We start from the raw sequence: 57,380 nt of genomic DNA, 5'->3' as shown, positions 1-57,380 counted from the left end.
GGCCCCTCAGCTTGGCCAGGTCCTCTTGCTGCTTGGCCCACCTATGCTTCCAGTGGCCCATGATGGCCATAGCCCTCTGCAAAAGAACCTGAGCCGCGTCAAAGCTCTCAACAGACCCTGCCCCTTCGATCATTTCTTGGTCCCCAGCGCTCAACGAGCCTGTGGGGAAGAATTTCTCGGCGGTCACCCCCGCACTCCATAACGAGTCCATCTCACTCGAGGCGCTAACATGGTCCAACCTCACGTCGGAGCGACCCTTCCCAAAGCGGTGAGCGAGGTATTGGCTTTGGGAAACCCCCTGGGACGAACCAGGTGAAGGGGCAGACATGATAGGTGTCACCGTCAGGGTCTCAGAGCTCGGCCCCTTGCCACGAGCCTCAGCAGCGGTGGAAGCGAACACCCCCTGCTTGCCAACAGGAGGGTCCAAGTCGGGTAGCTCCGACCTCGGGGGAACCGGGGCCTCAGCAGCACTCCCCGCCTGCAAAAAGCGATCCCGTGTCAAGAAACAAGACAACACACAGGTTAAACAGAAAAAGTAAAAATAGAAATACTCACTTCGGTCGTCCGAGCATCGTGCTCAGCAACCTGGGCTCCTACCTGGGCGACGGCCACCCCGGCCTACAAAAAGGTCCATACTGTAATACCCATTTTTTTTTATTATTTATTTATGAATGGCATTTTCGTAAATTTTCTTAAAGATAGAGGGTGTTTGGCTAACTTGGAACGGGTTGTTCCAAAAGCGGAACGGGCCGTTCCAAGCACCAAAAATGAACTAGATTTAAAGATTGAGAACGGGCCCAGAACGGGCCGTTCCAACAAGGAGAACGGGCCGTTCTGATTTTGGAACGGGTCGTTCTGGAAGGAGCACGGGCCGTTCCGGAAGGAGAACGGGCCGTTCTGAATGAGTCTCAGAACGGGCCGTTCTGGTTTTGAAACGGGTCGTTCCAGTTCAAAATTTTACGTGGATTTTTCAGGCCTAGAACGGGCGTTCCGCTTTTGGAACGGGCCGTTCCGGGTTAGGCAGGCAGAACTCTATAAATAGGGGGTTGGGGGTGTTGGAAAAGCAGGATTGAGAGAGAAGGTCCTAGAGAGAGAAAGAGGAGAGAGAGAGAGAGAGAGAGAGAGAGAAAAAGGGAGAGAAGGGGAAAGAAAAGAGGAAAGAAAGGAAGAGGAATTCAGTAGAGGAGGTTCTGCCAGGGGAGAGAAAAGAGGAGGGAGAGGAGGAGATTCTGCCCGAGTTTCAGTTCAGGTTTATCCAAGTAAGGGTAGTACTTATAAGACTTAATCTAGTATGTATGAGCATGATAAGGGTAGTATAACTTTTAATATGCTATTTTGTTTATATGAAAATTATCATTTGTTTAAGTTGATGGTTGTTTTAAGTGTTTAGTTATTTATGTTATTATATTGAATAATTTGGCTTGGTTATGGAAATTTTTGGTACGTAATTATGGAATATGCTATATGTGTGTGGTTTGGAAAGCTAATAGAACTTAGAGGAGTAAGGTTATGGTATGGATTAGATCTCTTGGTGAGATCAGGATATAATCTTTGGAAAAATATGAAATTTGGGAATCCCATGGTGAGGATTCCAATGTGAAACTTTTCCAAAAATGTTATATAATAAACCACTTCAGATGTTAGGTGGATTCTGAAGTACTCCTCTAAGTATTCTATTTGCTACCGGTATGGGTCTAGGCCGAGTCATACCGATGGATGAGGTGGCCCCACCAGGGTTACGTGACGACGTAATCCAACTGTATATTTTCCATGAGAGGTTAGGCGTGAGACATGGGTTGATGACATGTTTCACCGTATCAACACTTGGTTTGGATGGTGTTGAGGCCAACATTTGGTTTGGATGTGTTGGTTACATCATGGATTATATAGTGGTGTGACTTTGTTTTGGATGTGGAATATGTATACATATGGTATGGATTGTATACATTGGTTATGGATTTTCTTATTATCATAAAATACGTATACATTGGCATGAATGTGTATATGCTTGGATGAAATTAACCAGACATTGGCCAAAAGTAGTACTACCTGAGGTTGGATTAGGTAAAATGGTGTGTATTATAATATTTGAAGACGTCGTTGTCGTTTTCGCCTTCTCTTTCTTCTATTTGTGCATTAGTTGTATTCTCTTTCTATGATACTCGATCATGGATCACATTTTCAATTCATCCAATTTCCTTCACAGTGTCAGCATCCATAGATTGGTCATGTCAAATACGAATCGCGACATCCGTTTGTTTTTTGCATGCAATTGCAAGCAAAGCCTGTCCTACTTCACGTGCTGTTTTGAGAAATTTAAGCTGCCACATTTATTTGTCCTTATGAAATTCTATTTATCTTTTAGTTAAATGTTAGAGTTCTGGTATTTTTTTATAAATACGATTCATGCAGTATCTCAAAGAATAATCAATGCCTAATCTACATTTATGAAACATAATTTCTGTTAGCTAAATATTATTTTAACATTATTTTAATACAGATAAAACTCAAATATAAAAAATCAGGTCAACTTCCTGTGTTCTAAGAAAAACTTAATAATCACTTGACCAAGATATTTAGTTGAGTTCTAACATGTTTGGTTTTGCAAGAAAAATTCAAATTCTTTTTCCACATCGATAATTAAATAACTTTTTTATTTATTGAAATTATAATAATAATAATATTATTACAGTTCAAATTTAATACTTCAATCTTTTATTATTAGGTGGACCCAATTCAAAATTTAGGGAGGTGTATTGGATTAGGATTTTAAAGGACTTTTTTAGTTAAAAAAAATCTTGCCGATTTTAAAAAACTTTGCAGGATTTTCATGACTTTTAAGATTTTGCAGGATTCTACAAGACTTAAAATCAGGATTTTAATGAATTCTACAAGACTTTTAAATCAGGATTTTAATGGATTCTGTGAAATTTTGTGGAGTTGACATTTGATAAGATTTAAAAAAAAATTCATACATTCAAATTTAAAAAGAGTCAAAGACAAAAATAATAAAAATAACAATAATGTCTAGATAAATAATAATAATAATTCTCCATAATATCATATCCTCTTTTTATAGCATCCGCTATCAATTGTAACAATTCATCAGAATCCTCCTTGGTCCAAGTTTCATAGTTTTCTTTCTCTTTTCTTTTTTCTTTATTATTTCCTTGTGAATCTCTCATTTAAATTACTAAAACAATAGTTGAAAACTAGTTATATAAATAATTATGGATAAGAGACAAAATCAATAAAATTATATTATTATTTTTAGAAGCACACCAATCATACAAGATCGAATATATCTTGGCTATCCAAATGGATCAAATACCTCAGTCATTATAAAAAAAAACATTTAAAAATGAAAATATAGAAACATAAGATAATTTTTATATAAAAAAATTAGTATATTTGAGAAAATATTTAGATATATAATTTTTTTATATAAACGGAAGTATTTAAATATAGAGAATATATATATATATATATATATATATATTATTTTAGTTATATATTATATGATAATTTTTAACGATATTTATAAATGTAAATTATTCTAACAAATATTTTAACAATATTTCTTTTTTAAAAAAATAAGCTAATGAAGGCATAAATCCCAGACCCTAAAAAATTAGATACTGCAATGTCTTATGTTAATTTTCTTTTTTTAAAATATAAAAAAATCTTAATTTCACAATATAAAAATAAAAAGAAAAATTCATAGTAAAAAAAATAAAATAATTGTTGAGTCATACAAGGAGGAGGGATAAGAGTAACAAATTTAAGGGAAGGAGAGAGTTCGCAGTTTTTATGCTGAGAGGGTTCTTCTCCCAACTAAGATCCATTTTCATCTCATTCTACTAACAGAAACCCTAACAAATTCATCTTATATATATGTAGAGATTATGATATCAATTTCATCTTTTACCTTTTTCTTTTCTTGACGTGTGTTATAAAAAAAATTACCACTTAAAAGTTAAAATTTCAAGCATTTTTTTGTGTTATATAAAAGAACAAATTCAACTACATAGAATAAAATAAAGCAAGTCAATTAAAGAGAACGAACAGAAAAATAGAGCAAGTCAATTAAAGAGAACGAACAGAAAAATAGAGCAAGTCAATGACTCTATTATTTAAATATCAGAGTTTCACAAAATAGGGAAATGGAATGAGAACAGTACTACAATATTATATATGAGCAATGAACAATAGTGTAGTATTATTAGTAGAAAAAAAATGGAGAAGACATGAACATAGAAAAAAAAACAGATGAAAAACTCACTTGAAAATTCTTGAAACACTTGAAAAATCACTTCAAACAATCCTTCAAAATCCGATGGGTTTGGATGAGATTGTTTTATGAATATGGTATTTATAGATAACACTAGAAAGTCCTTCAAAATCCCTCTCACACAACAATCCTTTAAAATCCTTATATTTTTGAATACCAATGGATTGTTTTTAAATTGTAAAAAATCTTAAATGAATACCAGTAGATTTTAATGGACTCTTTAAAAAATCTTGAAAATCCAGATTGAATACCGCTGGATTGTTTTTAAGTGACATAAAATCCTGATTGAATAGCAATAAACTTTTTTACTCAAAAAAAAATCTTTTAAAATTTTACGAAATCTTATACCAATACACCCCCTTAAATTAATTAAAAAAATGGACCAAAAAAATAAATAAGGAGCTGTTAGTTTGTACAGTTATTTTTAAAATGGTTAGTAATGAACTTCACAATACCTGGTATAGTGGCATTCGAGATCTAATCTGGACATCAGATACATACAATGTTTAGTGGACGAATTGTAGCTCTTGCTCATGGTGTTTTGGAAGTTGATTTGTCTTTTACAAGACGTTTTGGTAATGTCATTAGAAGATAGTCAAGCCAATTTGGCTTTTTCTCATGGAAGGAAACTATGAGGATATTCCTCGTGATATTTGCAATGTTGCCCAAAATAGAAAATATCATTGGAGCAAACTATAACTTCACATAGAATTGACCCTGGCCACTTGATTATTTTAATAAATTATCCAGCTCTCCTTCCTTCAAAATAGAAAATACATAGTATTTTTCAGTTATAGTCAATTAAAATATCATAAAAGACAAATTCTGGTTTGGATACACAAATTGTAATTAGAAATATCACTTTATTATTCAATAAGAAAGAGTTGTACTTTTTTTTTATTAAAAAAGAGAGAGAGAGACATGTAATCTTTTCTACTAATAAAAAAATTGTGATCTTATTTTCATCTTGACTCATGTTTTCAAATATTTTTTTTTAGAAGAAACAAGAAAAAAAAAATATTTCAATGTTGTTCATACAAATCTTTGAAAACATGAACAAATTAAAAACAAGATATCAGTTTTATAATTAAAAAGTGAAAATAGAAAATAAAACATGCAAGCCCAAACTTTCTTATTCCCTTCATATCAAGCTCTCCTCTCAAAAAATGAGACGTGAATATTCATTTAAAACTCTATAACATGATTACTTTTAATTAAAAAATGTCATCATTTTATTGTATAACTTAATGATAAGAAAATCCAAACCAAATAAAAAATTATCATGATAATATTGTTGAGATATTAACAAAGTTTTACATCTTTAGAATAAGAGAAAAAAAATAAAAAAATTATAAAAATACATACATATTTTATTGATTAAAGGTCTTTTGAATCCATTGGTCATTAAAATTGTAATGTTCATTGTGATATAACATCATATGACATAATAATTAATATTTAACAATATTTAAGCCAAATTTCACTTTTAGACTTTTAATCCACAATTTTCATATCATTTCATCACTTATATGATATAAAAATAGAGATTAAAAGTAAAATTTAACCTAATTATTATTAAATATTAATTATTATATTATTTAATTAATATAAAATTATGACAAAATGATCAACGAATAAACATTCAATTAAACAACCAAAATTATAAATTTTATAAAATTAAGAGACTAAAATTTTAGATTTAAAAATAAAAGCATAAAAAAATTTACAAATTTGATATTATAAAGGAACAAAAGTGCAATTTAGTCGAATTAAAACAATAGTTGTCGCCAACTCTGAAAATTTATTTAGCATTGCAACATGGTTTTATGAAAAGATTTTGCTAGAGAAAAACAGAGCATAACAGTTAGCAGGCTCCATGTAAGCTCCACTTATTTATAGAATTCAAAATTTTAAACAGCAATGGATTTCTCTGGAATTTCTCTTTTTTATGCATTGAAATGAGGGTCAATAACACGAGAGAAGTTCAAGAATGAACCATTTTTGGCTTTGGTAAAAAATGGATTACACAAGAAATTCATCATTCCCTAGAGATCACAATTAATTCCCTTTGCCATCATGAACCAAAAATTGCTGCGCAGTGTGCCAACATGTTAAAATTTGGGACGTCCGTACTACAAAGGACTACCCTCACCTGAGGCCAAAATACCAATAGATTGAAAATAGAAGCATTTCAAGTTGACCAATGACAATATATCAGGTATGCAGATGGAACTAGACTTTTAATGAATAAGTTGGAAAGTTCAAGAGACTATCTTTCATCTATTCCAGCAGCTGTTGAAGGTTGCCCCGTGGACTTGTCAGGAGACACGGGAGATTCCTTATTTCCAGGACCTAAGGAAACCTTCACAAGGGCTGGCCTTAGAACTTTATCTCTGAGCATAAAGCCACGTCGGGATTCTTTAATTATAATCCCTTTCTTGAACTCTGTGGACTCCTCACGGGCAATGGCTTCATGTTGCTACAGCAAAAGTAAACCAAAAATGATTTAAACAATAGCCATGTGGATCACTTTCTCTTATATTTCATCAAATATGCCTCAAACAAGCATGAACAATGTCCAAAGAGGTCCTCCGTAACAGTAAAAGCAAGAAGTAACAAAGAAAAGATAGAATCAGAGTTCATTGCTCTGCGAATGGAAAAGCTCCCTTCAATCAACTGTAATACAGTTTTCATACAATCATTTCTCATGGCCGTCCCTCTACCCCAAAACACTTATAATAGGCCCCACTTTTAAAACTGTACGACATAGCTATTCTTCCTGGAACTAACTAATCTCTCTTTCTTCTAGTATATACTTCTAATATTGGAACCTCTTGGTTCTCCTAACAAAGTTCAACCTGTGTTACTTTACCACAAGAGTACCATCAAAAGGGCAATGTAGTCTTTGAGAGTGTGAAAGGACAGCTAAGACAAGAATCACATTAGCCATAAAAGAATGGGTTATTTAAATAAATAAATAAAAATTCTAATTTGAAAATTTTGTTTCAGCCTAAACTCGAGTCATTAGATTAGACAAAAATGAATATAGTCCTGTTATTCAAGGATGATTTTTGCTAACTATATGTTAATACCCTAACACAAATAACCCCAGTCATATTATCAGTAAAAAGATTCTCAAACAAAAGATTGATTTGCTTTGTCCAAGATCAATTCAAGCAAAAAAAAATATTCCTCTTCTAGATTTAGATAAGGAACAATTCCAAACACACATCTCATTTAAAGGATTTTTGTTTTTCATTTACTGAAAATGTTGGTAGTGAGATCAAATGCATTATGTGCACCTTATAACCATAAATCGAAAAAAAACAGGAAGTAACTGATAATAAATTTCAAGATTGCAATACTTGAGCTAACCTAAAAAACTAATAATTTGATACCAAAGCTAAAACTGAAAAACGAACCTAACAAGCAAAGCACTACTCTCTATCGTTGTCACTCATTATACAAGGTACTCTACATAATAATTTGATCTCTAACTACCTAAAAAAACACAGATCAAGGAACACAATTTTCATGAAAAAAGCCAATAAGAGATTATATTCTTGTATCATCATCCTAGATGTAAAATGATTGTCCAGACTTTTAGTGGTAGGTAATGATTGGCTGATATTGAACACAATCCTCCCTCTGTTTGAATACCAATCCCAGTTCAAAACAAAAGGAAGATATTCCTCATTTACGATCAACATATGTGTTTGCAAATTTAACTTACCAAAGGATTAAACGGCTTGCCCACTGTTGCTACCACTGAAACGTGATGACTCCTCAGAACCTCTACAAATTGCTTGTAAATACCTTGATAGCTAACATCAATCTTCTTCTCTTTCTCTGTTGCCGCTTTAGTTTGCTGTTTGGTTCTCTCAAAACTGTCCACCATCAACAAGAGCTTTTCAACGACTTTTTGTTGGGCCTCAGATTGGATGTTAAGTCTCTCTTTATCTGTCCTTTTCCTAAAATTATCAAAATCAGCTTGTAAACGAAGATATCTCTCCTTGGAAGCAGCTTTCTCTGCTAATAAAGTTGAAGCTCTCTGAACCAATTCATTTTTTCTATTTGCAATTGAGTATATTCCCTCTTCAATATGAGCTACAGAATTTTCGTCGCCATTAAAAAGAGCTTCCTTGTATTCTTCTACGAGGACCATTAAACTGGGTAATGGTTTTTCATCTTCATCACCACCTGCCTCTCTTACATCATTCTGAGTCTCCTCTGTTTCATCATTTGTCTGTGGAAAACAAGAGAGAGTATTTAGCTAGGAACATAATGCAGGAACATCTAGTGAAACAAAATAACCTACTTAACTTAAGATACACAAACATCATGAGAATTGAGAATTAGTTATTATTTGGCCAATAAAATAAAATTGGTAAAAAAAAAAAAACGAATTTGCAGTATTATGATATCAATAATCAGTATCATTAAGGTACAAAAAGGGCAAAATGGCAAAAATGAAATGTTAAGGATTCAATCTCAATTATGACATGTTTAGAAACTTGTGACAAATAGAAGATGCAGTAAGGAAATTAGATACGAAAAATGGAAGATTTTGAAGAGAAATGGAGTGAGAGAGTACAGTTGGAGGGGGATTTGGGGAAGACTTGAAGTGGGGTGTTCGATTGAGAGAGGAAATTAGGGCGGGAGGAAAAGGGCGAGATGGAAAAGATAGGATTGGGGATTTTAGGGTTTGAAAGGGTTTTGAAGAGAAGGGTGTAGAACAAGGACAAGAACCCAACAGAGATTGATTAGAGAGAAAAGTGGCCATTCTTTGCTTCTCTTCTATCGCTGGTGCCACTGCCAAGGTAACAACTAATAAGTATTTGTGTTTTCTCCGATGTTGTTGGTCTTCTATTTCTCTGCTTTCTTCATCTCTTCCTGGTTTTTGGTTGGTGAGGAAAAAAAAACTATTACAATTTGAAGAAAACAAATAATTTCATTTAAACTAATAAAGGAAAAGTTTATATCTCAAGCTTCATATTTAGTTCAACGTGATTGTCATTTATTTTGTTAATGAATTTAAATAGTATGATTTTTTTATTATTATTATTTTTTTATTTTTAAATACTAAATATCACTAGTAAATATTAAAATTTAATAATCAATAAATATCATTTTGATGAAAAAACCAAAATTTTATATTTTCAAAATTAAAGAGATTAAATATTTTTATTTTAAAATAGAAAAATAAAAATTAATGAAAAACCAAAATTACAATTTAACAAAACAAACTAAGAACTAAATTATAATCTACTTTAATTAATTTATGAAAATAAACTATAAGCTACTTTAATTAGTTTATGAAAATAAATTATAAATTTTTAAAATAAGCTCACATACCAAACAAGTTTATTTTAGTTAAAAAAACATAAGTTCTTCAAAATTTATTGTCAAATACACATTTTACTTTTATCAAATAATATATAATCTAATTTTATTAAATAATTTTAATTTAATTTATTAATTTATAAGTTTCTAACTAACTTCCTAGTTAATTTTACAAAACACGCGGTGTAGAATGATAACTAGCGTAAAAATAACCTTGTATTTCCATGTATTTTTTAAAAAAATAAAAAAATAATTAAAATTAAATATGTAGAGAAAATATGAAAAGTTTAAAAAATAAATTTACAGAAAAGTAGGAAAAAAGAATAAAATCTAAATAAAAAAGTATAAGATAGAAAGAGTATTTTAAAAATCAAGAGACAAATCAATAAACAAAATGTGTATACCAAAAAGCTCTCACTTTGGTTATATTTTTTGTTAATAAATAACCATGAAGTATAAATATAAATATATTAATTAATTAATTAATTAATTAATTCTCTTTTCTCTCGGCCTTCTTTTTACATCCTTCTATCTCGTAAGTTCGTTTCACATAAAAATGATCTAAAAAAAATAAAGAAAATAGGAATTGGTTACATAATATTTTCCCTATTTTATCTTTTTATCAACTTCAAATGTAACTGCACACATGCAAGCCTTCAAGTTCATTTTTAATACTCAAATCATAAGCAGATACCAATTTATTCTCACTGACATTCTTTTCTTTTTCTTTTTGTGAAACTCTATTTCCTTTGATTTTTTGGTCATGCAGGTTGCTTAGGTATGTGACGTAATTCTAGGCTATGGAGACCAATATCGTTAGTAACCATAGCGCCTTTGAATTGCACTTCTCTCCACTAAGTAATATCCTTTCATTATCTCATTTTTTTCTTTAATTATCTTTGTTTTCTCTATATCATAAAAGAAAACCTCTCTCACAGACTCTTCTTTTTTTTCAAATTTCTGATTGGTGTTATGTATAACATGTTTCATTTTGGAATGTATCATTTACATAAAAATTCCAATACTGTATAGGATACACACTCCATTATTATGTTATCTCGTGTGCAACACTTTTAGATTACCACTCTTAAACTTATACTTTTTACTCCATTTTCACCCATTTATCAACAGCATATATTTATACCTTTCTATTATGTCGACATTTTATTCCTTTTTACTTATAATTTCGTTGTTGTTCAGTAGATAGTTATAGTTTTATAATTTTGTTGTTGCGATGCCAAGTATATTATTAGCTGTCTATGTCAGGCTTAAGATTAGTAAGAATTGGTGTAATTTTTTTTTTTTTATAACTTTTCTTCTTTTTAAAAGATGAAACTTCAATTAGTTTTTATAAACAAACTCACTTTTTCTTTATTAAAAAACTAATTTTGATTCTGAAAATCTCTGTAAGGTCCAGCCTGATCGATTGGCAAGGTTAAGTTTTCTTTCCATTATGAAGTCCCGTCAAAGATAACTCCTGCTTGAAGAAAATGCTGCAAAAAATTTACAACATCGTGGTGGATAATGCCAAGACATTTCATCCGAGCTTTGATTCAGTTTTTGTAAGTCGACTTGATGCTTATAGAATTGGCTCACATTATTAATATAATAGTTGATCTGCAAAAATTATGTTCTGCAAGTTTTGGAATACTTCTTAAATCATCTTCATCAAATAAAAAAATGTGAGGACATTTTCAATTGTAAGTTCACTTCATCATATATTTTTAATTATTATCTTATGCTATTTATTTGATTTTACAATAATACTTTTTAGGAAACTTTACAATAAAGTTATGGGATCTTGAAACCTAGATTACATCGTGTGAACGTGTTATTGTTATGTGGCTCTAGTATTGTTTGTGTAACAAGTTTATCTTCTTCTAACTTTGAAGATTATTCTCTTCCTATGCGATACTTATATTTAACTAATAAATATAAACTTGATAAAGTTGGTATAAGGATAGTTTTTTCTAGGAAAAAGAAAATAATTTTTTTTCCAGAATTCATTTGTCGATGAGACTAATGATGGTCATCTTCTTGACATAGTAATATTGAAACGAGTGTTCTTGACAAAGTGATATTCAAATGAGACAGTTTTAATTCTGAGAAGTAAATCTGATATGGGAATGCAAGCTTTTAACAAGCAGGAACACAATGTTGCTGAAAATATTAAATGAATCATTATTACTTGATTTTAAATGTTGCAAGCGTACCCTTGTAGAGGAATTTTATTTACACCTTAGCTTGCTCCAATCTCGCAACGTTACCTACTTAATGTTCATCACCAAGACATCACCAACTTTGTAAAGTGTTAAGAGATTATATTCCCTCACAGCGTTACCATCATAATCAAGGGCATACCTTTCCCGAAAAAGTGAAATCAAGGCTCCTCTCGAGGATATACACTACACCAATTTCAATGATGTTAGGCATGTGTCAAGTTTGACAAATAAGTTACATGACTATCATAACTCAAACGTGCTACCCTGATCATTGGAATTATCATAACTCATGTGCTACCCTGATTATAGGGGGCACATTTTACATTGATTCTTTTAGATTTTAATTTCTACATTAGTTTCAAAATCAATGTAGATTATGACGATGTAAAATGTATGGAACATTCTACATCATATCAATAAAAAAATTAAAAAAAACTCATTTCTACATCAATTATTGTCATAAACAAAGTAGCATGTGGAAAGATCGATTCTTGCCAACAACACGAAAATCTACTAGGATCTAGTCAGTTGCTAGTTGATGGAAACCTTAGGAGCAAACCAAATGACTTTGGCTTCTCCTTCAAATTCCTCCTTAGACCTTTGCCTTCTTGACACTCCTCAAGCTTTTTCAAGGTCTCTAATGGAGGTAGGGACCTCTGGTTTCACCTTGGAAGATGAAGAACTTTCTTCAAGTGGTGCTATTTCTAGGTAGAAGATAAACCACTTCAATCCTCACCACACTCTTAGGAAGAGGATAAGAGAATTGGAACCAAATCAAAGAGAATTATTTAGGACTTTTGAGAGAGAGAATTCAGAAGAAATGATGGAGGACCATCTTGGCTACCCCTTTTGGCTACTCCTCACCTTGAAACTACTTCTACAACCACCTAGAGATAAGAGGACACTTGACACTTGCTCATTGGTTATTCTAGATCTAGATCTCCTACATGTCTCAAACATGTCTCCTAGAGTTTTTTTGTGATTGGTGGAATTAGATCTAAGTTCTCCTTGTCTCCTAGATGTCTAGCTTCCTCTCCAAGCTAGCTAAGCTATATACATAGGTGTTTGGAGCCATTTGTACATAATTTTTGATCATTTCATTAAGTTGGCCAAAATTATCTCTTAGAATTCTCTTTCTCAAAAGCTTAAATCTCTCTTTGATTTATTACCAATTATCTTATCCTCTTCTTAAGAGTGTGGTGATATTTGAAGTGGTTTATCTTCTTCCTTAAAATGACACCAATCGAAGAGAGTCTTTCATTGTTAAAGATGATTTTAGAGGTTTCCACCTCCATTAGAGACCTTGGAGAATCTTGAGGAGTGTCAAGAAGGAAAAGATATAGGAAGAAACTTGAAGGAGAAGTTACAATAATCTAGTTCCTCCTAAAGATTCAATCAACGAACCTAATTCATACTCCATTGTTTCATCTTCTACTTCACAGACAACATTAAAAACAATTTTTGGTGACTCCTTTGTGCATGCTACCAACTTGTTCTAGTGACCACTATGATGAAAACATTCTACTTACCACTTCTCCTTTAGTTCCCCTTTTGTAACATTCCATTTTTTAAAAATAAATAATAAATAAATTAGAATAATTAGAATATTATAAGGAAAATACTTTTGGACTAAAGATAAAAAAGGAGAGATAAATTAAAAGATTTTGTAGACATAAGGCCCAACTCGGTGACTAATTAAAAAGAAGAAAAAGGAAGGGATTAGGCATTATGTGTGTCTTTTAAAACCTATAATACTCGTAGGAGGAAACCTAAAGAAAAGCATCAAGGAAGGCACTAATTAGCTACTAGAGCTACATGAAGTGTGTTGTTTTGCAGGGTCATCACTCCAGGTTTGGGAAAGTGAGATTGTCGAATTTATTGGGCATACATGAGGGATAGGGGTAGAGGGGGTGATCCCTAAGCCCCCTAGGTTGTTGAATTTGATCTATGTGACTACTTATTAATGAATTGATGCTTTATTCATTTATATTATATGAATTTGAGTGCTAATTAACATTGGATTCAATTGTTGGTATAAATTGATGTATTTGTAGATTAAGGTATATTGTGTATGAACTCGAGATATGTGATGGATTGAATGAGTTGCATGGTTTGAGGGTATATTATTGTTATTTGAGTGTGAATAATCTAATTGATTGATTGGATGATGAATTGAAGTTAGAGGATGTGTATGAATATATTGGGGATTAGGGTTATGTATGATTTCGATTTTTGTGTAGTTTGTGTAGTTTTGAAAAATCTAACCCTTTATATTTAAATTATGACAAACCTTATGAACACAAGTCATGAGTCTTCTAAGTATTTATTCTACTGTTGAGTTTGCTTAGTGTATTTAGAACATCAATTAAAGCAAACTCAAGATTGATTCAGAATGATTTTGAGAAGGTGACTCAAAATCAATATGGTATAAATATCATAATGAAGTTTTAGAAGGTAGAACTCAAAATGCCTCAAAAGGAATGTCTCAACTATGCAATGAAAATATTCAAAAGATTGTGAGATTTATTTGTATGACATCTTATTCTTTAGGAATTCATTTGAAGAGATCTTGGTGGCTATGAAGAAGTTAAGAACTTATATAGAGTAAATCATGTAAAAAAACTACAGAAGAAGTTATAGATGATATTGATCTTGACTACAAAACATAGTTATTGTATTTTGCTCACATCTTGAGTTGTAGATATGATCTTGAGGCAAACTTCATGGATATGGAAAGCTTGAACAATTATCTACAACCTTTATGAAGAAGTCTTGCACTAGAAAAACCTAGATCAAGGGAAAGTATGGAAATCAAAATAAAAACATCATTTTGAGTTGCAACATGAACATGGTGTAATATTTTGAGTTTATTTAGACTTGTAGACATGCGTTTGAGCCAAACTTGGTGGTTATGGAATTAGGGGAAATGTCCTTAGGAGGCCAGTTGTTTAAACCATCCATAAAAAAGTTTTAGTTAAAACTCAACTTCTCAGGAGATTGATACTAAAACCTCTGCTTTGAAGATTTGAAGAAAAGGCTACTCAAAAGGTAATTGCTTCTAAAGAAAAAGCTGACAACACCAAAAAAAAAAAAGTAAAAGTGTAGTGATGTCAGCATCTGCTTAAAAAATAAGCAAGCCACAACAAATTTATTTTTAAGTGGCTATAAAAGGAAGGCAAAGGTCTTATTTTGAAGTAAGTAAAAACCAAAGAAAATGAGAAATTAGTGAAGCTTGACAAGTTTTGATCCTTACTTCATACTCTATATATTAAAAAATATCAACGTCAACATTTTTATTAATCTTGTATTAGAAAAATGAAGTGTGCATCTTCCTTCATGAAAACTTTATTATAGGAGAGTTACCCATGATCTTTACAATCTATAAGAACATAAAAACCCACTCTTGTAAGCACTTTCCCTACCTTGATCTGAGTATGCAAAGGTGCAGGAAAGTATAAATGAACCACAATAGGTGTTGTATGATCTCATGATAAGTGGTTGTGAGGTTGAGTATCTCAACATGTGGTTAAGTGAAGAAATCTTAGCAAGTGACTAAGTGTTTTGCTTAGGGATGGCAAAACGGGCCAGCCCGGCCCGTCATTGGCCCGCCAAAAATGGGCCGGGCCGGGCTGCCAATTTAAAACGGGTTGGGGATGCTGGCCCGCCCCGTCTAAGGATGGGCTGGCGGGTTGGCAGGCCAGCCCGCATACAAAAAAAAATTAAAAAAATGGAAAAAAAAAATATTTTATGTTCAAATAAATTTTTTTTGCTACAAATAAATAAATATAACCATATGAAATTAAAAATGCATACATATTGTACATTAACATAATATATGTTCAACAAAAACAAATTACAAACTTAGAACAAAATCAAATAGAAATTAGTCCACTTACACCAAAATCAAAACCAAATTATAAACTTACAAATTACTTATAAACTAAATTTTTTGATAGCCCACAAAACAAGTTCAAATACAATTAATTAACTTTGAATTTTTATTTTAAGAATATTAGAAGCTCTCTTAGAAGAAGTTGTCTCTATTTTTTTTCTTGATCATCTTCATCCTCATTTTCTACATCAAAATAAAATAAACATAAAAATAATTAAATTAAAAAAAATGTGGCCCGGCAGGTTGTGGCGGGCCGACCCGCTATTTGGCCCAGCGGGTTGGTGGGGCGGGGTTGGCGGGTTGAAATGATGGGCTCGACCCGCGAGCCACGACCCACTTTTCCATCCCTAGTTTTGTTACCAATAGCAGGTGGTTAGATAGTAGTGATTTGTACAAATACATGGCTAAGTTGTAACAACAATTAACTGTTTTTAGTGGAAAATCCCACAAGGTTTTATGGGGACTGGATGTAGCCCAATTGGCGTGAACCAGTATAAATCATGTGTTTAATTTCTATCTCTCTATCGCTTTACTTGTTTATTTAACTTGCTACATTCATTATTACATTGTTACATAATCTATTTTTACAAATAAGTAAACTTGGAAACTATTTTCAAAAAATACATTTAGCTCCAATACTCATAAGTTTTACTTTCTAAGTAACATATTTGCATAAAGAACAAATTATTATAAAGGAACTTGTTTATTTAATGTTAGTGCATTCACTATTATACTGCTACATAATCTGTTTTGCAAATAAGTAACCTTAGAAACCATTTTCCAAAAAAATACTTTAATTTCTAGCACTTAGAAGATCTACCTTCTGAAACTATTTTCAAAAAATATACCCAACTCCAACGCTCAAAAGATATACCTTCAAAGTGACAGATTTTTATAAAAGAATTGATTTTTAAAGAGTATAACAATTCAACTTTCCTTCTTGTATGTTAACATTCACATCATTTATTGAGGAATACGAAAAAAAACACAACACTTCACAACTGCCAGATCAAGAGTAATCTAACAGTTTGCTAGACATGACTCTTTGCTTCCTAAACAATGGAACTAGGCAGGACAATCTGACTTGCCCCATGAGTACCCGCCTGAACCTACCCAATTTGGACGGGGGAAATCCGTGTTTATCGGGTTTGGGTTTGGGTTTTCTTCGATTGATAAAATTGGGGGTGGGGGCGAGGACAAGGACATTGATACCCGCCCCCACCCCTATACCCGCCCCCGCCCCATTTAATAATATAATTAAAATTTTATTTTATATATATAAATTAAAATTAGAAACATTTATATGTAAAAATTTGTATTATTTTACTTTTCTTTTATTTTTTAAAATTTGTTCATATTTATTTTTAAAAAAAAGAAAAAAATAAAAAATAAATGTAGGAGCGGGGCTGGGGGCGAGGCGGGGAAACTCAAACCCCGCCAGAGACGGGGATGGGTACCCAAATTTTATCCCTAGCGGGTATTGGGGGCGAAGGCGGTCTAAATCTGCGGGAGCAGGGGCGAGAAATGTAAAACCCGCTCCGTTCCCATGCCTAAATGGAACCACCCCAGTTGAAGTGTAAGTGACATAATGGTTATGAAACACCACTCCAAAAGCACGCTTGAAACTACATAAAATAAAACCTTGTTCATCTTTTTGCTAAATTCTCCAATGCTCGAAGGCATGTATACCAGATGGACCTTAGATTACTAGAAACAGACACATCCACTGACACCTAGGAATGCTCGCTCGACATCCTTGAATATTGATACGATTGTGAAAACTTGGGCATGTTTATTTGACATCCTCGGACACCGACATATTCACTAGTATCTAAGGATACTCATTTGATATCTTCGGATGCTAATACACCCTTAAAAACCTAAGCATGTTCATTCAACACCCTTAGATGCCAACACATTCACTTGCACTTGGGGATACTTATTCGACATTCTCAAATGCAGATACACCCTTGAAAACTTGAGCATGTTCATTCGACACCTTCAAACATTGACACCTTTAAACTAATATTGCATGTACAAGATATCACAATACTATATCTTATATACAACTATGTTTCAATATATTTCATTGGAAAGCTTTAGAGTTTTTTTTAAACCAAGAAAATCTAAAATAGTTTTTTTAATATCCAACTCACCCCTTATTGGATAGACCATCTTTTCTAATGGCTCATTATATGTAAAGGTAATTAAGATGATTAAGCCTAATTATGATTAAAAGTGAAATACAGACGTATTACCTAATTGGTAATCTCAAAATAAGGCTAAGTGAAACCTGAGTCCAACACAACTAGTATAAATAGTATCGTATATCGAATTAAAATTATTGTTCATAATATATTCTCATTTATTACATCGAATAGGCTATTTACTTATGCGTTGGAGTGCCTTTTATAAATATATCTCATTTGACATTGCAAGACAATCAATTTGAAGAATAAATAACAAAAAAGACATAAAGAGAAGATACTAGAAAATATTTCAAAAAAACACAATTTATTTTTATGAAAAAGGTGAAATTCACAATCCAAAGAGCATAATATTATTAATTACATAATAGAAAAAATCATTAATTACGAATAATGATGTTGAATCGGATTTTATTTTGAAAAATTGATCATTTTGTTAAATTGCTTGATTTAACTTAGGGGGTGTATTGGATTAGGATTTTAAATGACTTTTTTAGTTAAAAAAAATCCTGCGGATTTTAAAAAACTTTACAGGATTTTCATGACTTTTAAGATTTTGCAGGATTCCATAAGACTTAAAATAAGGATTTTAATAGATTCTCCAAGACTTTTAAATCAGGATTTTAATGGATTCTGTGGGATTTTGTGGAGTTTTGACATTTGATAAGATTTAAAAAAATGCATACATTCAAATTCAAAAAGAGTCAAAGACAAAAATAATAATGTCTAGATAAATAATAATGATAATTCTCCATAATATCTTATCCTCTTTTTATAGCATCCACTATCAATTATAACAATTCATTGGAATCCTCCTTGGTCCAAGCTTCATAGTTTTCTTTCTCTTTTCCTTTTTCTTTATTATTTCCTCGTGAATCTCCCATTTGAATTACTAAAACAATATATGTTGAAAACTAGTTATATAAATAATTACGAATAAGAGACAAAATCAATAAAATTATATTATTATTTTTAGAAGCACACCAATCATACAAGATCGAATATATCTTGACTATCCAAATGGATCAAATATCTCAGTCATTATAAAAAAAATATGTAAAAACGAAAATATAGAAACATAAGATAATTTGTTATATAAAAAAGAAATTAGTATATTCGATAATGAGAAAATATTTAGATATATAATTTTTTTTATATAAACGGAAGTATTTAGATATAGAGAATATATATATATATATATATATATATATATATATATATATATTATTTTAGTTATATATTATATAAAATTTTTAACGATATTTATAAATGTAAATTATTCTAACAAATATTTTAACAATATTTTATTTTTTAAAAAATAAGCTAATGAAGGCATAAATCCTAAACCCTAAAAAATTAGATACCGCAATGTCTTGTGTTAATTTTATTTTTTTAAAATATAAAAAAATCTTAATTTCACAATATAAAAATAAAAAAGAAAAATTCATAGTAAAAAAAATAAAATAATTTTTGAGTCATAAAAGGATGAGGGATAAGAGTAACAAATTCAAGGGAAGGAGAGAGTTCGCAGTGTTTATGTTGAGAGGGTTCTTCCCCCAACTAATTAAGATTCATTTTCATCTCATTCTACTCACAGAAACCCTAACAAATTCATCTTATATATATATATATATATATATATTGTAGAGATTATAATATCAATTTCATCTTTCACCTTTTTCTTTTCTTGACGTGTGTCAGTGTTATAAAAAAAATTACCACTTAAAATTTGAAATTTCAAGCATTTTTTTGTGTTATATAAAGGAAAAAATTCAACTACATAGAATAAATAAAACAAGTCAATTAAAGAGAACGAACAGAAAAATAGAGCAAGTCAATGACACTATCATTTACATATCAGAGTTTCACAAAATAGGAGAATGGGATGAGAACAGTACTACAATATTATATATGAGCAATGAACAATAATGTAGTATTATTAGTAGAGAAAAAATGGAGAAGACAGGAGCATAGAAAAAAAATGAAAAACTCACTTGAAAATTCTTGAAACACTTGAAAAATCATTTCAAACAATCCTTCAAAATCTGATGGGTTTGGATGAGATTGTTTTATGAATCTGGTATTTATAAATAACACTAGAAAGTCCTTCAAAATCTCTCTCACACAACAATCCTTTAAAATCCTTATATTTTTGAATACCAATGGATTGTTTTTAAGTTGTAAAAAATCTCAAATGAATACTAGTAGATTTTAATGGACTCTTTAAAAAATCTTGAAAATCCATATTGAATACTACTGGATTGTTTTTAAGTGACATAAAATCCTGATTGAATACCAATGGACTTTTTTACTCAAAAAAAGTCTTTTAAAATTCTACGAAATCCTAAACCAATACACCCCCTTAGTTACTCATTTTATACGTATATATGATCGATTTTTTAAAGATTCAAACTGAATTCTTTGTAAAAACGATTCAGTTAAATGATTTGGTTAATTTTTCTTCTCTAACATGATTCAATTTATAATTCTGTTTGGTTTAATTTTACATTATTTTGTTTTGATTCAATTTGTTTTACACCCTAACCTTAGTTAATGTGCATTAACCTTAAATACCAACAATCATATGAAAAAGAAAATAATAATAATTTAATAATTTAATAATTAATATTTGTACGTAATAAATTACAACTAACCGTTTAATCCATTAAGTTTGTCCAACAATGATGAGTTTGGTAATTTGCAACTTGCAAAAGATTGTGGGCTTTAGTGTTGTCATTGTACAAAACAAAAATCAAAATTTTTTAATATTAAATGCAGTTTTATTATGCGACAGTATTTTTAGAGTTAATTTTTTTTATTTAATTAAGCTTTTTTGTTTATCATACTTATTTATAAAATAATTTTATTTAAAATAAATTATCAATAATTAAAATACTTTTATGTTGCAACATAAATTATTTATTTTAAATATAAAGTATAATTAAGTATAATTTACATGTTAAAAAAATTATTTATACAAATTTAAAATATTATTATATATTCAAATATAATATTTATTTATACATATATTTTATTATAAATTTTAATTATATATAATAAATATCTAGCTTGTGAAATACTTAAATTAAAATACTAATAATGATCTATACCAATGCATATTGAAATAAAAAATAACTATTCTAATTTATAAAAGAGATAATGAATTTCTTAACTACTTTTTTATCTCTATTTTTGTAAGTCTCATGTACATATAAATACTAGAGATGACAAATAAACTCGTACCCGTGGATAATATCCGAACCCGTTCCGACTTTGACGGCGAATACCTGGTTTGACCGGGTACGGGTACGGGTATATGTTAAATTGGGTACGAGTACGAGTACCGGTATATACATAGCTGCTCCGTACTCGTACCCGTATCTGTCCGGATTGAATTATGTTAAAAAAATTTAATATTTAATTATGTGTAATTATTTATTATAATGTAAAATATTTATAGTTGTTTAATTATTAAGAAATCTCTTGATTAAACTATGAGATAGAGAAACAATTTAATTATAATTATAATATAATAAAAAATAATTTAAAAATATTGTGTATTTTTTTTTGTAAAAAAATAATAATAATTTTTTACAAATACGGGTACGGTATACTCGATACTCAATAGAGACGAGAATGGGGACAAAAATTACATATTGGCAGGTACTAATAAGGGTACGGGAATGAGTTTGAGTTGCGGGAACGGGACGGGTATCATGAAATCCGTACCCGCCCCATTACCATCCCTAATAAATACGTTAATTATAGTTATACTAAACTCCTCCACCGTATTTTAGTCTCTATTTTTGTAAGACTATTTTTCCTTCAAATACATATAAATGTTAATTATTTTTATTTCTTCCCCCACTCTTTTCTCTCACTTAATCTACTTTCTCAGTTTTAGTATTATCTCTACTCCTATTCACTACTACAAAATAAGCACCTCCACTCTATTATTTTATAATTTTTAAAAATAAAATTGATGCATGAAATACCTCTTTTCCAATAATAATATAGAAAATAAATCTCACAACATTCTTACTATCTTTATTAGACATTTTCAATGAAATTTTCTCTATTTTTTTTCTCTCAAATAGAAACTTTTATTTTATTATTTTTTTAACGTATATATATATATATATATATATATATATATATATATATATATATATTCACAACTATCTTACAAATACAATTTAATAGTATGTGTTCTTACCGGAAATCTGCTGTAGAGCTGATCCGCCAGGTAAGATCGGTGAGCCTCCTTCACGGGTACGCTGGTGCTCCAAGATGGGGGTGGTACCTGCAAAAGAGACTCCGATGCTAAAGTTAGTGTTTGTGGGAGTATGAATCTCGTATATGTAATGCACGTACCTTAGTGTGAATTAGGGTTGTTTTGGACCTTGGGCATGAGATAAGATATGATAGGATTAAATGATGGATCCCTTCTGACGCAAGATCGCTCGAGATCGGTTACGATCTGCTTAAATGCCGAGCTGACGTCGCGTAGCGTGTGCTCGACCTCGTTTTGTGCAGTGATGCCGAGCTCAAAGCTCGGCTTCGCGGTACGGACAGTACACTAGCCCCCTGAGCTCCGAAGTCCGTAGGTTGAGGAGTTAAGACCGAGCTCGCTGGGGGGGAGTGACCTTTCGCGTACTTCTGCCTGTTGAGATGCCATGTGTCGCAACTGTTCATTTTCCAAAAGCGTGCAAGTGGCGCGTTAAGGAAAATGACGGTTATGCAATGACGGTTAAGGGAAATGACGGTTATCTTACGCGAAAGGTCACTCCCCCCCAGTGAGCTCGGTCTTAACTCCTCAACCTACGGACTTCGGAGCTCGGGGGGCTAGTGTACTGTCCGTACCGCAAAGCCGAGCTCCAAGCTCGGCATCACTGCACAAAACGAGGTCGGGCACGCGCTACGCGACGTCAGCTCGACATTTAAGCAGATCGTAACCGATCTCGAGCGATCTCGCTTCAGAAAGGATCCATCATTTAATCCTATCATATCTTATCTCAGGCCCAAGGCCCAAAACAACCCTAATTCACACTAAGGTACGTGCATTGCATATACGAGATTCATACTCTCACAAACACTAACTTTAGCATCGGAGTCTCTTTTGCAGGTACCACCCCCATCTTGGAGCACCAGCGTACCCGTGAAGGAGGCTCACCAATCTTACCTGGCGGATCAACTCTACAGCAGATTTTCGATAAGAACAGTATGGAATCTTTAAAAAAAATAGTATTTAGTCAAAAGGAATAAGAAAATAAAGAAATGAGAAAATTTTTTCCGATATAAATTTAGTTTTCTCCCAATGATGAAAAGATTTGGAGGAAAAGGAATTTAATTTTTTTTATTAAAAATATTCTTACTTATATTTTTTAATTCAAAATTATAAAGATATAAAAGTAATACTTTTTAAAAAAATTATCATTTTTTTCTCCTTATGAACTAAATAAAAAAATTAGTTTTTTCTCTTCTCCATTAAAATTTTCTTCTTCTTTTAATTAAACAAATTTTTTAACTTTTTATTTTACATCTTCTCTTTTGATGCAAACATTAGGCAAAATATTATTTTGACTATCTAAAATAATTTTATCTTTTATCTTTATATACACTCAATATTCTTAACTACATATTTATTTTAATTTATTTTTTGTGTCTATCTATAACTTAATTTTATTAATTTTTAGATTAAATTATTTTTTTTATCTCTTATAATATTAAATTCAAAATTTTAAATTTTTATTTTTAATTTCTTAATTTTCATTTTCAGTTTTATAAAATTTATATTTTAACTCCATCGAATATTCATTCATTAATTTATAAAATTATTATATTAATCATGATCTAATATAAAAAAATATAACAACTAAAATTTAATAATGTTTAAATTAAATTTCACTTTTAATCTCATATTTATGTCATATAAATAATAAAATAAGTGATAAAAAATAAAAAAGAAATTAATAATATAATTTAATTTAAATATTATTAAATACAAATAATGATGATTAATATTATAATTTTAATAATTAATGAATCAATATTAATAATTGTAAATTTAATATTATTGGAGAAAAAAAGTGTAATTTTTATAGGATACAATAGATATTATTATCTAAAATATAATTCATATAAAAATAAGTATTTATAAATCTTAGGGTTTAAGGGGCGCTGTCCGAGACATGGGTTTTTGGGGTAAGCAAGTGGTTTGTGCATTTTATTGGTGCTGAGCCTGAGGTCTAAAAGCTAACTACAGTTCATTCACTCACTGTACTGCAGGAGTGGAAGTAAAACCGGGAAAGCCTTTTAATCATAAATATGACGACTCCATATTTCAATGGTAATGTAATGTTGTTCAGAAACCACAAAAATAGATCGCTAACGGAATATATTAATCTAGGCCACTTTGGGGTGGAGCACTGCAACAGCAAAAAGTACACTGCAGTGCCCTGTATATCTCTGCTCTCTCTATCCTGGAAACACCGAGTCATTGCAATTAAATTTAGAGCTCGAGGAAGTTGATCAAGTTGTTTTCTCTGTAATTGGCCCTCGGAGCATTCATCTATGCGGTTACTATCTTGCCACTGCCCGCAATACCAATCTTATTGATGATTCGTATCCTTATTCCCCAGTTTTCTTTACTTCAATTGAAAGGGAATCATATGGGGAGGATATTGCAGATACAGAAACAGAGAGATCTGATAACAGTGATGAAGATGAGTATGAGGATAGTTTTATTGACGATGACGGCTTTCCAGAGGTTTTCGGTTTTCCCACCATCTCCTATTTCCAATGAAGGCACGTTCAAATAATAATGTCAATCCTTTCTCGAGTTTGTCCCCATTTCAAAACCTCAATCATATCTGTGTTTTTTGTTTGACCTGACTGCAGAGAAACCAAAAGCTAGGAAAGGCAGCCTGCCACGGCTTAGGAAGAAATACCAGTCAGTAGAGTCGGATGATGATGACTGTTATGAGCAAACCATGGAAATCGAAAATGAAGATAACATACCTATTTCATCTCTTTTCAAGAATACAGCACCTGGAAGGGCTTTGGACCAGGAAATAGATGCTAGTGATGACAGAGGAGCGGGTAATGCCAGCAACAACAATGGCGATGATGGTGGAAATAATATTGTCCAAGCAAATTTAAAATCTGACCATGTCCTTGTAGATAGTCAGACACACAGGTCACTCTTCTTAATTCTCAGTCAATGTTCAAATGCATGCTTGCTTTCCTCAGCTTCAGGTTTTAGGGAATAATATTTTGTATTTTTTGTTCATAAATTATGTTTCATCTGAAACAGGGAAGATGAACCATCAAAGCACTTGTTAGATCCTTGCACACTTCTGGATGTTGAGGATATTAAAAAATTAAAAAAGAAAAAGAAGGGAAAGGAAAGAGTGACAAAGAGCTCCTATAATGGCCATTCTGTCAAACTAGATAATGGCATAGGTGGTCAGCCAAAAGTGGAAAAGATAACCCAGGATTTTGTAGCAGGAAATAAACAAGAGCAGCATGCTGATGATAAGTGAGTGGTTATCTTTTGGGTTCTTGATTCTAAGCACCTGCATTTACATGATTGAATATTATAAGAAATTGTTCTTGCTGAGTAATATTTGTCAGTTTTTTGTAGGATAACCTGTTAGACTAATATAGAAAATTAAACCAAGTTATATACATGTGTGTGTTTGTGGAGCATATCAAGTGATAATTTTTGTTGTGAGAAATAAGTATAATAAATATAGACCATTAGATAATATTTGAATGATCGAGATTAAAAAACAAATACGCATGATTTTTTTAATTAGTCATGTGACTACTAATTAGTAATTACTTACATTAGTCACCCATGGATGGTTGTATGACCCAAATTTATAGTTCTCACATTCTTAAAATGAAAATTGTTCTTACTAGAGTCTAGATATGTCCCTTATATAAGTGTGTTTTAGGAATTTAATTATGAAGCACTGATTGTGTAAGGTTTTTTATATTATCTTCTAATCATAAATTGCTATGTACGGTGAGCTTATTGATTTTTATGATAAATACTTCAAAAGTCATATCTAGGACGATTCTTTATTGACTAATAGTGTTAAAAATTTACATTGATAGTGCTTAAAAATCAAACTCACATGTTAGAATTATTTAGGGTGCTTGATTTAGGAATGGACTGGTTACTGTTCATAGTAATTGCTTTACTTGATATCTCTCTTTAAAACTAATTCAAGGAAACTTCTGTTTTCAGAAGAAATTCTTATTATCAAAATTAAATAACAATATAAATAACCATAAACAGATTATAAGATTTAAATTGTTAGTTTTGGCATGTGATATTTGGAATGTCAAGGTGGTGCTCCTTTCGTGTGCTAAATTTCATTCTGAAATTTCAATGCCAGCGGGTTATTGTCAAGTATCAAGTGAAATGACGATTTATCTGTTTATTTTGAATAACACATAGAGTCTAGTGACAAGCACAGATTGATTCACATATCTGGTTGACTTTTATGGATCTATGGCTCTACACGGCTTTTGGCAATGCACCCTTAGGTCCTTGAGTGAGGGTGAGAGAGATTCATTGGTGATGGTGGTTTCTTTTTACATTTTTTTTTTCTGTCTTAAAACCACTTGTGGATGTTCTTATGATATGCTAATGAACATTTTACATCTAATCAAGGCTCATAAGATACTGGCCTTCTGGGTATCATATTTTGGATTGGTTACTTATTTACTTAATTTTAAATGTGAGATTAAGGACTATAAGGATAGTTTTATATTAGAGCTCAGCTTTGATTTCTTACTTGTTTATTCTAATATTAGATGTGTATACCAAGGAATACAAAGGATCATCTCCACGTGCATGCCCTTTGCTTATGATATGATTTTAGTTGAGGCATTAAGAGATCTTAAATCTAAACTTGACTTTGGAATCAAAAGTGTACCTGTCTGAGGGTACACTCGTAGTCTTCTAGGTGGTGAAGGGCCGAACGGATACTTCTGGTGGACACTTCAGAGGGGGGGGGGGGGGGAGCCGGGGAGGTACCTGCAAAAGGCACTCCGACGCTCAAGTCAGGACAAACACGATTTTATAGGGTAAAGAATGAACAGTGACGTACCTCGTTACGTGTGACCTATTTATAATACCTGACATGGGCCTGAACATGGTGGGCCTTTTCTGACACTTACCAAATTAGGTAATACGACGCTAATTGGCTAATTACATCTTAATCATGCGCTTATCCTTGTTAACTATGATCAATATTATAATCCTTGCTTTATCCTTCGGCACGTCGCCGAGCCGACAGGTTAGGGCTCGGGGTGTTGAACGTCTTCGGCTGTAGGCCGAGTCGATAAGTATTTGATCGGCTATTCTACTTGATCGGCATTTGGCTGAGCCAGTACGTTGTATATGGAGATGCATCATGGTTCCGTTCGGCTCGGCATTCAGCCGAGCCGATATTGCTAGCGGACTCCTCTCGGCCTTCGGCTGTATGCCGAGCCGATGCTAGCGTCAGGGTTTTAGGTATGGTTCGGTTCGCGTGGGTGTCTGACGGAACGGCACGTGTTGGTCCACGTGACCGATAGGGTCCTCCCGGTACAAAAAGGATTAACTCGAGTAGGAGTAAGATAGAGTGTATGCATTGCAATATTGGCAAGATACAAGAGGAAACTGACTTGTAGGTAAAAATTGGAGAATGTCATACCGCAAGTTCCTATGTTTTAGTATTTAAGATCAATATTACAAAATGATGGGAAATTAATGATGTCACATTGTCACCCGCAAGATACAAGTTGGGTGGTTAAAATGAAGAAAGGCATTGAGAGTTTTTTCAATTTGTAATAGCAACATATCTGCCAAGCTCAAGGGAAAGTTTTATTGTAGTGTTGTATGACCAACAAAAATATGAAAAGGGATTTTAAGATAATTAATTTAGTCTTGATACAGAAAAGGGCGTGTATGAAGCTGAAAGAGGAAAAAAACACTATAAGCTTCAAACTTTCAGTGCATGAAAATAACATTTTTAAAAAATAAATGCTTTTTAGCAAGTTTCTGCAGTTTGTCCAAATACATTGATTATTTTTCTAACAACTTTTGCAACAGGTGTAAAAGCTTCGGATATTGAAAAATATTTAATTACATATTTGTTTGTGACTACCTATATGCCACCTAGATAGAGGATTTGTTCCTTGGTTAAGTGCTTACTTTCAATCACAATGTTCTAGAAAGTAGAGCTTAAAATGCCCTTATGTACTACCTTTTTTTGTGTTATTTGCAAAGATTTCTGGTTTGGTTGTTAATCGGTTTTGTCTTTGATATGAAGCAGGGAAACTGAAACCATGGATAAAATACTGCCTTCCTCTCAGGTTGATAACAGACAGGGTGAAAAGCCAAAGAAGAAAAGGAAAGAACAGTCTAAGGAGGAGGTGCATCTGGTTGCTACTGATTCTTACCATAACAATCTTGTTAATCTGCACACGGTTAATGAGTGAGTTTTTCTTAATTAACTTCTGTTTATAACTGGATAGTACTTGTTTGCTGTTTTTTTTTTAATAGAATAACCATGCAACATGGTATATATTTGGTAATGAAGAAGGTAAAAAATACTCTTCATGTGCTGCACATGCAACAGAAACTCACAAATCAGTCTTTTCAGCAACAGAGATACCATAATTGGTGCTTATGTTAGTAGTACAATTAGGTTGGCCATCCTAATGAAATTTTTTGAGAGAATACATGTGATTCACATTTCACAGGAATTCTGTTAGGGGCCTAAATATAGAAGAGTATGATGGAAAAGATTAGAAGAGTTTCCCCCAAAATGGACCAAAAATGGACTTCTAGCCACGATAATACCCTCTATATATTCCCCTTTCCACATAATAGGCTCCCTCACCCCATAACATGTCTAATTATCCATGCACACGCTCATCTCATTATCAGACCTAACAAATTATACTCGTTGTGAAATATCCACATGCTTATACAAGTATAGCAAAGGAATTTATGGTTCCCATGGAATTTACCTCAATATAATATTGTCAGGCCCCATAAAATAGCTAGCCCAGTCCAACTCAGCCATGGGCCATGGGTATGGAAGACATATAATAGGAGAAATAAAAAATATTAGTAGAAGGGGTAAAAGGGGAATTTATGCAAGGAGGGAACGTGGAGTTAGTTACGTTTTGGGTGGATTCTCATTTTAGAGGGAGGAGGAAAGAGAAGGGGAACAGTTTTTGGGTATTCCGTTAGTAGTGGGTCAGGAGCTGTGCTCTGTGGGTATTGCAGATTCTATCTCTGTAATACATTTCGTTTTCAATAATACAGTATCTTCCAATTTTATTTCTTGGTCTCTGACAATTGGTCCGACCTGCCGGATCCGTTGCCTGAGTCATCAACGAAAGAGTTTATGCCCAAAGGACGTGGAGGAACCTCAGCAGCGATGGACGGTCGTGTAAGCTTGTTGGAGGTCACGGTGCAGAATTTGGCGGAGAACCAGGTGAAAGCTCAATCGGAGTTGCAGAGTCTAATGAATAAGATGATGGAGGAGATGAGGCAAATGGAAGTTCGTTTGTCACGAGGCTCAGGTGGGAATGTTTCGAATGTTGGGTCGTCGGGTTCGAGTGAAAGTGGGTCGCATAATCAAAGTCCCTTGGAGTTGCAAATATTATCCGAATTTCGATCAGCTGTGAAGAAGGGGGAGCTTCCGAGTTTCGATGGCAGTGACCCCGGTGCATGGATATCAAGAGCAGAGACGTATTTTGAAATTCAGGAAACTCGACCTGAGTTGAAGGTGCCTTTGGCTAAGATTTGTATGGAGGGATCCACTGTGCATTGGTTCAATCTTTGGTTTGACAGTGAATCTGAACCATCTTGGGAGGGTCTTAAAGTAGCATTACTGCGGAGGTTCGGAGGAGCGTTCGTTGAGAATCCTTTTGAGAGTCTTGCAGAGTTACAACAAGAGGGAACAGTGACCTCTTATATTGAGGAATTTGAGTACTTAACTTCTCAAGTCCCTAAGATGCCAGAGCAACAATTTATGGCCTATTTCATGCATGGTCTTCGAGCAGAAATTAGGAGGAAGGTCAGAATACATAAACCTGACAACAGGGTGAGAATGATGGAGCTTGCAAGGGAGATTGAGGCTGATTTGCTCGAGGAAACTCACTTAAAACCCTTATATAAGAGGGGTTTGGGGGTAGTTGATGGGAGTCAAAATCGTACTCTGTTTTCTCGTGGTGGAACAGAGTATTCCGCAATGTTAAAATCTGGAGGAAACTTAGGTGGTCAGCAAAGGAGGGAATTTCGTCATGATGAATCAAAGAATAAAGGCTCTAGTGTAAGCAACACAAGTACCGGAGAGAGGCGATTTGGTGGTGGTAGGGATCGTGGGGTGCGTCACTTATCTTATGGAGAATTAATGGAAAGGAAACAAAAAGGGTTATGTTTTAAATGTGGTCAAAACTTTCACCCAATGCATCAATGTCCTGAGCGTCAACTGAAATTAATTATTGTGGATGAGGAGCAGTTAGAAGGTGGGGAACATGAAGTATTGGCCTTAGAAATGGAGGAGCAGCCACCAGAGGAGCTCACTTGTTCGCTCCTTAGTAGCTGTAATGTAGAAAAGAGGACTGATTTTCAACCTAAAACCATGAAGATCAAGGGGATGGTTAAAGGCGTTCCTGTGATCATTTTAATTGATAGTGGAGCTTCACATAATTTTGTTTCTTCAAGGGTGGTGGATTCTTTGGGGTTGGATTATGGGCAAACTACAATTGCAAAAGTAACACTGGGGGATGGTAACAAAAAAAATGTGCAAGGACGTTGTAATGGAGTATTGGTGGAATTGGATGAGTTGCAGATAATCATTGACTCTTATGTTTTTGATGTAGGGGATGTGGATTTGATTTTAGGTGTGGAGTGGTTGGCTACTTCAGGGAAAGTAACTACTGATTGGAAGAAACAAATTATGGAATTTAATTATGAGGGGAAGAAGATACAATTGAAAGGAGAAGTCAATCTTAGGAGAGTATTTGAGTCTTTGTTTTGCTTTCTAAATCAGGAGGTACAAGAGATAAATGGGGTGATGTGGCCTAGTAATATTCAAAAGGCAAAAGGATGTGAAGGTGAAGGATTGACGGATGAGCAGGAGGGAAGGCTGCAGCGTATTTTGCAAAATTTTTCAGAAGTGTTTTTAGAGCCTAAAGGCTTACCTCCTAAGAGGACCAAAGAGCATGTGATTGTTTTGAAGCAAGGGGCTGAACCTGTGAATGTGAGACCATATCGATATCCACATTATCAAAAAGAAGAAATAGAAAGGCAAGTGGATGAATTATTGAAGTTTGGAGTCATTAGGCCTAGCACAAGTGCCTATTCAAGCCCGGTGATATTGGTAAGAAAAAAAGACCATACTTGGAGAATGTGTGTTGACTATAGGGCTCTTAATAAAGAGACTATACCTGACAAGTATCCTATACCAGTCATAGAGGAATTGCTTGATGAATTGAATGGAGCTTCTTATTTCTCTAAGCTGGATCTAAAGTCAGGGTATCATCAAATCCGGGTAAGAGAAGAAGATATTCCTAAAACTGCTTTTAGAACTCATAATGGCCATTATGAATATCTTGTGATGTCTTTTGGGTTAATGAATGCACCAGCAACCTTTCAATCCTTGATGAATGATGTGTTCAGGCATTGTTTAAGGAAGTTTGTTTTGGTGTTTTTTGATGATATATTAGTGTATAGCAGAGATTGGGGGTCTCATATCCAACATTTGGAGCATGTGCTGTCTTGTTTAAAAGAACATGGCTTGGTAGCGAATAAAAAGAAATGTCATTTTGGCAGGAAGACAGTAGAATATTTAGGCCATGTAATTTCGGAGGATGGAGTTGCAATGGACCCGGAAAAGGTGAGAAGTGTTTTGGAGTGGCCCGTTCCAAAAGGGGTAAAAGGTGTTAGGGGTTTCTTGGGATTGACCGGGTATTACAGAAAGTTCATTAAAGATTATGGCAAAATTGCTAAACCTCTAACAGATTTAACAAGGAAGGAAGGATTTCATTGGGGGGAACAAGCTCAAACGGCTTTTGAGAGGCTAAAGAAGGCTATGACAGAGGCACCAGTTTTGAGGCTACCAGATTTCACAAAAGAATTTGTGATAGAATGTGATGCTGCAGGAAGAGGGTTGGGTGCTGTTTTGATGCAAGAGGGTCGACCCGTGGCCTATTTTAGTAAATCTCTTTCTGAAGGAAATTTGGCAAAATCGGCTTACCACAAAGAGCTCATGGCACTAGCTTTGTCAATTCAACATTGGAGACCGTATCTTTTAGGGAGACATTTTAAGGTTTTTTCTGATCAAAGGAGTTTGAAACAATTGTTGGGGCAGAGAATTTCTACCCCTGATCAACAATGTTGGCTCACTAAATTGTTGGGCTATGATTTTGAGGTGATTTATAAGCCTGGTCCTCAAAATAAAGCTGCAGATGCTTTGTCTAGGAGTAAGGAAGAAGTGGAATTACAAGTTCTGGTTTCTAAACCAGAATGGTTGGACTCAAGTATGGTGCAAGAAGAAATTCATCATGATTCTTACTTGCAAGGGGTGGTTTCAGATTTGCACAAAGACCCCACATCTAGGCCTGGATTTTCTATAAAACATGATATTCTTTTCTATTATGGCAGGATGGTCATTTCAGCAAATTCTTCTTGGATTCCAATTCTCTTACATGAGTTTCATAGCACACCTACGGGTGGTCATTCTGGCTACTATAGGACATATAGAAGATTGGCTGAAAATGTTTATTGGTGTGGCATGAAGAAGAGAGTTCAAGATTTTGTTAAAGAGTGTGACATTTGCCAACGACAGAAATACCAAGCTCAATGTCCATCTGGGTTACTGCAACCATTAGATATCCCAGAACAAATTTGGGAAGATGTAAGCATTGATTTTATTACTGCTCTCCCTAAGTCCAAGGGACTTGATACCATACTAGTTGTGGTGGATCGACTCTCTAAATATGCTCATTTTCTTTCCCTTCGACATCCATTTACAGCTAAAACAGTGGCTGATTTGTTTGTGAAGGAAGTGGTAAAATTGCATGGGATTCCCAAGTCTATAGTCAGTGACAGGGATCCCCTTTTTCTAAGTCATTTTTGGACTCAATTATTCAAATCCCAAGGCACCAAGCTTAGGATGAGTTCTTCTTATCATCCAGAAACTGATGGCCAAACAGAGATTATTAACAAGTGTTTGGAAACTTATCTCAGGTGTTTTTGCTCTGAACAGCCTAAGACTTGGGTCAATTGGTTGCACTGGGCAGAATGGTGGTATAACACCACTTTTCATGTCACGACAGGGGTCAGTCCTTTTCAAGCAGTATATGGCAGGAAACCTCCTACATTGGTGCAGTATGTTACGGGTGAAACCAAAGTAGAATCAGTTGAGAAGGAGCTTATTGATAGGGATGAGGCACTTAGACAGTTATGGTATCATCTACAGCGAGCTCAAGGACATATCAAGAAGTATGCAGATAGGAAAAGGAGTCATCACTCCTATGAAGTGGGAGATTGGGTTTTTCTCAAGCTAAGACCACACAAACAACAAAGTTTGGCACAAAGAATTAATCCTAAATTGGCTGCTCGGTTCTATGGGCCTTACCAAATTGAGAAGAAGATAGGGGCGGTAGCATATCAGTTAAAGCTTCCTTCACATTCCAAAATTCATCCCATTTTTCATATTTCTTAACTCAAGAAAGCTGTTGGCAACTACCAAGAGACCGTGGACTTACCTGCAGGTTTGGAAGCGGAAGTGTTTGAGAACATTACACCTGAGCAGATTTTGGCAGTTCAACAAAGACAGAAGAATGGGGTTCTTGTTCCATACTGGTTGGTCAAGTGGTGTGGAAAACCTGTTGAGGAGGCAACTTGGGAAGAAGCATTTACTATTACCAATCAATTTCCTGATGTACGCCTTGAGGACAAGGCTATTGTTGAAGGAGAGGGCAATGTCAGGCCCCATAAAATAGCTAGCCCAGTCCAACTCAGCCATGGGCCATGGGTATGGAAGACATAATAGGAGAAATAAAAAATATTAGTAGAAGGGGTAAAAGGGGAATTTATGCAAGGAGGGAACGAGGAGTTAGTTACGTTTTGGGTGGATTCTCATTTTAGAGGGAGGAGGAAAGAGAAGGGGAACAGTTTTTGGGTATTCCGTTAGTAGTGGGTCAGGAGCTGTGCTCTGTGGGTATTGCAGATTCTATCTCTGTAATACATTTCGTTTTCAATAATACAGTATCTTCCAATTTTATTTCTTGGTCTCTGACAAATATGCACTTGGTGCTTCATAAAATTGTGCTCTTCTGCCATCTTTCTGCAAGTTGCAAGCAACTAAGGTGTTCTTTCCCATCACTTAATATTAACCAAATTTACAAATGACTTTCAAAAATAGTCTACCATTTCACAATTGAATACTGAATGAAACCCCTTCAATGCTAAAAGAAGTAAAACTTGAGAAGAATTCTCTCTCCTTACCAATGAATTTATGTAGTTACTTTCAATGAAGATGTCATGTTGAAATTGTCCAACATTCAAAACTTCACTTTGTTTTCTCTGCTGCCATTTCCTGTGATTTTATTTTGAGTTAATCATCCATACACTGCCAGTATAAAGTTTTTTACACTGGCAACCAATCATATCTTTTAAAGTTATTTATTTTATTATTATTTCATTAAATAAGCAATTGACATGATACTATTCAAAGATATGATTGGTTGCCAGTGTAAAAAAGCTTTACACTGGCAGTGTATAGGTGATTAACTCTTTTATTTTATATTAAACTTGTGTCATCCTGTTAAAGAAAGAAAAATGAAAATTTTATATCTGATATGCTTGAGCAAATCAGCAGGGATGTTAATATTTCAGACAACGTTGCATTGCCTTCTGCTGAGTCGGATCCTAAAAAGAGTAGAACAAAGAGGAAAAAGAAAGGACAGGCAAACAACAGTGACAATGGCTTTCATGAAGATATCATCCAAGAGGACAAAGCCAACAGAGATGCAGCAGAGTCCCAGAATCTGACTCATAATTCTTTTGAAGATAAAGTGCAGCATCAGAAGCTAACTAATGAGAAGTACATGCTTTAATTCTAAAATTGAACTGGTGACAGAATTAATTTTATTAAAAAAACCTGTCAAACTAGTGAACATTGAACAAGTTTAAACATTTCCAAGACTATCTGGGTAGTTATATCAATGCTGACTGACTTGAATTGGTTCAATTTTTTTATGCTTTGTTAAAGCATCTATAAAATATCCTTTGTTCCTTTTAAGTAAGAAGCAACTAACAAATAAAATTCCTATATCAAATTGAAAACAAGTTGATTTTGAATCAAGCAGTAAATCTTGCCATACTGCTCAAGGAATATATAATAGAAAGGAAGCTAAAGGGGAATAAAATATAAGGAAAAACAGCAATTAACAAGGATAAGTGCCTTGCTAGTAGTAGTTCTAATATAGGTTAAAAACTTAGAATAATAATTCAAAAAACTCATGATTTCATGGCAAGTTAATTAGCTATTATTTGATAGGGTAGTGATAAGCGTTAATGCACAACTGAAGTAGGACTGCCATTCAGGTCTGCAAATCCAGGGAGAAAAGGATAAATATTTGTCTTTTTTGTGAATTAGCAGCAAACTGACAGAAAATTTGAAGAGTTGCTCATTTAAAGACACAACCTAGTACATGGGTTATTTGGTTTAGAATACATTTAAGAAGACAATTGCCCTAGCTCCTTGGTCAGTATCAATATGAATTTTTCTTATTTTGCTGAATGGTGATAAACTTATTTCTTTACGCCATTTTCACTATTTAAGTTGTGTATAAAGAGCTCTTTATTTTTTTGTGTGTTTATTGTCTACTTTTAGTCTGAGACATGCAATATAACCTATTTTGTGCAATCATCTTAGATTTTTAATTTTTCTGGGGCAGCAGTGCAGACAACAGTGGTCATGACTTCCTTGAGGATAGAAAAGTTAAGAAAAGGAAAAAAATGGGTAAAAGTCAGGGCAATGGGGAGCTTGTAAATTCTGATATGCCTGTATCACTATTTGTTGAGGAAAGAGGTGAGACTCAGATGACGGAGGACAGAAATAAGAGGGAAGATGCAGAGCCTTCCCAAGTTAGAACATTGTCAAATGGACTGGTTATTCAAGAACTAGAGAAGGGGATAAAAGATGGAAAAATTGCTGCTTTGGGGAAAAAGGTAGTTCATTTAAATGATTTTAAATATTTGAGCAACCAATTCTATGAAATCAAACCAAAAGAATTGCTAAGCCACTAGGATTAAGTTAGTGGTGAGGGGTTCAGCAGTTTACATAAGGTCATACCATGACAGATTCGAACCTCATTAGCACCATTGTATCAATAAATAAATAAATAATGAATTCCAGATTTTGATTTGACTCAAATAAGTAGTCTTTGGTTACAGATCAGCATCAATTACACTGGCAAGTTGAGAGAAAATGGAGTAGTATTTGAGTCAAATGCTGGTCAAGCTCCTTTGAAATTTCGCCTTGGTAACACCATTTACTTAAACATTCTGTTACCTGGATGACTCTTTAAGCTTACTTGTATTAACTTTTTTCAGGTAAAGGAGAAGTTATCGAGGGTTGGGATGTTGGCCTTGAAGGTAGTCATTTTGACATTTTATCTTTGTTCTTTTCCATCGTCCAGCTTTTACTTTTATTGAATGAACGAAATGCCTGGAATATCGTTTTTTGACATGCCCCTTCAGTTAAATTGAGTCATTAGTAGAGTGTAGGCAAAAAGTATTTGAGATAGTTTGAAGTTTATTGAAAATAATAAAACTAAGTGCCGTGCTAGAGTCACCCAGGTTTGTAATTTTCAATAAAATTGAGTCATCAGTAGAGTGTTAGGCAAAAAGTATTAGAGATTACTTGAAATTTATTGAAAATAATAAATTTTAGTGAGATGCGTGAGTTACCGAGATTTGTAATTTTTAATGAATTTCAGCTATTAATATAGTGTTAGACAAATTATTTGATATTTGTTGAAAATAATAAATTTTAGTGAGATGCGGGAGTCACTAAGATTTGTAATTTTCGATGAATTTCAGCTGTTAATAGAGTGTTACACAAAATATTTGATTTTGCTTGAATTTTATTGAAAATAATAAATCTTAGTAAGTTGTGGGAGTCACTGAAATTTGTAATTTTTAGTAAAATTGAGTCATTAGTAGAGTGTTAGGCAAAAAGTATTCGAGATAGGATTAAATTTATTGAAAATAATAAATCTTAGTGAGATGCAGGAGTCACCGAAAGTTGTAATTTTCAATGAATTTCAGCTATTAATAGTGTTAGGCAAAATATTTGATATTGCTTGAATTTTATTGAAAATAATAAATCTTAGTGAGATGCGAGAGTCACCAAGATTTGTAATTTTCAGTAAAATTGAGTCATTAGTAGTGCGTTAGGCAAAAAGTATTAGAGATTGCTTGAAATTTATTGAAAATAATAAATTTTAGTGAGATGCGGGAGTCATTAAGATTTGTAATTTTCAATGAATTTCAGCTATTAATAGTGTTAGACAAAATATTTGATATTGCTTGAATTTTATTGAAAATAATAAATCTTACTAATATAAATGAAATTCATCTCCAAAATTGTGGATGCTTATACCTTTTTTTTATTTATAAAATAAATATTTTTAGCAATGTTTTATAAACTGTATCGAACTTGCTGGTCGGATCAGTTGAATCGGGAATCGGTGGTGCAGCTGGTTCGAATCTTGAGTTGGATCGGTTATGCATTCGAGTTGTTTCAAACAGGAGTGAACCATGAGTTTTCCGGTTCAACCAGTGAATCAGTGGGTCGAACCACAAAAAAAAAGTAATAATTTTTTTAATGTATTTTTTTTTATACAAAATAAAAATAAAGATAATTTTAAATAAGCTAAAAATTGAAGTTTAAGATAAGATATGAATTTATTGACAAGTTTTTCTTTCTTTCTCTCTATCTTTATTTGAGGATGTTTGGATACAAGCATAGAAGAGTTTTTGTAAGCTTCTCTACTGAAAAATTTTCAGTAGGGAAACCCTCAGAACTGCTTTTAATTTGTATCCAAATAGACTCTTTATATTCTTTGGTTGTATGGTTTTGGGTGAAATTATAAGTCACAACAGCTTTCGGTTTACATTCTGAGATCTTGTGCTGGTGTTGTTTTTGCCTAGTCTATTTGCCATTAGAGCCTTCGTGCACTGAAGCACACACCCTATGTGAACTATAAAGCTTACCCTATCTCTGAGTGTTTAGGGAAGAGAATTCACAGTTACACTGCTTCAAAAACCAACTTTTGTTGTAGCAATTATGAGTATCATTCCTGTGTATACAAAGCGGGGAAGATGCACTTTTAGGTTTGACTGAGACTTTATATCTGGAATCAATTGTTGATTCCATGTGAATCCTTGGATCAAAGTCTGTTGAATTGTGTTCTTTTCTACATGTGGTTTCCCCATGAGGGAAACACATATGCTTGGGTTTTGGGTGGAGGCTGGCATCAGTTTTGACTGTTTTGTATTGGCGATGGCATGGGGTCGTATTCTAGTCTCCACAGTATTGTTGTTTGTCTAAAATGTGAAAATTCAATCCTGATATGAGAACTGTGTCATTGTTGCATTAAATCTACTTTCTGGGTCATATTGGTTGTTTTCTGGAATGCTATCAACTTCTAAATTATGCATTGATAAACTTATGCAAATGCTAGGTAACAAAATTGCAATGGTGTCCTGTTACTTCAATCCTATCCCTACTAGCTCTCTTCTCATTTCTGCAGATTTATCTAGAAAATTCAAGATTCCAAAGGTTCTTCACAGGGTAACTTTTTTGAGCTGATATTTGTTGTCTTGGTGTCAATCTCTTGCTGATAAGTTCTCCCTTTAAAATATTGTCTGCATGCAGTTTTTTGTTGTTATGCCTGTCTTTTGATTATTTTTAATAAATGATGTTACTTACAGACAATAAAATAAACAATTTAAATTTTTTGGAAGACATGATAAATCGTTGAATTGAGAGAGCCTGATGTTCTACATTAAAATGCATGGGCTATTACTTATTTCATAGAAATGGAAACAGATAAAGCTACAAAGTTGAGGCCTAGAATTGCAAAGTTTCCATTGCCTTATGGGGATTTCCAGTATTGAAGTTCAAAACATTTTCTTTAAAGAAGCAAAATATAAATTTCAATCCTGCAAGGAATGTAAATATCTAATAGGTAGAAAGTTGGAAATGGTGAGGCTCTGTAGTGATAGGTTTTTTTAGGATAAATATGTTTTGTCAGTTCTCTATGTTTCTTGGTATAAAAAAGTTTATGGCAATGTGGAGCTCCTATTGGGATAGCATCATATCTTAACATAGAAAATTGTAAAGAGGTTTGTTTCTAAAGTATTTGAGCAAGCTAAATAAATTTCACTATTAGCCATGGATCTTTTTTTTTTTTTTTTTTTAAATTAATTTTTTTTTAATCTTTTTATAGATTTGAATTGATTTTATATGATTGCTGAATCCTGATTTCTCACAGGAGATTTCTTCCCTGAGACAATTTCCTTTCTTATTTGTGCTGACATGTTTCCCTCATTGTATTTTAAGCAGAAAAAGAGGTTTGATGGTTCACCTAGGTCCTAAAAAATTACTGCATTTTATGGCTTGAAGACACCTCCTTATGAACTTGTAATTTATTCACTCCATTTCCTGAATCATATTTTTGTTTGAAGATGATAATTGTACTGTTTTGGCCTATATGCTTGAATTAGTTGAGGCATCTAATTGAGCTGTAAGCTAATCAGAGAAATAATTGCATAGGTAGTTAAAATGACTATTGCCACTTAAGCCATTATAACGATGAAGAAAGAAACCAGGAATTGCGAAAAAGAATATTATATTTGACAAAGGGATGAAACAATTACATCCAACCTTCGATGAACTCTAAAATGTAAGTTACCCCTTTCCAAAATCTATTTATGTGAAAATTTATTTTTCTTGGATAATTTCTTTTTATTACAGCCATTGTGTTTATTCAACACCTTCAATTAATTTGTCTCTATCATGGATAAAATGGAAACAAGGTACTACATTTTGCTGCATGTACAACATATATCAACATTCAGCGATAGTAAGAGAGGGAAATGACAACTAATTATAACTTTTTAAGGAGGGCAGAGTAGGAGAAACAAGAAAATTTCCATTCATCATGTAAACTGACGCTGTTAGATTTTTATAAGACTTAGAGCCTATGTGACAAATTGATAATCAGGAATCCTATAACCCTTTTGTGACTCATATAAACTGGATATTCATTATTACACAAAACAGCCACTAGTTGGCCCTTTATATCATTGTTATCATAATTGATAATTCTCACTTTGTTTTGTTGCTTCAATATTTCTTAGGATGCCTTAGAGCCATATATGAGTAAGTAAGAGGACAATTGACATGCACTGGAGTGAATATCATCGGAATTTTATAGGTTTGAACAAACAGCTAGAAAAGGATGATATATTATATGGATACACCTTGGATGAACTAGTCAAAGTGACATACAACAATGGGAATCCGTTCCCCGAATTCAACAATGCAGCTGAGGTACTTATTAGATTGATTGCTCTCTGGCTTGGATCATTTTAATTTGATTATGAAATTGCTCCCTTATTCATTATAGGTTGTGTAGAGTGAACAATATTGCATCTTTTATTTCAATCAAAACTTGAAAGACATAGCTATTCACTTTTGATTTTATTGAAATTGTTTGTTGGAATTAAGGAACAACCTATATGGGATTAGGAATATCATATAGTTGCGATACTTTACGGTTTAGTTATATTTATTGATTTCTTTTTAAACTTTTCTTATGTTGTTTTGGGGTTGAATTTTATGCCTGATCATGATGTCAAAAATTGAGATTTTTGTTATTATGTGTATTTTGTATTGATCGAGAGAAAATATGTGGCATGAAAGCCTTATATATTTGCTTCTGTCCTTCATTTCGGTAAAAATTGATTGTGTTGGTATGATGATTATTTTAGTCGACAAATGATGAAAGAGGTATACAAAATTTTTATGCCTGATCCTGATGTCGAAAAATTGAGAGGGTTGTTATTTGATACATTTTTTAATCATCGTGAGAAAATATATGGCATGAAAGTCCTATATATTTGTTTTTGTCCCTCATCTCGGTAAAAAATGATTGTGTTGGTATGATGATTATTCTAGTCGACATATGATGAAAGATGTATACGATCTTTTTATGCCTGATCCTGATGTCGAAAAATTGATACAGTTGTTATTAGATGCATTTAGTATTGATTGTGAGAAAATATAGGGCATGAAAGCCCTATATATTTGTTTCTGTCGCTCATCGGTAAAAATTGATTGTGTTGGTATGATGATTACTTTAATCGACATATGATGAAAGAGGTATATGAACTTTAATTACCTTATCCTGATGTCGAAAAATTGTGATGGTTGTTATTTGATACATTTTGAATTCATCATAAGAAAATATAGGGCATGAAAGTCCTATATATTTGCTTCTGTCCCTCATCTCGGTAAAAATTGTTTGTGTTGGTATGATGATTATTTTAATCGACAAATGATGAAAGAGGTATACAATGTTTTTATGCCTGATCCTGATTTCGAAAAATTGATACGGTTGTTATTAGATGCATTTTGTATTGATTGTGAGAAAATATAGGACATGAAAGCCCTATATATTTGTTTATGTGCCTCATCTCGGTAAAAAATGATTGTGTTAATATGATTATTTTAGTCGACAAATGATGAAAGAGGTATATGAACTTTTTATGCCTGATCCTGATGTCGAAAAATTAAGACGGCTGTTATTCGATACATTTTGTATTCAATGTGAGAAAATATAGGGCATGAAAGCCCTATATATTTGCTTCTGTCCCTCATCTCGGTAAAAATTGATTGTGTTGGTATGATGATTATTTTAATCGACATATGATAAAAGAGGTATATGAACTTTTAATACCTTATCCTGATGTCGAAAAATTGAGAGGGTTGTTATTTGATACATTTTGTATTATCGTTAAAAAATATAAGCAATGAAAGACCTATATATTTGTTTCTGTCCCTCATCTTGGTAAAAATTGATTGTCTTGGTATGATGATTATTTTAATCGACATATGATGAAAGAGGTACATGAACTTTTAATACCTTATCCTGATGTCGAAAAATTGAGAGGGTTGTTATTTGATACATTTTGTATTCATCATGAGAAAATATAGGGCATGAAAGCCCTATATATTTGCTTTTGTCCCTCATCTCGGTAAAAATTATTTGTTGGTCTTATGATTATTTTAGTCGATAAATGATGAAAGAGGTATACGATATTTTTATGCCTGATCTTGATGTTGAAAAATTGATACGGTTGTTATTCGATACATTTTGTATCCATCGTGAGAAAATATAGGGCATGATTGCCCTATATATTTGCTTTTGTCCCTCATTTCGGTAAAAAAATGATTGTGGTAATATAATGATTATTTTAGTCGACAAATGATGAAAGAGGTATATGAACTTTTTATGCCTAATCCTGATGTCAAAAAATTGAGACGGCTGTTATTCGATATATTTGTATTCATTGTGAGAAAATATAGGGCATGAAAGCCTTATATATTTTCTTCTATCCCTCATCTCGGTAAAAATTGATTGTGTTGGTATGATGATTATTTTAGTCGACAAATGATAAAAGAGGTATAAGATCTTTTTATACTTGATCTTGATGTCGAAAAATTGATATGGTTCTTATTAGATGCATTTTGTATTGATTGTGAGAAAATATAGGGCATGAAAACCCTATATATTTGTTTCTGTTCCTCATCTCGATAAATAATGATTGTGTTAATATGATATGATTATTTTAGTCGACAAATGATGAAATAGGTATATGAGCATTTTATGCCTGATCTTGATGTCGAAAAATTGAGACGGTTGTTATTTGATACATTTTTTATTCATTGTGAGAAAATATAGGGCATGAAAGCCCTATATATTTGCTTTTGTCCCTCATCTCGGTAAAAATTGATTGTGTTTGTATAATGATTATTTTAATCAACAAATGATGAAAGAGGTATATGAACTTTTAATACCTTATGCTGATGTCAAAAAATTGAGAGGGTTGTTATTTGATACATTTTGTATTCATCGTGAGAAAATATAGGGCATGAAAGCCCTATATATTTACTTTTGTCCCTCATCTCGGTAAAAATTGATTATGTTGGTATGATGATTATTTTAATCGACATATGATGAAAATGGTATATGAACTTTTAATACCTTATCTTGATATCGAAAAATTGACAGGGTTGTTATTTGATACATTTTGTATTCATCGTGAGAAAATTTAGGGCATGAAAGCATTATATATTTGCTTCTCACGCTCATCTCGGTAAAATTTGTTTGTGTTGGTATGATGATTATTTTAGTCGACAAATGATGAAAAAGGTATACAATCTTTTTATGCTTGATCCTGATTTCGAAAAATTGAGACGGTTGTTATTCGATACATTTTATATCCATCATGAGAAAATATAGGGCATGAATGCCCTATATATTTGCTTCTGTTCCTCATCTCGGTAAAAAATGATTGTCTTAATATGATGATTATTTTAGTCGACAAATGAAGGAAGAGGTATATGAACTTTTTATGCCTCATCCTAATGTCGAAAAATTGAGACGGCTATTGTTCGATACATTTTGTATCCATTGTGAGAAAAAATATAGGGCATGAAAACCCTATATATTTGCTTCTGTCCCTCATCTCGGTAAAAATTGATTGTGTTGGTATGATGATTATTTTTTTTTGACATATGATGAAAGAGGTATATGAACTTTTAATACCTTATCCTGATGTCGAAAAATTGAGAGGGTTGTTATTTGATACATTTTGTATTCATCGTGAGAAAATATCGGGCATGAAAGCCCTATATATTTGCTTCTGTCCCTCATCTCGTAAAAATTGTTTGTGTTGGTATGATGATTATTTTGGTCGACAAATGATGAAAAAGGTATACGATCTTTTTATGCCTGATCCTGATGTCGAAAAATTGAGACGGTTGTTATTCGATACATTTTTTATCCATCATGAAAAAATATAGGGCATGAATGCCCTATATATTTGCTTTTGTCCCTCATCTCGGTAAAAAAATGATTGTCTTAATATGATGATTAGTTTAGTCGACAAATGATGAAACAGGTATACGAACGTATTATGCCTGATCATGATGTCAAAAAATTGATCTGGTTGTTAATCGATACATTTTGTATATATTGTGAGAAAATAATGGGTATGAAAGCCCTATATATTTGTTTTGATCCCTTATCTCGGTAAAAAGATGATTGTGTTAATATGATGATTATTTTAGTCGATAAATGATGAAAGAGGTATACGAACGTATTATGCCTGATCCTGATGTCGAAAAATTGAGACGGTTGTTATTCGATACATTTTGTATTCAGCGTGAGAAAATATAGGGCATGAAAACCCTATATATTTGGTTTTGTTCCTCATCTCGGTAAAAATTGATTGCTTGGGTTTGATGATTATTTTAGTCGACAAATGATCAAAGAAATATACGATCTTTTTATGTTTGATCCTGATGTTGAAAAATTGATACGGTTGTTATTCGATACATTGTGTATCGATCGGGAGAAAATATAGGGAATGAAAGCCCTATCTATTTGCTTTTGTCCCTCATCTCGGTAAAAAAATGATTGTGTTAATATGATTATTATTTTAGTCGACAAATGATAAAAGAGATATACGAACGTATTATGGCAGATCCTGATGTCGAAAAATTGAGACGGTTGTTATTCGATACATTTTGGATTCATCGTGAGAAAATATAGGGCAAGAAAGCACTATATATTTGCTTCAGTCCCTCATCTCAATAAAAATTGATTGCTTTGGTATGATGATTATTTTAATCGACATATAATGAAAGAGGTATACGAACTTTTTATGCCTAATCTTGATGTCAAAAAATTGAGACGGTTATTCGATACATGTATTCATCGTGAGAAAATATATGGCATGAAAGCCCTATATATTTGTTTCTATTCCTCATCTCGGTAAAAATTGTTTGTGATAGTATGATGATTATTTTAGTCGACAAATGATGCAACAGGTATAAGATCTTTTTTTGCTTGATCTTGATGTCGAACAATTGAGATGGTTGTTATTCAATACATTTTGTATCCATCGTGAGAAAATATAGGGCATGAAAGCCCTATATATTTGCTTATGTCCCTCATCTAGGTAAAAAAATGATTGTGTTTTTATGATGATTATTTTAGTCGACATATGATGAAAGAGGTATAAGAACGTATTATGTCTGATCCTGATGTCGAAAAATTGAGATGGTTATTCGATACATGTTGTATTCATCGTGAGAAAATATAGGGTATGAAATCCCTTTTGTCCCTCATTTCGGTAAAAATTATTTGTGTTGGTATGATGATTATTTAAGTCGACAAATGATGAAAGCGGTATACGATCTTTTTATGCCTGATGTTGAAGTCGAAAAATTGAGACGGTTGTTATCCGATACATTTTGTATCCATCGTGAGAAAATATAGGGCATGAAAGCGCTATATATTTGCTTCATTTCCTTATATCGGTAAAAAAAATAATTGTTTTAATATGATGATTATTTTAGTCGACAAATGATGAAAGAGGTATACGAACGTAGTATGCCTGATCCTGATGTCGAAAAAATGAGACGGTTGTTATTCGATACATTTTGTACTCATTTTGAGAAAATATAAGGCATGAAAGCCCTATATATTTTTTTCTGTCCCTCATCTCGGTAAAAAAATGATTGTGTTAATATGATGATTATTTTAGTCGACAAATGACGAAAGAGGTATACGAACGTATTATGCCTGATCCTGATGTCAAAAAATTGAGGCGGTTGTTATTCGAAACCTTTTATATTCATCGTGAAAAAATATAGGGCACGAAAGCCCTATATGTTTGTTTCTATTCCTCATCTCGGTAAAAATTGTTTGTGATGGTATGATAATTATTTTAGTCGACAAATGATGAAACAGGTTTAAGATATTTTTATGCCTGATCTTGATGTCAAAAAATTGAGACGATTGTTATTCGATACATTTTGTATCCATCCTGAGAAAATATAGGGCATGAAAGCCCTATATATTTGATTGTGTCCCTCATCTAGGTAAAAATATGATTGTGCTTTTATGATGATTATTTTAGTCGACAAATGAAGGAAGAGGTATATGAACTTTTTATGCCTCATCCTGATGTCGAAAAATTGAGACGGATGTTGTTCGATACATTTTGTATCCATTGTGAGAAAATATAGGGCATGAAAACCCTATATATTTGCTTCTGTCCCTCATCTCGGTAAAAATTGATTGTGTTGATATGATGATTATTTTAATTGACATATGATGAAAGAGGTATATGAACTTTTAATACCTTATCTTGATGTCAAAAAATTGAGATAGTTGTTATTTGATACATTTTGTATTCATCGTGAGAAAATATCGGGCATGAAAGCCCTATATATTTGCTTATGTCCCTCATCTTGTAAAAATTGTTTGTGTTGGTATGATGATTATTTTGGTCGACAAATGATGAAAAAGGTATACGATCTTTTTATGCCTGATCTTGATGTCGAAAAATTGAGACGGTTGTTATTCGATACATTTTGTATATATTGTGAGAAAATAAATGGCATGAAAGCCCTATATATTTGTTTTGATCCCTCATCTCGGTAAAAAGATGATTGTGTTAATATGATGATTATTTTAGTCGATAAATGATGAAACCTGATCCTGATGTCGAAAAATTGAGACGGTTGTTATTCGATACATTTTGTATTCAGCGTGAGAAAATATAAGGCATGAAAACCCTATATATTTGCTTTTGTTCGTCATCTCGGTAAAAATTGATTGTGTGGGTTTGATGATTATTTTAGTCGACAAATGATCAAAGAAGTATACAATCTTTTTATGTTTGATCCTGATGTTGAAAATCTGAGACGGTTGTTATTCGATACATTTTGTATCGATCGGGAGAAAATATAGGGAATGAAAGCCCTATCTATTTTCTTTTGTCCCTCATCTCGGTAAAAAAATGATTGAGTTAATATGATTATTATTTTAGTCGACAAATGATAAAAGAGGTATTCGAACGTATTATGCCAGATCCTGATGTCAAAAAATTGAGACGGTTGTTATTCGATACATTTTGGATTCATCGTGAGAACATATAAGGCATGAAAGCACTATATATTTGCATCAGTCCCTCATCTCAATAAAAATTGATTGCTTTGGTATGATGATTATTTTAATCGACATATAATGAAAGAGGTATACAAACTTTTTATGCCTAATCTTGATGTCAAAAAATTGAGACGGTTATTCGATACATGTATTCATCGTGAGAAAATATATGGCATGAAAGCCCTATATATTTGTTTCTATTCCTCATCTCGGTAAAAATTGTTTGTGATAGTATGATGATTATTTTAGAAGACAAATGATGCAACAGGTATAAGATCTTTTTTTGCTTGATCTTGATGTCGAACAATTGAGACGGTTGTTATTCGATACATTTTGTATCCATCGTGAGAAAATATAGGGCATGAAAGCCCTATATATTTGCTTATGTCCCTCATTTAGGTAAAAAATGATTGTGTTTTTATGATGATTATTTTAGTCGACATATGATGAAAGAGGTATAAGAACGTATTATGTCTGATCCTGATGTCGAAAAATTGAGATGGTTATTCGATACATGTTGTATTCATCGTGAGAAAATATAGGGTATGAAAGCCCTTTTGTCCCGCATTTCGGTAAAAATTATTTGTGTTGGTATGATGATTATTTAAGTCGACAAATGATGAAAGAAGTATACGATCTTTTTATGCCTGATGCTGAAGTCGAAAAATTGAGATGGTTGTTATCCGATACATTTTGTATCCATCGTGAGAAAATATAGGGCATGAAAGCGCTATATATTTGCTTCATTTCCTTATATCGGTAAAAAAAATAATTGTTTTAATATGATGATTATTTTAGTCGACAAATGATGAAAGAGGTATACGAACGTAGTATGCCTGATCCTGATGTCGAAAAAATGAGACGGTTGTTATTCGATACATTTTGTATTCATTTTGAGAAAATATAAGGCATGAAAGCCCTATATATTTGTTTCTGTCCCTCATCTCGGTAAAAAAATGATTGTGTTAATATGATGATTATTTTAGTCGACAAATGACGAAAGAGGTATACGAACGTATTATGCCTGATCTTGATGTCAAAAAATTGAGGCGGTTGTTATTCGAAACATTTTATATTCATCGTGAAAAAATATAGGGCACGAAAGCCCTATATGTTTGTTTCTATTCCTCATCTCGGTAAAAATTGTTTGTGATGGTATGATAATTATTTTAGTCGACAAATGATGAAACAAGTTTAAGATATTTTTATGCCTGATCTTGATGTCAAAAAATTGAGACGATTGTTATTCGATACATTTTGTATCCATCGTGAGAAAATATAGGGCATGAAAGCCCTATATATTTGCTTATGTCCCTCATCTAGGTAAAAACATGATTGTGCTTTTATGATGATTATTTTAGTCAACATATGATGAAAGAGGTATAAGAACGTATTATGCCTGATCCTGATATCGAAAAATTAAGAGGGATATTCGATACATGTTGTATTCATCGTGAGAAAATATAGGGTATAAAAGCCCTATATATTTGCTTCTGTCCCTCATCTCGGTAAAAATTATTTGTGTTGGTATGATGATTATTTTTGACGACAAATGATGAAAGAGGTATACGATTTTTTTATGCTGATCCTGAAGTCAAAAAATTGAGACGGTTGTTATCCGATTCATTTTGTATCCATCGTGAGAAAATATAGGACATGAAATCGCTATATATTTGCTTTTGTCCCTCATATCGGTAAAAAAATGATTGTTTTAATATGTTGATTATTTTAGTCGACAAATGATGAAAGAGGTATACGATCGAATTATGCCTGATCCTGATGTCGAAAAAATGATACGGTTGTTGTTCGATACTTTTTGTATTCATTTTGAGAAAATATAAGGCATGAAAGCCCTATATATTTGTTTTTGTCCCTCATCTCGGTAAAAAAAAATGATTGTGTTAATATGATGATTATTTTAGACAACAAATGACGAACGAGGTATACGAACATATTATGCCTGATCCTGATGTCAAAAAATTGAGGCGGTTGTTATTCGAAACAATTTATATTCATCGTGAGAAAATATAGGGCATGAAAGTCCTATATATTTGCTTTTGTCCCTCATTTCGGTAAAAAATGATTGTTTTGGTATTATTATTATTTTAATTGACATATCATGAAAAAGGTATATGAACTTTTAATACCTTATCCTGATGTCTAAAAATTGAGATGGGTGTTATTTGATACATTTTGAATTCATCATGAGAAAATATAGGGCATGAAAGCCCTATATATTTGTTTTTGTCCCTCATCTCGGTAAAAAAATGATTATGTTAATATGATGATTATTTTAGTCGACAAATGACGAAAGAAGTATACGAACATATTATGCCTGATCCTGATGTCAAAAAATTGAGGCGGTTATTATTCGAAACATTTTATATTCATCGTGAGAAAATATAGGGCACGAAAGCCCTATATATTTGCTTCTGTCCCTCATCTCGGTAAAAATTGATTGCTTTGGTATGATGATTATTTTAATCGACATATGATGAAAGAGGTATATGAACATTTTATGCCTGATCCTGATGTCAAAAAATTCAGACGGTTATTCGATACATATTGTATTCATCATGAGAAAATATAAGGCATGAAAGCCCTATATATTTGCTTCTGTCTCTCATCTCGGTAAAAAAATTTTGTGTTGGTATGACGATTATTTTAGTCGACAAATGATGGAAGAGGTATGCAATCTTTTTATGCCTGATCGTGATGTCGAAAAATTGAGAAGGTTGTTATTAGATATGTTTTGTGTCTATCGTGATAAAATATAGGGCATGAAATCCCTATGTTTCTGTCCCTCATCTCGGTAAAAAAATGATTGTGTTAATATGATGATTATTTTAGTCGACAAATGATGAAAGAGGTATACGAACATATTATACCTGATCCTGATGTCGAAAAATTGAAACGGTTGTTCTTCGATACATTTTGTATCCATCGTGAGAAAATATAGGGAATGAAAATATATTTACTTTTGTACCTCATCTCGGTAAAAAAATGATTGCGTTAATATGATGATTATTTTAGTCGACAAATGATGAAATATGTATATGAATGTATTATGCCAGATCCTGATGTTGAAAAATTGAGACGGTTGTTATTCGATACATTTTGGATTCATCGTGAGAAAATATAGGGCATGAAAGCACTATATATTTGCTTCAGTCCCTCATCTCGGTAAAAATTGATTGCTTTGGTATGATGATTATTTTAATCGACATATAATGAAAGAGGTATACAAACTTTTTATGCCTAATCTTGATGTCGAAAAATTGAGACGGTTATTCGATACATGTATTCATCGTGAGAAAATATATGGCATGAAAGCCCTATATGTTTGTTTCTATTCCTCATCTCGGTAAAAATTGTTTGTGATGGTATATATGATAATTATTTTAGTCGACAAATGATGAAACAGGTATAAGATCTTTTTATGCCTGATCTTGATGTCAAAAAATTGAGACGATTGTTATTCGATACATTTTGTATCCATCGTGAGAAAATATAGGGCATGAAAGCCCTATATATTTGCTTATGTCCCTCATCTAGGTAAAAATATGATTGTGTTTTTATGATGATTATTTTAGTCGGCATATGATGAAAGAGGTATAGGAACGTATTATGCCTGATCCTGATGTCGAAAAATTAAGATGGATATTCGATACATGTTGTATTCATCGTGAGAAAATATAGGGTATGAAAGCCCTATATATTTGCTTCTGTCCCTCATCTCGGTAAAAATTATTTGTGTTGGTATGATGATTATTTTAGACGACAAATGATGAAAGAGGTATACGATTTTTTTATGCCTGATCTTTAAGTCAAATAATTGAGACGGTTGTTATCCGATACATTTTGTATCCATCGTGAGAAAATATAGGACATGAAAGCGCTATATATTTGCTTCTGTCCCTCATATCGGTAAAAAAATGATTGTTTTAATATGTTGATTATCTTAGTCGACAAATGATGAAAGAGGTATACGATCGAATTATGCCTGATCCTGATGTCTTAAAAATGATACGGTTGTTGTTCGATACATTTTGTATTCATTTTGAGAAAATATAAGGCATGAGAGCCCTATATATTTGTTTCTGTCCCTCATCTCGGTAAAAAAATGATTGTGTTAATATGATGATTATTTTAGTCAACAAATGACGAACGAGGTATACGAACGTATTATGCATGATCCTAATGTCGAAAACTTGGGGCGGTTGTTATTCGAAACATTTTATATTCATCGTGAGAAAATATAGGGCATGAAAGTCCTATATATTTGCTTTTGTCCCTCATCTCGGTAAAAAATGATTGCTTTGGTATTATGATTATTTTAATTGACATATCATGAAAGAGGTATATGAACTTTTAATACCTTATCCTGATGTCTAAAAATTGAGATGGTTGTTATTTGATACATTTTGAATTCATCATGAGAAAATATAGGGCATGAAAGCCCTATATATTTGCTTCTGTCTCTCATATCGGTAAAAAATGTTTGTGTTGGTATGATGATTATTTTAGTCGACAAATGATGGAAGAGGTATGCGATCATTTTATGCCTGATCGTGATGTCAAAAAATTGAGACGGTTGTTATTAGATACATTTTGTGTCTATCGTGATAAAATATAGGGCATGAAAGCCCTATATATTTGCTTCTGTCCCTCATCTCGGTAAAAAAAATGATTGTGTTAATATGATGATTATTTTAGTCGACAAATGATGAAAGAGGTATATGAACATATTATACCTGATCCTGATGTCGAAAAATTGAGACAGTTGTTATTCGATACATTTTGTATATATTGTGAGAAAATATAGGGCATGAAAGCCTTATATGTTTGTTTGTGTCCCTCATCTCAGTAAAAAATGATTATGTTAATATGATGATTATTTTAGACGACAAATGATGAAAGACGTATATGAATGTGTTATGCCTGATTCTGATGTCGAAAAATAGAGACGGTTGTTAATGGATACATTTTGTATTCATTTTGTGAAAATATAGGGCATGAAAGCCCTATATATTTGCTTCAGTCCCTCATCTCGGTAAAATTTGATTGCTTTGGTATGACGATTATTTTAATTGACATATAATGAAAGAGGTATACGAACTTTTTATGCCTAATCTTGATGTCGAAAAATTGAGACGGTTATTCGATACATGTATTCATCGTGAGAAAATATATGGCATGAAAGCCCTATATATTTGCTTCTATCCCTCATCTCGGTAAAAATTGATTGCTTTGGTATGATGATTATTTTAATCGACATATGATGAAAGAGGTATACAAATTTTTTATGCCTCATCCTGATGTCGAAAAATTGAGACGGTTATTTGATACATGTTGTATTCATCGTGAGAAAATATGTGGCGTGAAAGCCCTATATATTTGTTTCTGTCCCTCATCTCGATAAAAATTGTTTGTGTTGGTATGATGATTATTTTAGTCGACAAATGATGAAAGTGGTATACGATCTTTTTATGCCTGATCATGATGTCGAAAAATTAAGACGGTTGTTATTCGATATATTTTGTATCCATCGTGAGAAAATATAGGGCATGAAAGCCCTATATATTTGTTTTTTTCCCTCATCTCGGAAAAAAAATGATTGTGTTAATATGATGATTATTTTAGTCGACAAATGATGAAAGAGGTATACGAACGTATTATGCCTAATCCTGATGTCGAAAAATTGAGACGGTTGTTATTCGATACATTTTGTATATATTGTGAGAAAATATAGGGCATGAAAGCCCTATATATTTGTTTTTGTCCCTCATCTTGGTAAAAAATGATTGTGTTAATATGATGATTATTTTAGTCGAAAAATGATGAAAGAGGTATACGAACGTATTATGCCTGATTCTGATGTCGAAAAATTGAGACGGTTGTTATTCGATACATTTTGTATTCATTATGAGAAAATATAGGGCATGAAAGCCCTATATATTTGCATCTGTCCCTCATCTCGGTGAAAATTGATTGCTTTGGTATGATGATTATTTTAATCGACATATGATGAAAGAGGTAAACGAATTTTTTATGCCTGATCCTGATGTCAAAAAATTGAGACGGTTATTCGATACATGTTGTATTCATCGTGAGAAATATATGTGGCATGAAAGCCCTATGTATTTGCTTCTGTCCCTCATCTCGGTAAAAATTGTTTGTGTTGGTATGATGATTATTTTAGTCGAAAAATGATGAAAGAGGTATACGATATTTTTATGCCTGATCATGATGTCGAAAAATTGAGACGGTTGTTATTCGATACATTTTGTATCCATCGTGGAAAAATATAGGGCATGAAAGCCCTATATATTTGTTTCTCTCCATCATCTCAGTAAAAATTGTTTGTGTTGGTATGATGATTATTTTTGTCGACAAATGTTGAAAGAGGTATACGATCTTTTTATGTCTGATCTTGATGTCGAAAAATTAATACGGTTGTTATTCGTTACATTTTGTATCCATCGTGAGGAAATATAAGGCATGAAAACCCTAAATATTTGTTTATGTCCCTCATCTCGATAAAAAAAATGATTGTGTTAATATGATGATTATTTTAGTCGAAAAATGATGAAAGAAGTGTACGATCTTTTGATGACTGATCCTGATGTCGAAAAATTGAGACGGTTATTCGATGCATGTTGTATTCATCGTGAGAAAATATAGGGCATGAACGCCCTATATATTTGCTTCTGTCCTTCCTCTCGTTAAAAATTGATTGAGTTGATATGATGATTATTTTAGTCGACAAATGATTTAAGAGGTATGTGATCTTCTTATGTCTGACCCCGATGTCAAAAAATTGAGACAACTTGTATTAAATACATTTTGTATTCATTATGAGAAAATATAGATCATGAAAACCTTATATATTTGCTTCTCACCCTCATCTCGTTAAAGATTGGTTATATTTATATGATTATTTTAGTCGACCAGTGATGAAAAAGGTATGCGATCTTGTTATGTCAGACTGTAAACCCTAAACCCTATATTTGTGTCTTTGTCCTCGAACTCAGTAAAAAAAATCGGTGGCTTTTACATGCATTGGAGTGGCTAATTTTTTTTCTCTCTTTGCAGGTCCAAGAAGATTACATAAAATTCTAACCGGATTAGAGACTACTTTAGTGACGAAAATTTCCATCACTTAGCAAATCTATATCTAAACTTCATTGCAAAAGTGAGTCACCAAATTGCTTGAATTTTCATTTTATTTGTGTTTCATTTGAGGTTCATTTGGTTGCTGGGCCTTTTATATTCTTTGCTTTAAAATTGTATAAGCTTACTAGAGGTGAATTGGGAAACATAGTTTGTGTTCTCCCACCATTCCTAAGTTTTCTAATTGAAACCTAGTATCCGTTAGTACTTGTGGAAGTGTCTCATAGGGCTCTAAGTGTCATGTGGGCTTCCACTAAGACTCGTCTAGTTTACTTTCTTTCTTAGAACATTCAGTACTTGTGGAAGTGTTCTAAGGGACTCTAAGTGTCACTTAGACTTCCACCATAGGGAATTCGACTAGTATATTCTTTAACTTGCTTTCTTTACTTGCTTGCTTCGATAGTTTACTTTCTAAATGTAATTAGGAACGTTCCATGTTCTTTTAGAAGACTTCTTTGCCTATTAGGGGTTCGTGCACGCACACACCTTTACATGAATTGCGTACAAAATTGTTTAGTGAGACAAGTATAAAAGGGTTTAGTAATTTCTACTTGAAAAGGCTTGGTTATTAAAATGATCCTTGTAGCTCGGCTCTTTGTAGCTCACCTCCGTTGATAGTATAACTTGTATACTTAAACCTCCAAGTACTTAGTTTTGTACCAAAAAGAAAATCTTTTGTGAAAATCTTTATCACTCTATTTTTGCAATTTATTTGAAAACTTGTGAAAACCTTTTCCGCAAAAACGAGTGATCATTCTCATGATAGTAGTGTGCATGATCATCATTCCCCTAGAATTCATAGGAGTATTAAAGATGAACTCTGTGAACTTAGGGATTACATTAGAAAAAAAGAATAAGAAAATGAAAAGAATAATGAAACAATAAAAGAGTTGTTAAACAAGCTAGTGGTGGGTGGTGAGGCTAGCAGTCCCAAAGTCCATGAGGATAATGGGCTTTTAAAGCCCAAAAGGTGAGATGGTGACGGACTTCCAAGCCTTCTAGAGGCAAACATGCAAAAGGAGGTTCATGGCCCAAGATCCATCGTTCACACACCCACTCAACCTCAAGTGAAGGGTTTTATAGTAGTTACCATGATGATAGCTACTATCAATGATCCCTATGCAACAAAGGCCTAGGAATGACTCTCACAAGGAACCTAGAGTTGACCTTCTTCCCTTTCATTAAGAGGATAGTGTTGTGGATTACTTGGATTGGGAGATGAAGGTGAACAACTCTTCACTTTCCACAATGTGAGTGAAGAGAGAAGACTTCCAATGGCTACCCTTAGCTTTCAAGGGTATGCCATGTAATTGTGGATTCCCTTGAAAGGGAAAGAAGATTTCATCATAAGCCTCCAATCCAATATTGGAATGAGTTTAGAAGATCCTTAAGGAGAAGGCACATTCCTCCCTATCATGAGAGAGAGTTAATGAACAAACTCAAAAGACTCCAACAAAGAAATCAAAGTGTGGAAGAATATAGGCAACAAATGGAGTTTCTTATAATGATGGCTGGAATTAGGGAAGAGGAAAGGACCACCATTGCATGGTTCCAAAGTGGTCTTAACTTAGAAATTAGGGACAAGGTTGAACTATTACCGTATAGTGACCGTCATGAACTAGTTCAACTTTGTGTGAGGGTAAAACAACAACTTAGAAGGAAGCCTAGCCTTAGGAAAGAATCTACCTCATACCCTAAGAAAGACTTCAAGAAGGAGGGTCACTCCTCTTATTCAAAGGAAAGACCACTAGAAAAACAAAAAGAAAAATCTTCTAATGAAACTAGGACTAGTTTCATTAAGTGCTTAGGAATATTGGTTGTCCAAAGGTTACTTACCAACCAACTTAGTGAACAAGATCAATCACAAAGAAATAACCTTTTCCATTCTAAATGTAAAAGTTTTAAGAAAACTTGTTCTCTCATTGTTGATAGTGGATGTTGCAATAATTTTCTAAGTCAAAGGTTGGTTGATAAGCTTCACCTAACTACTATAGCTTATCCTAAATCTTATAAACTTCAATGGCTTAATGAGGATGGACCTATAGAAGTTAAGGACCAAGTAAATGTTCCTTTCTCCATTGGAAAATATAAAGATGAAGTTTTATGTGATGTAATTTCAATGGATGCAAGTCATATTTTACTTGGTAGACCTTGACAATATGATAGAAAGCCCATTCATGATGGTGTGACTAATAAGATTCGCCTAGTACACCTAGGCAAGAAACATACCTTGACTCCTCTTTTACCATCACAAGTGTTGGAGGAAGAAAAGGTGATAAAGTTCGAAGGTAGTGTCGCTTCCAAGGAAGTTGTTCCTAGAAGTCAGTTTTCTATAAATCATTCCATTAAATAATGTCTTTTAGTTGAACAACCTCATTACCTTCTCTATTTTAAAGAGACACTTGTTGCCACAAGTTTTGCACTCAAGTCTCTACCTAAGCGAGTTCAAATTCTTTTAAAGGAATTTGAATATCTATTTCCAAAGAAGTTCCAAGTGGACTTCATCCTTTAAGGGGAATAGAACATCAAATTGATTTGCTTCCCGGGACTAGCCTACCTAATAGGCCAACCTATAGGACCAACCCTCAAGAAACAAAGGAAATATAGACTCAGGTTGAAAGCTTCATGAAGAAAGGATGGGTTCAAAAGAGCCTAAGCCCTTTTGTTGTGCTTGTTCTTCTAGTTCCAAAGGAAGATGGAACTTGGAGAATATGCACAGATTGTAGAGCCACTAATAATATAACTGTAAACTATAGGCATCCAATGCCTAGACTAAATGATATGCTAGATGAGTTGCATTGAGCAATCATATTCGCTAAAATTGATCTTAAAAGTGGTTATCACCAAATAAGGATTAAAGAATGGGATGAATGGAAAATCACTTTTAAGACCTGGAATGTATGAAT

At 32.9% G+C, this 57,380-nt stretch overlaps 2 protein-coding genes and 1 long non-coding RNA gene across 14 annotated transcripts; 1 reads left to right on the top strand and 2 right to left on the bottom strand.

Annotated features, from left to right (window-relative positions):
* Positions 1 to 6,216: 6,216 nt before the first annotated feature.
* Positions 6,217 to 9,200, bottom strand: LOC109797050 (Co-chaperone GrpE family protein). Its single transcript, XM_020356948.3, has 3 exons — positions 8,886 to 9,200; positions 8,025 to 8,537; positions 6,217 to 6,770 (listed from the first exon to the last, which is right to left on the bottom strand). Exons 1-3 carry the CDS (start codon positions 9,072 to 9,074, stop codon positions 6,561 to 6,563), a joined length of 912 nt encoding a protein of 303 aa, XP_020212537.1. The 5' UTR covers positions 9,075 to 9,200; the 3' UTR covers positions 6,217 to 6,560.
* A 15,239-nt stretch (positions 9,201 to 24,439) lies between these two features.
* LOC145959068 (uncharacterized) lies at positions 24,440 to 40,950 on the top strand. Of its 12 annotated transcripts, none has more exons than XR_014434676.1 (12): positions 24,440 to 24,579; positions 24,619 to 24,762; positions 24,856 to 25,153; positions 25,271 to 25,495; positions 28,287 to 28,451; positions 34,857 to 35,084; positions 35,941 to 36,214; positions 36,440 to 36,527; positions 36,599 to 36,640; positions 38,734 to 38,843; positions 39,828 to 39,957; positions 40,415 to 40,950. XR_014434676.1 is itself a non-coding variant. In XM_083077096.1 (12 exons), the coding sequence occupies exons 1-11, from the start codon at positions 24,573 to 24,575 to the stop codon at positions 39,648 to 39,650; spliced, it is 1,614 nt and encodes a 537-aa protein (XP_082933222.1). In that variant the 5' UTR covers positions 24,440 to 24,572; the 3' UTR covers positions 39,651 to 39,695; positions 40,415 to 40,950. The 12 variants fall into 12 exon arrangements, 8 of the variants coding, with proteins under 8 accessions (XP_082933222.1, XP_082933227.1, XP_082933224.1 ...); XR_014434677.1 differs by having other exon boundaries at positions 38,803 to 38,843; positions 40,415 to 40,948; XM_083077096.1 differs by lacking the exon at positions 39,828 to 39,957 and adding an exon at positions 39,618 to 39,695.
* LOC145959069 (uncharacterized) lies at positions 24,752 to 34,270 on the bottom strand. The gene is made up of 3 exons (XR_014434681.1): positions 33,745 to 34,270; positions 24,976 to 25,532; positions 24,752 to 24,890 (listed from the first exon to the last, which is right to left on the bottom strand). It is a non-coding gene; the product is annotated as an uncharacterized LOC145959069 (long non-coding RNA).
* Positions 40,951 to 57,380: the final 16,430 nt, after the last annotated feature.

Source organism: Cajanus cajan, chromosome 6 (assembly GCF_000230855.2).
Source record: "Cajanus cajan strain Asha chromosome 6, NIPB_CcT2T_4, whole genome shotgun sequence".
NCBI classification, from domain to species: domain Eukaryota; kingdom Viridiplantae; phylum Streptophyta; class Magnoliopsida; order Fabales; family Fabaceae; genus Cajanus; species Cajanus cajan.
The sequence above is the reverse complement of the archived record's forward strand: the minus strand, read 5'-3'. Positions and strand labels throughout refer to the sequence as shown.

Bases quoted from the DNA above. Each gene is read 5' to 3' on its own strand.
- LOC109797050 (XM_020356948.3), bottom strand. From the start codon at position 9,074: ATGGCCACTTTTCTCTCTAATCAATCTCTGTTGGGTTCTTGTCCTTGT. The intron at 8,538-8,885 runs GTACTCTCTCAC...TGTTTTCCACAG, and splicing joins CCCCAAATCCCCCTCCAACT to ACAAATGATGAAACAGAGGA. The intron at 6,771-8,024 runs GTAAGTTAAATT...CTTTTGCTGTAG, and splicing joins GCAAGCCGTTTAATCCTTTG to CAACATGAAGCCATTGCCCG.
- LOC145959068 (XM_083077096.1), top strand. The intron at 35,085-35,940 runs GTACATGCTTTA...TTTCTGGGGCAG, and splicing joins CAGAAGCTAACTAATGAGAA to CAGTGCAGACAACAGTGGTC. The intron at 36,215-36,439 runs GTAGTTCATTTA...CTTTGGTTACAG, and splicing joins TTGCTGCTTTGGGGAAAAAG to ATCAGCATCAATTACACTGG.